Here is a 72089-nt window from a genome sequence, read left to right as displayed (position 1 = left end):
ATTTGATCCATAGTTCAGTTAATTGCAGCCTGTTCCATACTTCACACCATATATATCTCATGCTCTTTTGGTAACATTACAAGTAGACCATATATAACTTTTGCAGTAGGCTTTAGTGGCTTTCATCACTTTAGTAGGTGTCAGGAAAACCAACATAGAACAATTTCTTAGCAGTTACAACAGTGACAGTTTCTTTATAGACAAGGTAATTTTTAAAAGGCACTTCACTAAGTGTAAATCCCAGTTTCTGCAAGATCAAATCCCTATTAGGTTGAGTGACACCACCAAATTAGTCGGTGGACCTCAAGTAGAAGAAAATTGTGCAAAACAATAGGGAGATCTCCTCTAGCAAAAAGGAGGACGAGATCATTTGCAAAGCAAAGGTCCCAATTTGGCACATCTTGAATGGTATTTAAACTCTTTCTTCATTTGTAGTCCATTCAAATATCTACTCAAATACTCTATTATTGTTGCTGCAAATAAGAAAGGTGGCATTGCATTGAGTCACCTTGTCTTAAACCTTTGGCAGCATCAAAGGGTTTTCCATTAATCGAAATTGACTGTCCTAACACACTCAAGAACCCAATTGATAAATTTACGCATATTTATTCATTCTGCTGGCTGGCATTTCTTAATCGCTGCTGAAATAATTTGGATTTTATTCGCTGGCGATCAAATTTTATAAAAACAATTACTTACCTTAACCAGTATGTTCATCTTGACAAGCATTTTCCCAGAATTCCAATCTAGTGAAATTCATGGGATGATTTCTCAATTCTTGCCTCTTACACAACCTACTTGTTGTACTACCTTTCGCCAACTAAAAAAGAAAAAACCAAAAATAAGAATTCCTTCAGATAAGTGATAAGTTATTTTGGGTGTGTTTGGGAACACATTTTCTGGAAAATATTTTTCATGTTTAGTTGATTTAGATATATTAAAAAATATTTTTCTCATCAACTTATTTACCTTCAATCGGAGAAAAATGACTTCTCTATCAAAAGTAGGGAAACTATTTTCCAAACTCTTTATCAATCTTCCCTACCCCACCCCACCCCCAACATTGCTAGCGCCACTTCGGCTCCTATACCCCGACCTACCATCCTCCCCGCCTCATTTTATCTCATAGTGTTTGCTTAAATTATATATTTTTTAAAAATATTTTCTGTTACCTAATCAAACACCGAAAAATAAGTAAAAAAATCACTTAATTTCTAAGAAAAATATTTTCATTCCGTTATTCTTTCTCTACATTACAGATGTATAGGGAGAATTAGATGTTACAGTTACATGATAAGCTAGTTGAAGACAATGGAATTAATTTCAGATAAATATTTCCTGCAAAACCATATTCCTTAGATGAATGGCCCTCTCGAAAGCACCTATTAGATTGCAGTAGCTTATTTTATTTTACATGGTTCTTTAGACTGTACAGGAATCCATATCCGTGACAGGGAATTAAGTTCATTCATTAAATTAAATGCATCTCAACCATGACCCTAATTGCTAAACTTACAACTTCACTTGTAACAATTTTTACTGCTACTTCATAATTTTTCTCGCCCCGCACCGCTCTAAATTTCAAATAACAAAGTCATAAAAAACATTCCTCATTGCAAGAGAGTAAAACGACACTGCCGATTCAATCAACCAGATAAGAGACGAAACAGAAAAAACTTATCCAATGAAAAAAGGTTTTGTTATGCTCATTTGTTGTTTTACTATCAAAGGACATATGCAGGAATTGATATGCTAAAAATAAAAATAAAAATTGTTTACCCGAAAAACGGATGGAGTTGAATTTGTACGTAGTTCTAAGGATATGTGATATAGATTAATACAAATCGTAAGGATAAATAGAAGTATCAAATATAGATTGCAAAGAAAGCAAAATAAACAAGGTTGTAAAGAAGATGATTTTTAGGACCAAGCAAGATAAATCAATTTATGAAGCTTAAAAGAGTAACTCTTGAATATAGGAGAATATGGTGCTTGAATTATAATGTAAGCCAAAAAACTGCTCTCTACAGAAACGTAACCATCCTCTTTATAGTGGAGGATCCTACTTTAGATATAATTAAAAATACATAGTGGAGAACCCATGATAAATAAGTTTTTTCCTAATTTCCGCCGAGATTCTCTCCCTTAGTGTGTTTATAACGGCTCTTGTCTGTGAGCTTGAGCTCGATCGGCCTCGGTGCTAGTCGGTATTGCTTCTAGAACTCGATATGGACTCGGGATCAGGTGATTATTCGGACTCGATCCCGATTGGCCTCTGCCCCTTAAGCTCGAAATCATCTCATCATAGTTCGATTCGGACCCAAGTTCGATAATGACTTCGAACTCGGTGTTTGATCTATACCCGATATTTGAAGCTTGTTTGTACCACCTTCGAAACCCATCTCGATATTACGAAGTCTTTCTTTGATCCATTATGTTTCGACCCCGATCAATCGTCCGAAGGCCAAAATCTATTTTGACCGTATACAGATAGTCCCCTCGTTTCTCGGGAAGGATGTGGTGAGAAACGATATAATTCTTCAGTGGCTCGATTGGATTATAAGCTGATGTTCACAATGGGTTCGATCATGACGCACGTGATAGTTGTCCCGCCGATTTAGTTTTTCAAGGTATTTAATGCATGTGAGATGGTGGTCGGCCACCATTGACACTGAACCACCATTGCTTTAATCTATAAATAGCCCTTCCTTTCACTATTTACCACTTTTACATCTTCAATCTTCCAAATTTCCCAAGTTCTTTTTCGTATCCTCTGAGTTAATTCGCAAATCTGTGATTCCTCTTTGCAAAGCCCTTCTTCAAAATTATCTAATCTTTGTCACTTTCTTCTATTCTCGACTTTTAAATTCGAAAATGGTGAAAACATCGCAAAACATTCCTCAGAAAGAGAAAGCTTCATCTTCACAATGTCGCCAATGAAACACTGGTAGAGCCACGACTTGAGGAGTGCATTCCTGGGGCGTGTGTTCTTACCTATGATTTTAAGGTCGATAAACGCTCATCTATTCCCGGCCGATGTGAGCTAGTATCGAGGTACATATGTTCGACAACCGAGAGGCACCTCAAAGAGCTAAAGAAAGATTGCAATTGGGAGAATAAAGAAATAATAATCCCTTCTTCCGACGAAGATATCACCACTTACATGAAAGGGTTTTTAAGAGTGTATACTTACCCTTTCACGTTAGATCCCCTCGACTCTTTTATTATTGACTTCTGCCATCAATAGAAAATAACTCTAGGCCAGGTCCATCCTTCTTTTTGATGGATCGTTATTTTGATTCGATATTTTGTGAACAAAATCGAGGGGATGTTGTTCACCCTCGACCATCTCATCCGATTGTACCGTCCTCGCCCTTTTCGAGAAGGTTTAATAAAATATCAGCGTCGGGCTACCAAGGCTCTGTTCTCGAGCATTGACGATGACAAGGATCGAGGCTGGATGGGCAGGTTCGTTCAAGTAAGGACTTCGGACCTGATTCCGACTGAAAAGATGCCTTTTCCCGAAGAGTGGAATATGAAACGTAAGTGTAATTTTGCTGTTACTTCCTTCTGTTTTGCCCTTTCATTTCTCTTCTCACAGATATTCCTCTTTTTGTGATGTAGCGGTTTCCTGGATACCCGGAGCAGTTCCCGATCTCAAAAACTGGGTACGAGCTCTGGCTTTAACCTCCATATACGCCGAGCGCTCATGGCGTGATTTATCAAAGGGTTAATAGGAGGCCAAAAATCATGGTAAGCCCCTTTCTCGTACTTTTTGGTAGTTCAAACGAGATGCTTTTCATACACTTTAATGAAATTTCCCGTATGTAGGTGTGTGCAAAGATGCGGTTTTGAGGCTCTCGTCTGTTGAGGAAGAGGCTTTGGCCTCTGTCCCAAAGCCGATGAAAGATAATAAGAGGAAAAGAGCCCCTGTCCTCGAAGATCAAAAACCGAAGAAGAGAACAACTCGTAAGCCGAACAAGAATATCATTCCTTTGACCGTAGAATCAGTTCTGTGTCTGAGGGATGAATAAGAAGAAGAAGAAAACGATAGGTCCGCTCTGGCGGCCCGAACGAAGAAGACCACCGACGTTCCACAGGCAGCTGAATCGATGGTGGTTTATAAGGCTCTGCCTCGAAATGAGGATATATCGGGGAAAGTTTCGGGTAGAGTCCCCGAGTTGTTGGAGATCGAAGATGCTTCCCATCGAAGACAACTAATAGGGGATATGTCTGAAGGGGCTCTCCCCGAATCTCTTCGAATCGAAGAGAATACTCCAAGTGATTCACTTGGGGCAGTAGCAATCGAAGAGTCGCCCACCTTCCCTGCTTTTTCAGCAGGGGCAATTCGGGAAGCCCAAGCTTTGGGGCCCTCGAATTAGACAGGCCTCATGATGGAGAGGATCCTTTTCGTGACATGTTTACTGGCGTCGAGGACGCTACCGGTACAAGTGACGCATCGGATCTCTTTTTCGGAGTGCAGCAGGCTTTGAATCAGGTAACCCTTAAATTATATGGCATTACCTTTATGTTTGCTTCTCTTTTCTAACTTCATTTCTTCTTTCTTTGAAGGCCGCGACAGTTAATCGAGAAGCATGTTCTCGGTCCCGAACCGAGCTGTGTCGATATGAGGACAACCTTCAACAGGTTATGGAGGAGAGGAACTCCCTTAAGCTCATCTTAGGGCAAATGGGAGAGGAAATAAGAGACCTCCGAGCTGAGTTGGCCAAGGCTTACCAAGATCAGACCGATCTGTCCGAGCAGGTAATGATACTTTTAAAAGCCTATGGGCTTGATACCGGAACGATGGCTAACTTTTCGGTCTCACAGCTGCAGCAGAAAATTGAGATGATCGGGAAACTTGGTGAAGAGGTCGATGAGATAAAAGTAGAGTCTTTGAAGTGTAAAGAAGGTATGGATCACTTTTCTACAGAGAAAGAAGCTTCTCGAGCCCAATTATCATCGGCCGAAAACCAACTTCAAAGTATGAAGGAGAAAAGCTCGGTTCAAGCAAGAAGAATAGAAGAGCTTGAGGCTCGGTTGGCCTCTGAACTTGCCAAGGTCGAATCTAACACCGAAAAGGCAAAGGCTGATGCGGATGCATTCGTGGCCGTCAATCGGGCCGATGCTGAAGCTGCCCAGGTCCAAGCAAGAGAGGCAGCCGAGACCGCCGATACTCGAGTACATTGGGTCGCTGAACTTGCTAAGTGTCAATCTCGGAGGGAGACCCTCGAAGAGATCCATGCTCGAGGTTTCGATCTCGCTGAAGAGATAAAAAGGGCTAAAGAACTCAAAGCCGATGCTGAAGCCTTGGTTTTCGATGATGACGATGATGATAATGATGACGAATATGGGAGTAAGAGCGGGTCCGGGAGCGGGGGGGAGGCCGATGGAGAAGAGACCGCTCCCGGAGATAACCAATAACTTAGCCCTTAGTTTCTATGTTGTAATCAATCATGTAAACAATCTTGTATATATAAAAATATCTTTTTCTTTTGCCGACTTGCTTCTGTTTTGTTTCTTGCCTTGTGAAGATTTTATTGGTTTTTTGATCGAATTTGGACTTCATTGACTTTATAACCGATTGAGCGCTTACTTAAACTAGAAATAAGGTAGCTCATAGGCTTAGTAGTCGAGTTGAGTTATTCGAATTCGATGTAATACAGCCCATATGCGTAATAGTCGAGTGACTATTTCGAACTTGAAGTAATATAGCCCGTAGGCGTAATGGTCGAGTGACTGTTTCAAACTCGAAGTAATATGGCCAGTAGGCGTAATGGTCGAGTGAGTGCTTGCTCGAACTTAAGATAAAAGTAGCCCGTAGGCTTATTAGTCGAGTGAATGTTTCGAACTTGAAGTAATACAACACGTAGGCTTAGTGGTCGAGTAAATGATTCGAACTCGAAGTAATGTAGCTCGTAGGCGTAATGGTCAAGTGAATGATTTGATCTCTAAGTAATGTAGTCTTTAGGCTTAATGGTCGAGTAAATGATTCGAACTCGAATTAATGTAGCCCGTAGGCTTAATGGTCGAGTGAATGATTCGAAATCGAAGTAAGCCCTTAGGCTTAATGGTCGAGTGAATAATTCGAAATCGAAGTAATGTAGCCCGTAGGATTAATGGTCGAGTGAATGATTCGAACTCGAAGTAATGTAGCTCGTAGGCTTAATGGTCGAGTGAATAATTCAAAATCGAAGTAATGTAGCCCGTAGGATTAATGGTCGAGTGAATGATTCGAACTCGAAGTAATGTAGCTCGTAGGCTTAATGGTCGAGTGAATGATTCGAACTCAAAGTAATATAGCCTGTAGGCTTAATGGTCGAGTGAATGATTCGAACTCGAAGTAATGTAGCCCGTAGGCTTAATGGTCGAGTGAATGATTCGGACTCGAAGTAATATAGCTCATAGGCGTAATGATCGAGTGAATGATTCGAACTCGAAGTGAATGATTCGAACTCGAAGTAATGTAGCCTGTAGGCTTAATGGTCGAGTGAATGATTCGAACTTGAAGTAATGTAGCACGTAGGCATAATGGTCGAGTGAAATTTTTTGAACTCGAAGAAATGTAGCCCGTAGGCTTAATGGTCGAGTGAATGATTCGAACTTGAAGTAATGTAGCCCGTAGGCTTAATGGTCGAGTGAATGATTCGAACTCGAAGTAATATAGCTCATAGGCATAATGGTCGAGTGAATGATTCGAACTCGAAGTAATGTAGCATGTAGACTTAATGGTCGAGTGAATGATTCGAACTCGAATTAATGTAGCCCGTAGGCTTCATGGTCAAATGAATGATTCGAACTCGAAGTAATGTAGCCCGTAGGCTTAATGGTTGAGTGAATGATTTGAACTCGAAGCAATGTAGCCCGTAGGATTAATGGTCGAGTGAATGATTCGAACTCGAAGTAATGTAGCCCGTAGGCTTAATGGTCGAGTGAATGATTCGAACTCAAAGTAATGTAGCCCGTAGGCTTAATAGTCGAGTGAGTGCCTGCTCAGACTCAGAGATTTATCTCATTCCTGTTTGCATAATAAATCTCGAAATAGAGGAATTTTTCTTGGATATAAGATATCGATAAAGAAGAGAACTTTCTTTGCAAGTCTTTATACACGTGTTCATGTTTTGCGTCAAGGCTCGGCCAACTACATCAGCATGGTTCGTTTTGACCATTTGGCTCTTACAACCTTTCCTATTAGAACCCTGTTGTTATGAAATAACTTTCTTGCATCAGAGCTCGATATATTTGAGGGCTAATGCCCCCCAGTATTCGAGGTCGATTGTAGAGTAGCCTCGGATACAGTCGAATTATTTCTAAGTTTAGCACGATCATTGGTTGCCTCATTAAAAACCTTGCCGAAAAACCCATTTGGGATAAAACCGGTCTAAGGGAAAAAGAGTGCAACGCGTGCTTCCAGACCTAGGGATTCGTATTGAAGGACCTATCCTAGCTCCTGATTGGACTCCTGTAGGGGTTAGTTTTGAAATGTAAATGAATATGGGAGGGTAGTACCTTAGCAGTAGTATCATTTTAGGTGTGACACATTCCAATTGTTTGATAGTTATTTGCTGTTTACAATACCGAGCTTGTATGATCCTTTTCAACGTTTTCGAGAACCTGATACGGTCCTTCCCAGTTTGGTCCTAGTTTTCCTTCGTTTGGATTTCGGGTACTGAGGGTGACTTTCCTTAGCACTAAGTCCCCGAGTTTAAAATGACGAAGCTTAGTTCTTCGATTATAGTATCTTTGGATTCGCTACTTTTGGGCGGCCAATTGGACGAGAGCAGCTTCTCATTTTTCATCTGATAATTCGAGGCTAGTGTTCATAGCCTAGTTATTTGACTCTTCTGTTGTATATCGAAACCTGGCACTGGGTTCCCCGACTTCGACAGGAATCAAGGCTTCAGAGCCATATACTAAGGAGAACAGGGTAGCCCACGTACTAGATTTTGATGTTGTTTGATATGCCCAAAAGACTTCGGGTAGGATTTCTCTCCATTTTCCTTTAGCATCGTTCAGCCTCTTCTTTAGGTTTTGAATGATAGTTTTGGTCGTTGATTCGGCATGTCCGTTCCCATTGGGGTGATACGGTGTTGACAATATCCTTTTTATTTTTTGGTCTTAGAAGAATTTCGTCACTTTGCTACCGACAAACTGTTTCGCATTGTCACACACTATTTCGGTGGGTATCCCGAATCGACATACGATATGATCCCAGATAAAGTCTATAACCTCTTTCTCTCATACTTTCACGAACGCCCGTGCTTCAACCCACTTAGAGAAATAGTCAGTCATAAATAAAATGAACTTAGCTTTACTAGGGGCCGATGGCAAAGGGCCGACGATATCCATTCCCCATTTACTGAATTGCCATGGGGATAAGACTGAATGAAGTTGCTCTCCGGGCTGATGGATCATTGGTACAAACCTTTGACATTTGTCACATTTTCGGACAAACTCCTTTGCATCTTTGCCCATATCGATCCAATAATACCCTGCCCTGATTATTTTTCGGACTAATGAATCGGCACCAGAGTGATTTCCACAAGTGCCCTCGTGCACCTCATGTAGGATGTAGTTGGTGTCTCCTGGACCTAAGCATACTGCCAATGGTCCATCGAATGTCCTTCGGTATAGCATTCCATCTGCAGTTAATGTGAATCGAATAGCTTTGGTTCATAGGGCCCTCGAATTTTTAGGGTCCGATGGGAGCTTTCCATTCTTTAAGTATTCAATATACTTATTCCTCCAATCCCAGGTTAGGCTCGTAAAATTTATCTCGGCATGACCTTCTTCGATCATGGATCTCGAAAGTTGAACGACTGTCCCCGAGCTTATTTCGCCTTTCTCGACCGATGATCCTAAATTTGCAAGTGCATCAGCCTCACTATTCTGCTCTCGTGGAACATGCTGTAAAGTCCATTCTTTGAAATGGTACAAAGTGACTTGCAGTTTGTCCAAATACCTTTGCATTCTATCTTCTCGAACTTCGAAGGTTTTGTTTACTTGGTTTACCACCAGCAAAGAGTCCTACTTGGCTTCAATGACTTCTTCTACCAAGCTTTTAGCTAGCTCGAGACCTATAATCATGGCCTCATACTCGGCCTCGTTGTTAGTCAACCTAGTAGTTTTGATAGATTACCTAATAGGGTTACCCGTAGGTGGCTTTAAAATGATGCCTCGCCCGGACCCCTTTACGTTCGAAGCCCCATCCGTAAAAAGGGTCCATACCCCCGATGACGTACCCGACTTCAATAAGAGTTCTTTTTCGACTTCGGGTACGAGGGTCGGCGTGAAATCGACCACGAAGTCTGCTAAAATTTGAGACTTGATGGGCGTACGGGGTTGATACTCGATATCGTACCCGCTGAGTTCGACGACCCATTTGGCCAATCGTCTTGATAGTTCGGGCTTGTGCAAAATATTACGTAGTGGGTAAATGATTAATATGCATATGAGATGACATTGAAAGTACGGTCTTAACTTTCTAGAGGTGCTTATCAGTGCAAGTGCTAATTTTTCTAGGTGCGGATATCTAGTCTCTGCTTCTCCTAAGGTTCGACTTATATAATAAACGGAAAATTGCGTACCTTGCTCTTCTCTAACTAGGACATCGCTTACCACGATTTTCGATAATGCCAACTACAAGCAAAGTATTTTGTCTATTTTTGGAGTATGAAGTAGTGGAGGGCTTGATAGATATCGTTTTAATTCCTCTAATGCATGTTGGCATTCCAGGGTCCAAGCAAAATCTTTCTTCTTTTTGAGTAGAGATAAAAATTGGTGACTTCGATCTGACAACCTTGAAATGAATTGGCCTAAGGCTGCAATCCGTCCCATTAGCCTCAGTACGGCTTTCACGCTGTCCACGATGGCGATGTCTTTGATGGACTTGATTTTATCGGGGTTAATCTCAATCCCCCGATTTAACACCATGAAGCCGAGGAACTTGCCCGAACTGACCCCGAAAGCACACTTCTCAGGGTCGAGCTTCATGTTGTATTTCCTTAAAATCTCGAATGTTTCCTGCAAATGGGTCAAATGGTCCTCTACGCGCAAGGACTTAACTAGCATGTCATCAATATAAACTTCAATTGATTTACCTATTTGTTCCTCGAATATTTTATTTACTAGGCGTTGGTAAGTAGCTCCTGCATTTTTATCCCGAAGGGCATCACATTATAACAATATGTTCTATACTTGGTGACAAATGAAGTCTTTTCCTGATCTTCCGGGTTCATTTGGATTTGATTATACTCGGAATAGGCATCGAGAAAAGTAAGGATCTCGTGGCCAGCCGTGGTATCGATCATGCGATCGATGTTGGGCAGCGGAAAAGAATCTTTGGGGCATGCTTTGTTCAAATCCTTATAATCTACATACATTCTAAGTTTGTTCCCTTTTTTAGGCACTACAACTACATTGTCTAACCATTCAGGATATTTCACCTCCCGAATGGACCCTATTTTGAGAAGTTTGGTTACCTCGTCCTTTATGAATGCGTGCTTTACCTCAGACTGGGGTCTTATCTTTTGCTTCACCGGTATGAACCTAGAGTCCAAGCTTAGCCGATGTGTCGTTATATCCGGTAGCATTCCTATTATATCTAAATAGGACCAAGCAAAACAATCCATGTTATCGATAAGAAATTGAATAAGTTTGTTCCTGAGTTCAGTGGTTAATCCCGTTCCCAGGTATACCTTTCGTTCGGGAAAAATGCTTGATTAATATGACTTGCTCCAATTCTTCGATCGTTGATTGGGTAGCATTGGAATCATCGGGAAGCACGAAGGATCGAGGAATCCTATGATCATCATCTTCATCGATCTTCTGATTTTTTGGTTGGGTTAAAGCTGGTGTCTGTGATTGCTATTTGGCATCTTGTTCCCCTTTTGAGCTCGATCCCTTTATTGGCGAAAGCGAGGATATCAGATTTGCTTCCTCGACGACAAATATTTCTCTTGCGGCTGGTTGCTCTCCGCACACTGTTATGACCCCCCTCGATGTTGGGAATTTAAGAACATGGTGTAGGGTCGAAGGTACAACTCTCATGTTGTGGATCCATGGCCTTCCAAAAAGGGCATTGTACCTCATGTCGCCTTCGATTACGTGAAACTTCATTTCCTGGATGGCCCCGGCCACGTTTATCAGTAGAATTATCTCGCCTTTGGTGGTTACACATGCCATATTGAATCCGTTTAGGACCAGGGTCGCGGGTACGATCTGGTCCTGTAGATCGAGTTGTTGTACGATCTTCAATCTAATGATGTTGGCCGAGCTCTCTGGATCAATTAACACACGCTTAACTTTAGTTTTTTTCATAAGTACGGATATTACCAGTGCATCGTTATGAGGTTGTATGACTCTTTATGCATCTTCATTATTGAAGGAAAAAGTTCCTATGGGTGTATAATCCTGAGTTCGAGATCGCTTTTCTCTCACAATCGATGTCTTAGTGCATTTAAGCACCGGCCCTTGAGGGGTATCGGCGCCATCGATGATCATGTGAATGACGTGCTATGGTTCTTCTTGTTCGTTTTGCTTGCCTAAATTCCTGTTTTTGAAATGGTTCTTCTCCCTATCGCTTAAAAATTCTCGAAGGTGCCTTTATTGAATAACCGGGCTACCTCCTCTCTTAGTTGCCTGTAATCTTCCGTTCTGTGGCCATGGGTGCCATGATATTCACACATTTGATTGGGATTTCTCTGGGCAGGATCGGTCTGCATGGGTCGAGGCCATTTAGTGTCTTTGATGTGTCCGATAGCCGACACGATGACAGATGCATCAATGCTGAAGTTATACTCCGATAACCGAGGCGCTTCCTTAGATCTGGTAGGCCTGTCGAACCCACTTCTATTCATCAGTCCCCGAGACCCTTGACCTCGATCACTTCTTTTGTTGATTTGTCCGGGGTTACGTCTCAATTCATTGATTCTATGGTTTATGTTATACGGTCGATATCGATCCCTGATCGGACCTTGTTCTCGATTGTTATCCCTTTGAGCAGCGGGTTCAGCCCCCAACTGATCATCTTCGACTCTAATTTTTCATTGGTACCGATTGTGCACATCGGCCCAAGTGATAGCTGGGTACTCGATCAGGTTATGCTTCAGTCGCCATGATGCCGTCGAACTTCATTCGTTCAAACCTTGAGTGAAAGCATGAACAGCCCAATCGTCTGTGACTGGTGGCAGATCCATTCGTTCCATTTGAAAACGAGATACGAACTCCCTTAGCATCTCGTTATCCTTTTGTCTTACCTTGGAAAGGTCTGATTTCCTCGTTGCGACTTTTATGGCCTCGGCGTGTGCCTTTACAAAAGAATCTGCTAACATAGCAAATGAGTCAATCGAATTCGGTGGTAGGTTGTGATACAAAATCATTGCTCCCTTCGAGAGGGTCTCTCCGAACTTTTTCAACAACACAGATTCGATTTCATCGTCCTCCAAATCATTACCCTTGATGGTGCACGTGTAAGAGGTGACGTGTTCGTTGAGATCGGTTGTTCCGTTATATTTGGGAATTTCGGGCATAGGGAATTTTTTGGGGATTGGTTTTGGGGCTGCGCTCGAGCGGAAAGGCTTTTGCATGAATTTTTTGGAATCCAACCCTTTTATCATCGGTGGAGCCCCCGGGATCTGATCGACCCTGGAATTATATGTTTCTACTTTTTTATCGTTGGCTTCGACTCGCTTTGTGAGATCCTCGAGTATTTTAGCGATTTCGGGAGTAGTCCCCGATTCTTGCTCATTTGACCTCACTATGACTGGCTCCGTTTTGTGGGAAATTTCTCGGGGTGGACTGGGCTCCGGCCTGCTTGGTAGCTGGATTTCGCTCTACAGCTGAGCTATCGCTACCTGTTGGGCTTGCAACATTTAAAAAATCGTACGCAAGCTGACATCGTTTTCCTCAATGTTATGGGTGTTTCGAGCTACAGACCGAGTGCCACCATAAATGCTATTTTCAGGTTCAGAATGTATGTTCGCCTCAATGGCCACATGCGAATTAATATCTATCGGCACTCCGATCCGAGCTCTAACAGCGTTGACAAGTGGTCTTTCGGTACTGGGTGTCAAGTTGTTGTTCTCATCTTGAAGACCAGCTTCGTTGTTGATAGATAAGGCCATTCAATTGGTAATTAGTCGTTGCTAATCCAAAATCCGAGATACTTTCAGAAACAAGCGCAAAATGGTGTATTTTTGCAGATTCGTATCAAATAACTACTTTTATCCTTAGCCCCACGGTGGGCGCCAAACTGTTTACCCGAAAAATGAATGGAGTTAAATTTGTACATAGTTCTAAGGATATGTGATATAGATTAATACAAATCATAAAGATAAATAGAAGTATCAAATATGGATTGCAAAGAATGCAAAATAAACAAGGTTGTAAAGAAGATGATTTTTAGGACTAAGCAAGATAAATCAATTTATGAAGCTTAAAAGAGTAACTCTTGAATATAGGAGAATATGGTGCTTGAATTACAATGTAAGCCAAAAAACTGCTCTCTACAGAAACGTAACCATCCTCCTTATAATGGAGGATCCTACTTTAGATATAATTAAAAATACATAGTGGAGAACCCATGATAAATAAGCTTTTCCCTAATTTCCGTCGAGATTCTCTCCTTAGTGTGTTGGCAACGGCTCTTGTCTGTGAGCTCGAGCTCGATCGGCCTCGGTGCTGGTCGGTATTGCTTCTAGAACTCGATATGGACTTGGGATCAGGTGATGATTCAGACTCGATCCCGGTTGGCCTCTACCCCTTAAGCTCGAAATCATCTCATCATAGTTCGATTTGGACCCGAGCTCGATAATGACTTCGAACTCGGTGTTTGATCTATACCTGAAATCTGAAGCTTGTTTATACCACCTTCGAAACCTATATCGATATTACGAAATCTTTCTTTGATCCATTATGTTTCGACCCCGATCAATCGTACGAATGCCAAAATCTATTTCGATCGTATACAAAAATAAATTAAGAACAGATTGTTTACCCGAAAAACAGATAGAGTTGAATTTATACGTAGTTCTAAGGATATGTGATATAGCTTAATACAAATCGTAAGGATATATAGAAATATCAAATATGGATTGCAAAGAATGCAAAATAAACAAGGTTGGAAAGAAGATGATTTTTAGGACAAAGCAAGATGAATCAATTTATGAAGTTTAAAAGAATGACTCTTGAATATAAGAGAATATGGTGCTTGAATTACAATGTAAGTAAAGAGCTGCCTTTACAGAAAATATAGCCATCCTCTTTATAGTAGAGAATCCTACTTTTAAATATAATTAAAAATATATAGTGGGAGACCCATGATAAATCAGCTTTTTCATAATTCCTGCCAGGATTCTCTCCTCTAGTGGGATTGCAACGGCTCTTGTCTATGAGCTCGATATCGACTCGAGTTTTCGGTCTTGACTCGAGCTCTCGATATTGACTCGAGCTCGATTCTGACTCGGATCCCTGTATTGATTTGGGGTAAGTATTGGTCGGTCTCTGAATCATAAGCTCGATAACTTTACTTTGCATCATAGTTTGACTTGGATTCGAGCTTGATAATAACCTCAAGCTTGATAATAACATCGAGCTTGATAATAACATCGAGCTCGACATCGATCGGTCCTTCGGGCTCGAAGCTTGGTGACCTGATTTCGGACCTCACCCTAATACTATGAAGTCCCTTCTCCGATCCAATATATTACTATTTAAACCAGTTCGTACGAAGTACTAACCGATTTTTACCGTATATACTCATAAATGTCTCAAAGTGGACAAAGGCGAGAGTCTAGTCGAATAATCTATCTTTTGCTAAACTGAGGTAACCTCATTTACTACTATTCTAATTTCTAAACATTGTCTTTATCTTCCACTTTCTCATTTACCAGAGGAACAAACTCTAACTTGTTCTTTGGAGTCCGTGGCGTACGAGGAATCTCGAGGCTGCTGTACGTGAGAGAATGTGCCTCACATAACCATAGAATGTACATCCAACAAGTGTCACTCCACAGCCCAAGGCATTCATGAATATCAGCCATGAACAAGTAACGTAACAGCCACAGCTAGCGACCTGTGAAAGTGGATTATCGCCACAAGTATTTCATATCGTCTCGACCAAATTAAAGGCAAAGATGCCAAAAGACTAAGAAGCAAGGATTTTCTATTTAATTTGATTTCAAAATGGAACTTGATTGACACCTGAATATATATTAAAAGGGCATGTCGGGAAGAGAAAAGAGCGGAAATCACCTTAAGGTAGTTTCCAGCAACCATTCAAACTGACAGCAGTTGTGGAGTGGATGACATAAAATTAAAGATAGAGAAGTTAAGGCAGAATTAAAAGCCAGCACTCCAGAGGGGAAAGTATATAACCATTGCAGTCAACAACCCCAGCTCCTTCAAAGAGTAAACCTGGCAGCGCCAATATCATAGTTGCAAAGGGAGCCATGTAGAAAATTGTGTTTATACTGGAGAACAACAACAAACCAACATTAGTTACATAGGACCATTGAAAATCTGTAACTTTATGGCATTTTCTATTTCTTCTCGACAAACAGTAAGTTAAATAAGTCATGTTATTATATGTTTTCTATAATAAAATAAAGTAATAAAACACGAGGAAAGCATGAGAATTTTAGACAAACCAACAACTGAAAGAGTACCAGGGCATATTAACAATCAGATTGAAGCTATAGTACTTTGCAAATGTTAGTTTAATAGTTCAGTATCTCCTTGTATATAACATATTCCCTCCGTTTCAATTTATGTGAACCTATTTGACTGGATACGGAGTTTAAGAAAAAAAGGAAAACTTTTGAACTTGTGGTGTAAAATGAGCCACATATATTTTGTGTGGTTATAAATAATTGCATAAAGGTAAATTGTTTCCAAATAAGGAAAGGGGCCATTCTTTTTGACACAAAATAAAAAAAAATAGATTCACGTAAATTGAAACGGACAGAATATGTTGCAAACTAAGAGTTGTATGAGTTATGCACAACTTTATGTCAGATAGTATTTTCCCTTATGTTAGACCTTGATTGGTATGTGTTACACCTGACGACAAAGGTAAGTTTCCGGGCCAATCAATTTAGCAGGGGATAAATCATTTCCGGACAAGATTGTTTGACAAAAACTATTCCAATTATAACCTGTAACCTTTGACTGGGTACAGGAACAGTGGTAAAAGTTGCGTTACATCTCAAGCAATTCCTTTTAATTGACATGGTAGAGGAATGCATATATTATCTAAAAGGAGGGGAGAAAGAGGTAGGAGCTACATAGTACCTGTCAAATTTGTAGCCATGCAGCAAAGACTCCGCTAGAATAGTTTTTGTACGTAGAAGTAGCAAGACAGCCGCCAAATAACGCAGCACAGAACCCAAACATGTTGAAACTGAGCTCAGTAACAGAAGTTAGCAGAATTCCTCCATCAATGGGAATCAAAGAAGTCCAGATCCTCCAGTCAAAGCTCTTTCTTCAAACTAGCCACTGCAGAATCACTGTTCAAATACAGTTATCCGAAGCAAAAAAGGTTAAGAAGAGTCCTCGGGAAGGGCTTTGAGGTTCAAGCTTTACCTGTTGTTGCAGGAGTAAATGACTTTATGGTCTGCATCAAAGAGACAGGAATTAATGTATCGCAGTATGTTGATACAGAACACAAATGACATGGGAAATATTCTTCTCCACCGATCTATCTGCGGGTTCAACCACACGATGAGTGGCTTAAGTTTGAGCACTTTAATTGCCAGGTATGCACCAATAGCTGAGCATATCAAGTGTACGCAAGATACTGTCAATGGAAATTTAAAATGCAGTTTCTGCATGCAAAGACAAGTAGAGTATACAATTATAAGAAGAAATTAACATTACATGTGTACAACATGCTCATACCCTCTTTCCAGAATATCAACCTTGCAATTATTATTCAAAAAGGACGTTAAGTTTCTTTGCCCCATATAAAGTAGTTCTTCATTTTCCCGGAAAAAAAAAAAAAAAAAAAGAGAAGAGAAAAGTAGAAATCACACATGCTAAAATATATCAACCTAAAATGCTGAAAATTCCGACCAAGAAGGCATGTCCTCATTTGCAGACAATAAACTCAAGTATTACTCATTTTAAGCATAACAACCAGAACTCTGATTGGTGTGTACCAACTAATGCTATCAACGTAACCTTAGAACTGGGTTTGGGGTTTGGGCACAGGTAATAGTGGGAGAGTGACAGTGGTGTGCAAAATAAGGCTGTTATCATTTACGAGGCATTGTGATTTAGATCAGAGAGGAAGCCAGCCGAGAGCAAATGTTCCAGTGTTTGCTGTCAGATATAATGAGAAGGAAGAGAGAGAGAGAGAGAGTGTGTATTGGCTTAAGGCTTTAGACATGGACAGTAATGAAAGCAACCTGGCAGAGGCCTTTGGATGGTTAGTCAATAAAGGAACTGGCTTAGTTATGTAATAACAAGAAACATGTAGCTTTTGATATTTGTGACTTATGAGGCTCAATTAGTGTAACCGACTTGTCGTTTTAATAATTTACGTTTCGTTCGGTGACTTAAGGTCTCGAGCAGCTTTGAAATGTGTATTATGACTTGCGAGGGTGGTCAAGTTTGGTTTTTGGATGATTCACGATTTAATTGAAAGAACAATTCTTGTTTTGGAAGCTTAAGTTGAAATAATTGATCGGATAGTGAATTATGTGTAAACGACTCCGAAATAGAGTTTTTATGATTCCAATAATTCCGTATAGTAATTTTGAACTTAGGAGCATGTCCGGAAAATTGTTTGGAAGTCCGTAGTAAACTTTTGCTTGAAATGGCGAAAGTTGAATTTTTGGGAAGTTTGACCGGGGAGTTGACTTTTTGATATCGGAGTCGGAATCCAGTTCTAAAAATTTTCATTAGATCTGTTATATCATTTATGACTTGTGTGCAAAATTTGATGTCAATCGGAATTGATTTGATACGTTTCGATACAAAATATAGAAGTTGGAAGATTTGAAAACTCATAATTCGATTTGATGCGCGATTCGTAATTTCGGCGTTATTTGGCATGGTTTGAAGCCTCAACTATGTTCGTATTGTATTTTGGGACATGTTTGTATATTTGGTTAAGGTCCCAGAGGAGTTGTTATGAGTGTGGTGATACTAGATATATCAAGAGAAATTGTCCCAGACTTAAGAGGGGTGGATTTCATCAAAGCACTCAAGCTACAAGTTTTATTCCAGTTAATACTCCATGTGTACAACCAGTTAGAGGTAGAGGACAGGCGGGTAAAGGGCGCCCTAGAGGGGGAGGCCCAACCCATTGATATATTTGCTATGGTGTGGCTGAAGCCACTACACCAGATGGTGTCATTACAGGTATGATCCCGATCTGTTATAAAAGAATATTTTTTCTTAATTGGATTCGGTTCTGAATATTTAGGCGAGTCCTCCTATTATGCTCCGCTTATGGGCGAGCTTCGTAACTTTATGACCCACTTATATGTTTATCCTGTTGGGAGATTTGATGATGTTAGCCCGTGTCTATCATTTTTATTTTTGTACACTATTGAGGGCTATAAGTCCAAAAGTAATTTTTATTACTCACTACAGTGGGTTTTGATATAATTTCGGAATAATTGATTTCAATTTTATGAATTTTATACCCTATTGGAATGAGGGGTTCATTATGTGTTGAGAAAATTATTTACGATGTTTATTGAAAAGAAGAAAGAAAGGAAATTGAAAATTTCAGTTGGCACAATGTACAAAATACTTGTGATTTGGAATTGAGGATGAGATCCTCGCATTTTTATATGATATGATATATTTAAACTGTGCTACAAGCCGGGATGGAAGTTATATAAGGACGAGGTCCTTGTGGTGAAAATTATGAGTTTAAATTCTCCCTTTGTGAAATTAAATTTGAACTATAGTATTAATGGGGAGTCATGCATGTTAGGCTTATTTGATAATTCTTTTATATGTTTCTGTGCATATTTATCCATATTCGTGCTATAAACATTGCGTTTTAGCCTATAAGGTGAGTGCCCAGGTGGTGTTAAATGCGACTCGTTGATTCGGATAAATAATTATGAGGTCTTCATGCCTCGCATGTTGCTGTCAGTGTTGCAAAAATTTGAAATTAGATTTTAGTTAATATGAGATTAATTGAGGATGCTATAATTAATTATAAACAACTATTATGACCAGAGATGTGGTTATGGGCATACGTTAATGTGTGCGTAGGCACGAGTTGCTATAGCTTGTTGAAACTAATACCGTGTGTTGATGTGATAATAAGGCCTTATGAAATTAATTGGAGTGTAAGAAGTTGGCTTTATAGTTTATAAATGAGGATAAAAGAAATAATCTCAATTGAGATGGTGTTGTCGGACCCATGCTAAATTGTGGTGACGTAGAATCAACTGTGAGTATGCGTGTGATAATACACTCAGAAATTTAATATCCTCAGAATAATTCTTGGCATGTTCGAGGATGAACATATGTTTTAAGGGAGGGAGGGTGTAATGACCCGACTTGTCATTTTAAGAATTTATGTTTCGTTCGGTAGCTTAAGGTCTCGAACAGCTTTGAAATGTGTATTATGACTTGCGAGGGTAGTTAAGTTTGGTTTTCGGATGATTCAGGATTTAATTGAAAGAACAATTCTTGTTTTGGAAGCTTAAGTTAAAATAATTGACCGAATGGTAAATTATATGTAAACGACCCCAAAATGGAGTTTTTATGATTCCAATAGTTTCGTATGGTGATTTTGGACTTAGGAGCATGTCCGGAAAATTGTTTGGAAGTCCGTAGTGAAATTTTGCTTGAAATGGCGAAAGTTGAATTTTTGGGAAGTTTGACCGGGGAGTTGACTTTTTGATATCAGAGTCGGAATCCAGTTCTGAAAATTTTCATAATCTGTTATATCATTTATGACTTATGTACAAAATTTGAGTTCAATCGGAATTGATTTGATACGTTTCGGTGCAAAATGTAGAAGTTGGAAGATTTGAAAACTCATAATTCGATTCGATGCGCGATTCGTAATTTCGGCATTATTTGGCATTGTTTGAAGACTCAACTAAGTTCGTATTGTATTTTAGGACATGTTGGTATATTTGGTTAAGGTCCCGAGGGCCTCGGGTGGATTTCGGAAGGTTAACGGAATGGATTTCGGACAAAAGGAGCTGCTGGAATTTTTCTGCTGCAGAAGCTGGTTTTGGACAACAACTCGTACAATCACACAGCTAATTTTGAAAGCTTATATCTCGAAATCTATAAGGAATCTGGAAACTATCAAAACATAAAAGTTGTAGCTCTTTGATTCTTATTTCCAGAATGTTAAATCATTTATCATTTGGATATTTATACAAAAAGTTATGATGGATTAAATAAAGGCTGGTATGGCAGTTTTGCCAGAAATATCTGATGCGTGGAGCCGATTTTGGAAGCTTATATCTCGCAATTCATAAGGAATCAGAAACGTATCAAAACATGAAATTATAGTCCTTTGATTCTAGTTTCCAGAAAGTTAAACCATTCATCATTTGGACATTTGTACATAAAGTTATCATCGATTGAATGAAGGCTGGTACAAGCAAATTCTGGTGTGAACTTTTAGTGACGGAAAATGGACTTTTAGTAACGGATGGGCAGAAACTTAATGACCAAAAATGGTCATTTTCTTCATTTCGTTTTGAATTTTTGGAGCACGATTCTTGGGAGATTTTTGGGCGATTTTCACTGAAAAATATTGGGGTAAGTGTTCCTTATCCTATATTGATTTTATTTCATGATTCCATATTCATTTACATCATGAATCCATGAATTTATGAAAGAAAAATTAAGATTTTTGCACAATCTTCCAAAAACAAAAATTTAAGATTTGGAGGTCAAGTTGTTATCGGAATTTGATAAAATTGGTATGGGTGGATACGTAATTGAATGGGTTGTCGAATTTCGTAACGTTCGTCGGATTCCGAGATGTGGACCCCACGGGCGAATTTTTGAGTTAATTTCGGATTTTTATTGAAAAATATAATATTTTCTTATGGAATTGATTCTGTAATTTTTGATGACTGTATCGAATAATTATGACTAGATTTGAGCGGTCCGGAGGTCAGTTCAAGCAAGAAGGCAATTTTGGAATATCGGCATAACTTCAAAAAGGTAAGTGTCTTGCTTAACCTTGAGTGGGGAAATTACCCCTTAGGCATCGAGTCTTATGTGCCATTTGTGAAATGTGAAAAGCCGTGTACGCGAGGTGACGAGTACGTACTCGGGCTTATATGTGCAAATTTTATTGGATTAAAGTCTTAGGCCTTATTGTGTAGTAAATTGGATAATTATTGGCATTTATTAAATCATCTAATTGCCATGACTAAACCCTTGTTATTGAATTTATTTTTATATGACAATTTGATGTGATTGTTACTTGAAAATGTATGTAATTTCGTGAGTATTTCTGGTTTGATATTTCTTGAAATTTAATTTTATTATGAATTTTCACTATGCAAATATTTAATTAAGCAAGTTTAAAAAGAAATGTTAATATAATTATCTAAATTTGGACTAATTAAGGTGTTGCCCTATGCTGATTATTTTCTATCTCTGTTGATTGTTTGTGAGGTTTTATATACATTGTGAGGAGCCTTGGGCTATTTGTTGTGAAATTAATTAATTTGGTTGTATCTTTGGAATTGTTTGTGGCCATTGGGCAAATTGTGATATGAATTGATTTTGTTATGTTGCCGTAATTTTTCGTATAAATTGTTGTGTTGTGTGAGTTATTATTTTGAGGATATAAGGGTGATATTTCACGATATTATGTGGGTATAAGAGTGGCATTTCACTGTTGTTGTATTTGTTGGAATATTGTCTGGGCGGAGCGATAAGAGTGGCTATAGGAGGGATAAGGGTGGCAATAGGAGCGATAAGGGTGGCTATTAATATTGTCAGGGCGAAGGGATAAGGGGGCTATTATAGGAGTGACAAGGGTGGCTATAGGAGAAATAATGATGGCTATTGTCAGGGACAATATGTGACGATGTGGTGTTGATGATTTTCATGTAATTTTCTTGTGTTTATTTTTATACTTGTGCAATTTGTCTTGTTGTTGGTAAATTGATAACAATCTGATTTATATTGAAATTGGGAGCCTGTGCCTATTGCCAGGCAAATTATAAAATGAAATGTGGGCACGAGGTGCCGTGAGTAAATAATGAGTATATTGGCACGTGAATTGTCCGTGCAGTTATGGTATGACATGAGGGCACGAGGTGCTATGATTAAATGATAATGATACTTGGCATGTGAATTGTCCGTGCAGTTGTGATATGAAACGAGGGCACGAGGTGCCGGAAAAAAATATGATGATTTAATTATGGGCACGAAGTGCCGTGGAGATACGAAAAAATGGGCTGAGACCTGTATTTACGAAAAATATGAAAATGGGTTGAGACCCGTATTTTTATGATTATGAAATGAGGTGTCGCATGGTGACTTTTTAATTGAAGAATTACATTCAAAATATTTATTTGGAAGGATTTTTATTTAAAAAGTATCATATGAAAGAATTGTATTTGAAAGATATTTATTTGAGGAAATTATATTTTAAGAGATTTATAGAAAATATTATATTTGAAAAAGAGTTATTTGAAAGAATTATATGTGAAAGATATTTATTTGAAGAATTTGATTTAATTAGGTGTACTTGTATTTATTATATGTTGAGCGATATCAATGGTGTTTTGTTGTCTTGATGTGCATATCAATGGTTATTTTATATTGCCCTTGTTGTTATTTGTTACTATTATTTTGTATATTATATTGCACAAGTTATTAGACTGGTGAGTGTCTTGACTGTACCTCGTCTCTACTCCACTAAGGTTAGTCTTGATACTTACTGGGTACCGACCGTGGTGTACTCATACTACACTTCTCCACATTTTTGTGGAGAGCCAGGTATTGGAGATATCAGACTCGGACAGAATTAGAGTGGGATCGCAAGGATTCAAGGTAGAGCTGTTTGGTCATCGCAGTTCCTTGGAATCTTTCCATTTTATTGTACTGTTATTTATTATTTAAACACTATTGAGTATTCGATCCATTAGATCATTACATGTATTCAGTTAGAGTTCGTGACTCAGTACTACCAATCTTGGGAGGTTGTTATATTTGTAATTATTTTCGCTGTTAGTTTTTTTTCTTTTTTTTTAAAATGACTTGAATTGTAATTAAAATCGGCTTACTTAGTCTTAGAAACTAAGTGCCATCATGACGCATGTGGTGGGATTTTGGATCGTGATAAGTTGGTATCAGAGCTCTAGGTTCATAGGTTCTACGAGTCACGAACGAGTTTAGTAGAGTCTTGCGGATCGGTACGGAGATGTCTGTACTTATCTTCGAGAGGCTACATAGCTAGTAGAAAAAAACTATTTCACTTCTTTCATTCCTTATCGTGCGGTATTTATTCAGCTTGAAGCATATATCTTATGTTCTTTTGCATCCACTCGTGCATGAAATTGCGCACTCGATATCAACTATGCGTCAATGGTTCGTGATACTACAAAGGGGTAATAAGGGAGCCAAGGTTGCTCAACCATTGTTACCACTTGTCGTCTAGATCAAGGATGCGGAAGTATTGTGAGATCATTCAATTGTGCACGTGGAAGTGCAGAAGGTTCTGACATCTGATTGATAAGTATGATCTTAAGAAGGTTTAATTAGCTGTCTGATCGTTACAATCATGATAGGGTCACGATGTGGATGTAGATCTGAAGATAGTTGGTGGTATTAGAGACTATGTGGTTCGTATGAGATTTCTATTTAAGTGAAGGTTACATACTAGCAGTCAAGGCACCGGAGGAAGCGAGTTTAACTGTCACGAGGATGACATGCGCCAAATAAATGACTTGAGGTTTCTTATGAATGGTGTCGTATGAGTGGTGAAGGTTAGTATTGTGGATCATCGGACAGTGTCCTATGGCTTCGCGCCAAGTGAAGGGAGTCCACTATCAACGATCAGATTGCGGGGTCATGTGTTATATAATTTTTAGCCTGAGATGTATTTATGTGGTATTGAAAGTTTCTCCGAAACTTGTATATGATTAAGAGCTGAGATTTGTATGGGATGATGCTGGGACTTGTTGTATTCCCGCGTCCTTAATAATTCTACATTTCCATATCAACGAGGTCATGGAAACAATTTCAGAATACTCGGGGTGTTCCAGTAAGTTCTTTTAATGTACCAACGGCATGGGGTTCCTATAATGTGTATTCCAGTTATCCGGCACAGACTCAGTGTGAGCAGCCGAACCCGCAGAGGAGTTGTTATGAGTGTGTTGATACTAGACACATCAAGAGAAATTGTCCCAGAATTAAGAGGGGTGGATTTCATCAAAGCACTCAAGCTACAAGCTTTATTCCAGTTAATACTCCACGTGCACAACCAGTTAGAGGTGGAGGACAGGCGGGTAAAGGGCGCCCTAGAGGGGGAGGCCCAGCCCATTGATATATTTGCTATGGTATGGCTGAAGCCACAACACCAGATGGTGTCATTACAGGTATGATCTCGATATGTTATAAAAGAATATTTTTTCTTAATTGGATTCGGTTTTGAATATTTAGGCGAGTCCTTCTATTATGCTCCGCTTATGGGCGAGCTTCGTAACTTTATGACCCACTTATATGTTTATCCCTGTTGGGAGATTTGATGATGTTAGCCCGTGTCTATCATTTTTATTTTTGTACACCATTGAGGGCTATAAGTCCAAAAGTAATTTTTATTACTCACTGCATTGGGTTTTGATGTGATTTCGGAATAATTGATTTCAATTTTATCAATTTTATATGAATTTTATGATTATGAAATGATGTATCACATGGTGACTTTTTAATTGAAGAATTACATTCAAAATATTTATTTGGAAGGATTTTTATTTAGAAAGTATTATATAAAAGAATTGTATTTGAAAGATATTTATTTGAGGAAATTATATTTTAGGAGATTTATTGAAAAAATTATATTTGAAAGAGAGTTATTTGGAAGAAATATATGTGAAAGACATTTTTTTGAAGAATTTGATTTAATTGGGTGTACTTGTATTTATTATTTGTTGAGCGATATTAATGGTGTTTTGTTGTCTTGCTGTGCAAATTAATAGTTGTTTTATGTTGCCTTTATTGTTATTTATTTCTATTATTTTATATATTATATTGCACAGGTTATTAGACTAGTGAGTGTCTTGACTGTACCTCGTCTCTACTCCACTGAAGTTAGTCTTGATACTTATTGGGTACCGACCGTGGTGTACTCATACTAAACTTCTGCACAATTTTGTGCAGAGCCAGGTATTGGATTTATCGGACTCGGACAGAGTTAGAGTGGGATCGCAAGAATTTAAGGTAAAGCTGTTTGGTCGTCGTAGTTCCTTGGAATCTTTCTATTTTATTGTATTGTTATTTATTATTCAAATAGTATTGAGTATTATTCAGTTAGAGTTCGTGACTCAATACTACCAGTCTTGGGAAGTTGTTATATTTGTAATTATTTCCGCTGTTAGTTTCTATTTTTTTTTAAAAAAAAATGACTTGAATTGTAATTAAAATCGGCTTACTTAGTCTTAGAGACTAAGTGCCATCACGACGCGTATTGTAGGATTTTGAGTCGTGACAATTAGAGCACTAGGTAATGTTTCTTTTCCTATTTCTTTTCTTTTTTTGCTTCCATATCATAACAACAATAGAGCAATAATCAAAACATAAACTCACAAGATTCTTCAAAGAGAAATGGAAATGAAAAACACTTGCATCACCATACTCCAAAGAATCCATCTATTAACACATTTAAGAAAACCCATCTTATCTAACTGTCATGACCCAAAATCCAACTAGCCATGATGGTACCTAACCTCACCCGCTAGGTAAGCCAAATAATAAAAATCCGATTCAATTAATATTTAACTGACTCTAATACACACCCCAAGGACTGGTAGTATAAATCATGAGCTTCTAAGATTTGAATTTACAAAGCTGGTGTGAAATAAAATACATCATTTATTTGAAATATACATGAACAGATTAATAATTCTAAAGCTACCAAGAACAAGAGGCAGCTGTGACTGGATCACAGGTACATCTTCAATGCTAGCTCCCGCCATGCACATCAACATCAGCATCCAAAATCTGCACGCAAGGTGCAGAAGTGTAGTATGAGTACAACCGACCCAATGTACTCAATAAGTAACAAACTAACCTTAGGTTGAAAGTAGTTACGAGCTTGTACCAAGGTCAGAGTCCACACCCATATCCAGTAATATCTCATAACAATAAAACTGAGGCAATGCAAAGAATAACTCAGTAATAAAATGCTAAGCTCGTTTATAGTTCCGAAAAAATAAACATTTTCTTTTCAAGTATAATAGTAAAACTCAATTCTTTTCACTGAAATTACCAAAATATGAGTAAGTCTGAAAATTGTAATTTTTCCCAAAAAAACTTTCTTCCACAATAGGAAATTTCATTTTCAAATGGCATGAGGAAAGTACATCTCTATACCTACATGTCAATGTGTATACCAATGCTATACAACATAGTGATGAAACCATATGCATACTCTCAGAGTATCAATTCACTCAGTCCTCCCAGTCACTCAATCATCTCAGTCACTCAGTCCTCCCAATCACTCAATCCTCACAGTCACTCAATCCTCCCAAATCACTCGCACTAAGCACCCGGCACTCGCACTCGCACTCAGTAGATACCTGCGCTCACTGGGGGTATGTACAGACTCCGGAGGGGCTCCTTCAGCCCAAGCACTATAATCTGTACGGACAACTCACGTGCTATAGTATCAATATCTGGATCCGCACGGATAACTCAAGCGCTATAATAAGCTAATCTGGCCTGCTGCGGCGTGCAGCCCGATCCCATAATAATAAAGTATATAAAGCCAATATGGCCTGCTGCGGTGTGAAGCCCGATCCCAAAAGTATCCTCACAATCAGGCCCTCGGCCTCACTCAGTCATCAATCTCTCCAGTCTCTCGAGCCTCACAATGTCATGAAACTAGCCCAAAATGATGATATGATGAATCAATAAATAGCAACAGAGACTGAGAGATGATATGAAATGAATGAACATGACTGAGTATGAAATTTTATTTTAAACAAATAATTCAACAACAATGTGACCTTTGTGGGTCTCAATAATACTGGCACATAGCCTCAGCATGATTTTTAATATGATTCTCAGCTCAATTTCTTTAACACATAAAACTACATAGAAAATGCCAAGATTATTTGACTACAAAATTTTACGGAACCAATTACGTCACAATTTCTATAGTGCACGCCCACATGCCCGTCACCTAGCATCTGCGTCACTTCCAAATAATTCACATAATACGTATATTCAGGATTCATACCCTCAGCTCCAAGATTAGAAGAGTTAATTACCTCAACAAGACGAACCCAACGTCGAGCAAGCTAATCAATGCTCCGAAAATTCTATTTCGCGCATATCCACCTTTGAATGCCTTCTAGTCTCCTCAATTCAATGCCAACGATCCGAAACTGAAATTCACCCTTTAATGATACTACAACGATCTACTATACTAAGCAACTTCAATCTATAATATTAACATCCAATGGAACCAACATTAGTAACCAATTCCATAGTTTAGGCCATTTAGACAATTTACCAAACACCTAGTGGGCATACATTTATATATTTCTTAACCATAGAATTTGTTCTGCCAACTACCATAATTTACCAACAATCCATCCCACCATCATTCTTTAACAATTTATAATCTTAACATCACATGTGTGACCAACCATTCTCATCCAACCAACAAAATTCCATCAAATAATCACTTTTCAATTTCTATAATGGGTATTCATTTAAATTGAGAATTTATGGCTTCCAATCACTATACCATGAGTTTCAATACTTGATTCATACTCATATTTCCATAATAAATTCATACATGTATACATAATAGTCTCACATCCAAGAATCCTACTCCTTATGACCTACTTTTAATCCAAATCCCAAAATTGAAAACTAGGGTATGGAACCTTACCTCTTTGATGAAGAACTTGGGGGATCTCTTGTTGGATTTAAAGTCTTGGACAAGAATTTGATGAACAAGACACTTCATCTACTTCCTCTCTCTATAACACTCTCAATTCTCTCTAAAATTATCAGATAATTGCCTCAAAATAAGCCCCAAAGCCTATTTATCAAAATGGTGTCGGGTTAGGAAAAACAAAAATTAACACTCAGAAATCAGGTCTGCAGTCGCATAATGGACAGCATAATGGGTATGCGGGTCGCAAAATACACCGCAAAATCGATGCCCAGAAATAAGCTTCACTGGACATGTCTGGGACCATTTTGCGGTCGCATAACTACTTCTGCGATCGCAGAATTGGTCGCAAAATCACATTTTTCCAGCCTTTGGTAATTTGGTCATAACTTCTTGTAGAAATGTCCAAATGACGAATGGTTTGAAGCATTAGAAACTAGACTCGAAGATCTTGAATTTGATAGGTAGATATATATATATATATATATATATATATATATATATATATATATATATATATATATATATATATATATATATATATATGTAGATATTCTCGTTCAAAGTTGGGTCTTGTGCGTACCCATTTGAAACTTTAGTCTATCATGAAATTTCCAGCTTGACTTGGACTTAGGGCTCTTCTTAGATCATAAACCATTCTTAAAGTACCTCACACATTTATTATCATGATCAATTGATATCATTCATATAATTGTCCTTGTATACACATAAAATAATACAATTAGCGCACATAAACTTTCTTAATAGCGCTTAATTACTTCAAAATTTTCCGGGGTGTTACTTTCTCCCCCGCTTAAGAACATTCATCCTCGAATGTTTCACAAGTCACTTCTAATAATAGAGTTACCATCCTTTTACCTCCAGCCATTATACATAGGCGCTTATGACTACATGGGTCTTATACTTCCTTTCCAAAATCTCAACTTATGGCCCTTAAAATTTGGCTATCTTTACAAACTCTTAAAAATTTCGGCAGAGTTTCCCCTGTAACTGGGCCTATCCATCTGCCAGATAATCACCAAAATCAACCTATCAAGACATACACAACTTAACAAAGCATCACCATGTATATCAACATCATAAATCTCATCATTACATGTATTGTATTATCAAGAGTGATATCTGGACATGAGCTACACATATTTAAATCATAACACATAGAAAGTACCTTTCAAATCATAATCATTTGACTATACACTCAAGTGATAATATTTTATTTCCTTAACACTTTTGGCCCTCAAGGCGGCCTCCTCGACTTATCGACTTCGCCATAACACATTAACAGAGGCAATCTCAACTCCCGGACTTTTCTAACAAGGATAGCAAATAGTTGCTCCTCATAATCCAATTACCCATTAACTTCACTTTCTTAGACATAGACACATGAAACACCGGGTACACGGAGAACAATAAAAGAGAAACATCATACTCATAGTTTAGCCTATTTCCTTCGAGATTTCATAAGGCCTAATATGACTACACATACTTTACCTTTTTTAACAATTCACATAGCATCCTCATGGAGAAAATATTGAGAATAACCCGTTCACCTTCTTCAACTCTAAATATCTACGCCGAACACCCGAACTAAACCTTTGGCGACCTCCAACAATTACTCTAAGATGTTCTAGTATGAAAATGACCATAAAATTTTCTATCCAATATATATTTGATCACGGGTGATGCTTCTTCTTTGACATGTTTGAACCTTCAAATCACTATTTCACCTTATCACGCATGCATACCCGAGGTGATCCCATGTCACCCTATCCCATATAGGCGCGATGACACCACATAATTAAAAATTACTAATTTAGCCTTTGCTCATAAACCTTGGAATCCAATTTCCAACATCCAAAAACTTCTTTTCAAGACCCGAATTTCACATCTACACACTGCATAAATTTGAGCAAGCTATATTAAGCTGTAACCATAACCTCAGATATAATCACACAACATACTATACAACTCGCATATTCGCAACACCATTCCCGATCATAGTAACTACTCAAAACCAACCAAGTACTAGTATTAAACCCCACTTTCCATAAAACCTCATTCCAAAACCTTTGTACACTGCCGATGTTATTCTCCTAAATATACCGTAATCAAATTCGATAGCACTCATTCTAGGTCCAATGATCTCATCTCATTAAACCTAACCACTTTATTAACATTCAACCCCAACATTTCAAACCAACTCCTCAAATTTCATGAAAAGAATAACCGTAGGTGCATGTGCTCAATTCCTCAAATACCCTGGTCAATAATATTATAGCACTCAAATAGCTCACACAGTGTTACATATATGAGAAACATCACAACTTAAAGCTCAACAGTCGATTCCAGGCTTATTATAGCCCAAACGCAATCTGAGCATGGATAAATAGCCCTCTAAAAAGTCCTCAATGACTTAACCATAACCCGTACCATTATCTAGTTAACTTGGCCACACCTTCATAGTCCGCGGCCCCAAACAATTTGCTTCCGAGAACTCCCAGTCCCCAAATCCACATAACACATGAACCGATATAGCCGATCCCAACTCCAACACTTGAATGACTAACACACCCTTCATGCCCGATCATCTGTTAAGAATACTTTCATAATTCTTTCTTGCCACATAACAATAATTTGAATATCAGTAATCTATCAACCAGATGGTTATCGCAATACCAGTGAACATCCGTAAGTCAAAACACAGTGTTCCTTCTGAAATGCGCACTATTCTCAGGATTTATCGAGCAGTTATAACATTCATCTAACTATCTAAAACTGGCCATGTTGTAAAAAATTTGTGACCTTCCATTCAAGACTGAACTGCCACCTTGCAAATGTAAGTCTTAATCCTACATAACACACCACATCTATCATGCCATCATGTGAAAGGCACGAGAATCTCATTATCAACTCTGAGTGACCAGCAAATTACATACCCGATTAGTTATAAACCTTCCATTTGTTCCTTTCCAGGAGGAAATCACAATACACGACATGTTCCTCACACAGGTAGAAAATATCCGGTTCAAACCATCAAGAACACTTTGAAATCCATTAGCACATAACCAAGCTATCTGAATTGAATCTTTCTAACTCAACCAAGCCACGCTTGTCGCCAAATCCTAGATTATTGCCACGAAACACTCGTAAGGCCTCATTATAAGACATCATAACTTAGAACCACACCACCCTAAGGCCCATAAGCCGTTGTATTCTTTCTTAAGCACCCTATAAGTACCACCACCGAGACACCCACTCTGAAGATACCTTATGTGAATTAAAATTGTTCTTTTACCTTTCTTATACTGGAATGTAGAATCCATAGTCATACAGAATTACCGCGAGTCCCGATACCATCAAACGCAAATATCAGATTCTATCCATACACAAGTCCGGAAAAATTTTCAATTGCTATATATAAATCTCGGACCCATTAGAACCTTCTCAGGAGTCACCCATTCGGCTCAAAATTGAATTGCACCGCCCAAACAGGCCAAAAGACACATGCCCCATTAGCACAACAACACTCATAGAAATAACCCTCCCTTAACACCACTGGCCAAATTCATATTCCATGCGTACTACATTCTTTGCAATTTACAACTTAATCATTCCATGATTTTTCATATTTTCGTAAGTGCATTATATCCTGTGTTCAAGAAATTTCCTTACTCGAGTCATCCTCGATCTCAGCCTCTGCAGTCATAACTGCTCCACAAGTATGTCTCGGACCAAATCTTAATTTAACCTATAACCATGAAATCGAATTGTCAATAGTAGGCTCCCCCACTTGGCTCAAATTCATAGATCAAAACATTCAATAATTCACAATACCTATATTCAATTACTGCCCTAACACCGTAGTGAGATTTAACTAAATTCTTGACAAGCTCATGCATCACAACCTATATGGTACCTCAAATCATCTACTAAGCTCACCTTCATTCTCGTGACAGTCATGTCAACTTTCTTGACCAATTCAAATTCAAATCCTAATACATCTGGCCTACTGGTAGAAAAGAAGATTCTCCACACAACATTATAAAGATCACACCTCTGTAGTTTATTCCGTAGGAGATAACCCGCATGTTTAGCCTCAAACTGGCATCTTTCTATACCCTTTTTACTGCCACAACTCCTACGTAATCACTTAACCTTCATGAGTTTGAACTGATCAACAAGATACGAAAATTTAATTTGTTCCACAATTACACCACGTGAAAGATCCTTCAACATATTCATAACTCGAGACTCAACGTCAAATCGAGACAGAAGTCAAATACCCAATAGTCCTTTTTACATATCAAGCAAATCGAGGCAATTTTTTCCCGTCACTTTCAAACAATCTGAATACATCCCTCGGTCATAATATAATCATCATATGGTCATCCAACCATTCATCGAGCCATAAATTCCACTCATAGGGACACTACCGGACATATGAGTCCAATTGTACAAGTTCACATAACTGAAACTACCGAGCCTAAGCTGTGGTCTAATCCTGGCCTCAAGTCCTCCATACTGGCCCATTACCAAAACACAGAATACACATTTCGGACCTCGTTCATGGAATCACAACCGGCGATGCACAACTGATACTGAGCGCTCATATGCGCACACGAATACGTGGAAGGAATTCAAAGAGTTATGTCTCAAGCCGAATCAATTTCGCACGATAAGGAAATAAATATGGGAAATTATCCTAAATTCCTTGTAGCCTCTCGAAGATAAGTATGGACGTCATCATACCGATCCGCAAGACTCTACTAGGCACTTGCTCATGACTTGTAGAACTTATGAACCTAGAGCTCTGATACCAACTTTGTCATGACCCAAAATCCAACTAGCCGTGATGGCACCTAACCTCACCCGCTAGGTAAGACAAATAACAATAATCCGATTCAATTAATATTTAACTGGCTCTAATACACTTCCCAAAGACTGGTAGTACAAATTATGAGCTACTAAGATTTGAATTTACAAAGCTGGTGTGGAATAAAATACATCATCTGTTTGAAATATACATGAACAGATTAATAATTCTAAAGATACCAAGAATAAGGGGAAGCTGTGACTGGATCACAGGTACATATTCAATGCCAGCTCCCGCCATACGCAACAACATCAACATCCAAAATCTGCACGCAACGTGCAAAAGTGTAGTATGAGTACAACCGACCCCATGTACTCAATAAGTAACAAACCTAACCTTAGGTTGAAAGTAGTTATGAGCTTGTACCAAGGTTAGAGTCCACACCCATATCCAGTGACATCTCATAACAATAAAATTGAGGCAACACAAAGAATAACTCAATAATAAAATGCTCAGCTCGTTTACAGTTCCGGAAAAATAAACATTTTCTTTTCAAGTATAATAGTAAAACTCAATTCTTTTCACTGAAATCACCAAAATATGAGTAAGTCTGAAAACTGTGATTTTTCCCAAAAAAACTTTCTTCCACAATAGGAAATTTCATTTTCAAATGGCATGAGGAAAGTACATCTCTATGCCTACATGCCAAAGTGTATACCAATGCTATACAACATAGTGATGAAACCATATGCATACTCTCAGAGTATCAATTCACTCAGTCCTCCCAGTCACTCAATCCTCTCAGTCACTCAGTCCTCCCAATCACTCAATCCTCACAGTCACTCAATCTTCCCAAATCACTCAGAACTCGCACTCGGCACTCACACTCAGTAGGTACCTGCGCTCACTGGGGTGTGTACAGACTCCGGAGGGGCTCCTTCAGCCCAAGCGCTATAATCTGCAAGGACAACTCACGTGCGATAGTATCAATATCTGGATTCGCACGGACAACTCACGTGCTATAATAAGCCAATCTGGCCTGCTGCGGCGTGTAGGCCGGTCCCATAATAATAAAGTATATAAAGCCAATATGGCCTGCTGCGGTGTGCAGCCCGATCCCATAAGTATCCTCACAATCAGGCCCACGGCCTCACTTAGTCATCAATCTCTCCAGTCTCTCGGGCTCACAATGTCATGAAACTAGCCCCAAATGATGATATGATGAATCAATAAATAGCAACAGAGACTGAGAGATGATATGAAATGAATGAACATGACTGAGTATGAAATTTCATTTTAAACAAATAAATCACAGCCATATGACCTCCGTGGGTCTCAATAATACTGGCACATAGCCTCAGCATGATTTTTAATATGATTCTCAACTCAATTTCTTTAACACATAAAACTACATAGAAAATGCCAAGATTATTTGACTACAAAATTTCACGAAACCAATTACGTCACAATTTCTATAGTGCACACCACACGCCCGTCACCTAGCATGTGCGTCACCTCCAAACAATTCACATAATATGTATATTCAGGATTCATACCCTCAGCTCCAAGATTAGAAGAGTTACTTACCTCAACAAGACGAACCAAACATCGAGCAAGCTAATCAATGCTTCGAAAATTCCATTCCACGCGTATTCACCTCTGAATGCCTTCTAGTCTTCTCAATTCAATGCCAACGAACTGAAACTGGAATTCACCCCTTAATGATACTACAACGATCTACTATACTATGCAACTTCAATCTATAATATCAACATCCAATGGGACCAACATTAGTAACCAATTCCATAGTTTATGCCATTTAGACAATTTACCAAACACCTAGTGAGCATACATTTATACATTTCTTAACCATAGAATTAGTTCTTTCAACTACCATCATTTACCAACAATCCATCCCACCATAATTCTTTAACGACTTATAATCTTAACATCACATGTGTGACAAACCATTCTCACCCAATTAACAAAATTCCATCAAATAATCACTTTTCAATTTCTACAATGGGTATTTATTTAAATTGAGAATTTATGGCTTCCAATCACTATACCATGAGTTCCAATACTTGATTCATACTCATATTTCCATAATAAATTCATACATATATATAATACTCTCACATCCAAGAATCATACTTCTTATGACCTACTTTTAATCCAAATCCCAAAATTAAAAACTAGGGTATGGAACCTTACCTCTTTGATGAAGAACATGAGGGATTTCTTGTTGGATTTAAAGGCTTGGACAAGAATTTGATGAACAAGACACTTCATCTACTTCGTCTCTCTAGAACACTCTCACTTCTCTCTAAAATCATCAGATAATTGCCCCAAAATAAGCCCCAAATCCTCTTTATCAAAATGGTATCGGGTTATGAAAAACAAAAATTAACCCTCTGAAATCAGGTCTGTGGTCGTATAATAGACCGCAAAATGGGTATGCGGGTCGCCAAATACACCGCAAAATCGATGCCCAAAAATGGGCTTCACTGGACATGTTTGCGACCATTTTGCGGTCGCATAACTACTTCTGCGATCGCATAATGGTTCTGCGATCGCAGAACTGGTCGCATAATCGCATTTTTTTAGCCTTTGGTAATTTTGTCATAACTTCTTGTGGGAATGTCCAAATGACGAACGGTTTGAAGCATTAGAAACTAGATTCGAAGATCTTGTATTTTATAGGTAGAGCATCAGATAAATCCATACATATATATATATATGTAGATATTCTCGTTCAAATTTGGGTCTTGTGCGTACCCATTTGAAACTTTAGTCTATCATGTAATTTCCAGCTTGACTTGGACTTAGGGCTCTTCTTAGACCATAGACCATAAACCATTCTTAATGAACCTCACACATATATTATCATGATCAATTGATATCATTCATATAATAGTCCTTGTCTACACATAAAATAATATAATTAGCACACATCAACTTTCTTAATAGCGCTTAATTACTTCAAAATTTTCGAGGGTGTTACACTAAAACATACACACATAGGAAATGCAGTTTGTAAACTGTTAGGGATATATTAGATATGCCCTATATCCAATCTCATATTTGATGATTTGAACCTATTTTTGTGAATGTTATTTGATATAAAAATATATGGCATTTTGATATTCGTTTATCATAGTTTTTTTTAATTGATTGATTAATTTAATAAGGTCCTTGATTAAATTTTGAGACTTGTCATCATGATGTAGATCATGATAATGAGAGTAATCTAAATTTTGTTCTTGATTGTAGGATTATTAATTTGGACATTAGTAATCCGATTAGATCAATATTTATGTGATCGTATTTATGGGATAAAGATTAGTTGATCACATTAACTAAATCACATAAATAGATGATGCATATAGAGATATGATCATTAAACCAATTCATTGGATAATTCCTAATGGTAAGAATTACCATAAACTGTCAATAGGATATTCTCTTGAAGAATATGATGTGAGAGTTTCCTTTGACCTGATATCATTATAGTAATTGACAAGTTATTTATTGTGCTTTGATACTAGACGCCTATGGCCCTAGGGCGATAGTTGAAAGGATATTGTGTAAGATTAAATACTTGTAGAATTAGTTATTGATCAATATGGAATCTGTCAACTCTTGGTAATGAGTTTAAGATCCATGTTATCATAAATTAAAACCAACCAAATTAAGACCTTGGCCAGGGCGATTGAATGAAAGAAGAAAAGAGTTTCTTATGTCAGTCAATGGTCGATTATATTTGACATAAAAAATTAGTTGGCCGACTATTAGGATTTGACAATTAAACCATATCCTAGGGTGACCTAGAGCTATAAGGACAGAAGGAATTAATGCATTATTCTTCTACTGGTTCTTAAGAGTAAATTGTATACTTCATGCTATCCGGTTATTAAGGAGTGTTGCTAGACGCCACCCTTGATTAGTATATTGATGTGATTTATTTACTGCCGGCTTAGTATTGAACCTATGGGGTCGCACACTAACGAGTGTTTTGATATTTGCTAAAGGATTAATTACTTTATTATTTGATGATTAAATTAAAGAATTTAATTAGTCAAATAAATTAATTTATTAGTCCAAATAAAATATTATTATATTCTTTGCTAGCAGAGAGGATATTATAAATATTATGAACAAATTGAAGTTTTCTATTTAGAATAGGAAATTGAATTATATCTCTTGATTAAAATAAATATGTGATATATATTAATATTGATTTATATAAATGTTGTATATATAATATCAATTTATTCTTGTAATCCAATTTTGAATTGGATCAAGTAATTAACGTGAAAGTCCAAATTAGACTAACGTGAATTGGATGTGTCGGTTGGCTGTCGTATACTGTAACGACCCGGCCGTTCGTTTTGAGAGTTAGATCCCCGAACCCCTATTAACTACTTTCCCCATATCTATTTCTGCTATTATGACCTGCCGGGATGATTGGTTTTGCGTTTCCGAGTGTTTTGGGACACTGACTCCCTAAATGAGAGCTTAAGTCTTAGAATTTGGACCGTAGTTGGAACTGTATGAAGACGGATCCGGAATGGAATTTTGTCAACTCCGTTAGCTCGGTTGAGTAATTTTGAGCTTAGGAGCGCGTCCGTAATATGTTTTGGAGGTCTGTAGTAGATTTAGGCTTGAATTGGCGAAAGTTAAATTTTTCGGCGATTACGACCGATAGTGGAAATTTTGATATCGAGCTCGGAATGGATTTCTGAAAGTGGCTGTAGGTTCGTAGTGTCATTTGTGACCTGTGTGTAAAATTTGAGGTAATTCAGACAAGATTTGACGTGGTTCGGCGTCGTTTGTAGAATTTAGAAAATTCTAAGTTCTTACGCTTGAATCCGTGCTTAATTCATGATTTTTGGTGTTGTTCGATGTGGTTTGAAGGCTCGACTAAGTTCGTATGGTGTTATAGGATTGGTTGGTAGGTTTGGTTGAGGTCCCAGGGGCCTCAGGTGTGTTTCGGATGCTTAACGGAATGAAATTGGACTTAGGAAAATCTGGTGTTTTTGTTGGTTCTGCTGTAATAGCACATGCGCAAGTCTGCCGGCAGGTGCGAGCCCAGGTTCCGAAGGTGTGGAAATACCTGGGCAGTGGTTAAAACCGAAGGGCTTCGTTGTTTTTGTCATTTTTGACTTTGCAAACTCGGTTTAGGGCGATGTTTGAGAGCATTTTCAAGGCATTTCTTGAGGTAAGTTCCTTGTGCTTATTTTTTATCAATAATCTTGCCTTGCCATGTATTTTTCCACCTAGTTAGTATGTATTTAAGGTGGAAATTGGAAGTTGGAGGCTAGGAATTTGGAAGTTTGATTTGTGGATTTGGAGGATCATTTGGTATCGAAATTTAGTAATATTGGTATGGTTAGACTCGTGGTGGAATGGGCGTTCCTATTTTGTAACTTTTACCCGATTCCGAGACGTGAGCCCCACGGGCAATTTTCGAGTTAATTTCGGGATTTTTGTTAAAGTGTTGATTTCATTAATTAGATGAGTCTATTATTGTTGTATTTATGATTTGTAATTGCTTCTGGCTAGATTTGGGCCATTCGGAGCCGGATATTCATGGGAAAGGCATTGTGACCGATTGATTGAGCTTGGTTCGAGGTAAGTGGCTTGCCTAACTTTGTGTGGGGGAAATCCCCTTAAGATTTGGAACCATTGTGTTATGTGAGCACCGTGTACGTGAGGTGACGAGTACGTACACAGGCTAGTTGTGGTAAAAACCCGATTTTCTTACCTAGCAGCAACATGTTTTCCTGTTATTTTGAGTTATACCATTTTAATGAGTACTAATCTATTCTCATTCTTAATTGAGTTATTCCAATATGTGTAGCTATCATGTTTAGTCTAATACAACATATCTACATGTCTTAATTGTTTATGTGAATTATGTGCAGCATGCTTAGTGAATTTCCTGCTTCTTCGCTGACTAGTACTTAGTCTAAATTGTAAGAACTTCGTAATGTAGCTGTATTTCTATCATTCGCGCTGCATATTTACTTTGGGACTACGGAACGGTATTCCGGGAGATCCCCCTGTACTGTATATTTACTTTGAGACTACGGAACGGTATTACGAGAGATCCCCATGTCTTGCATATTTACTTTGGGACTACGGAACGGTATTCCGGGAGATCCCCCTGCCCATTTACTTTGGGACTACGGAACGGTATTCCGGAAGATCCCCCTGCACATTTACTTTGGGACTACGGAATATTATTCCGGGAGATCCCCCTACACATTTACGTTTGGGACTACGAGACGGTATCTCGGGAGATTCCCTGTTGTGTTTCTTTGTACTAAGCTGTTACCTTCTTTGATTTCATTGTTATTAAATTTCAGCCTTTATTTTATTGCGGTATTACACTCTATATTATTTTATTATATATTTACCAGTAGGGCCTTGACCAGACCTCATCACTACTCTACCCAGGTTAGGCTTGGCACTTATTGGGTACCGATTGTAGTGTACTCATGCTACTCTCTGTACATGTTTTTCGTGTACAGATCCAGGTGCACCTTATCAGCCGTACTATCAGTGAGTTGGGATAGCTTTGGAGACTTCAAGGTATATCTATTACATCCGCAGTCCTCAGAGTCCCCTTCTACTCTTTCTCATGTCCATTATCTTTTGTATTTTTCCTTGTTAAATTCTGATATATAGAGACATTAGATTTTTCCTTCTGTAGTTTGTGATTCACGATGTTCCGGGTTTTGGGATTTGTTGTGTATTTTTGAATAATTGGTTAAATTTATATTTTTATTTCAATATTCTGCAAAATGTTAGGCTTACCTAGTTGTAGAGACTAGGTGCTGTCACGACATCACACGGAGGGGGAAATTGGGTCGTGACAAGTTGGTATCAGAGCTCTAGGTTAGTAGGTGTCGTTAGTCACAAACCGGTATATTATAGTCTCGCAGATTGGTACGGAGACGTCTGTACTTATATTCGAGAAAATTTCACTACTTTGATTCCTTGTCGTGCAAAAATTATTGACTTCAGAGATTCTAAATTTCTATATTCTATTCTCTCACTGATGATGAGGACACGTACAAGTGGATCTGATGAACATGCACCCGCGCCCCCTGCTAGAGCCGCGAGAGGCCAGGGCTGGGGTAGTGGCCGAGGATGTCCACGTGGTGCAGCCAGAGCACCCGCACGAGCTGATACAGAGGAGCCCCCAGTAGCTCAAGCTGGAGGGCAGACACCTGAGATACCTATTGCTGCACCAGCCCTCCAGGAGACTCTAGCCTAGTTTCTAAGCATGTTCAGCACCTTAGCTCAGGCTGGATTGATTCCACTTACTCCTGCCACATCTCAGGCCGGGGGAGGAGCACATACTCCCGTCGCCGGTACTCCAGAGCAGCGGGTTCAGATCGACCAGGTTCCAGAGATTGTACCAATGCACCCAGTAGCTCCAGCTCAGCCCGAGGTTAGGGCAGCAACTTCTGAGGCAGAGCAACTCAAACTTGAGAGGTACAAGATGTACCACCCACCTACCTTTAGCAGATTGGCTACAGATGATGCTCAGGGTTTTCTGGAGGAGTGTCATCATATTCTCCGTACTATGGGCATAGCGGAGACGAGTGGGGTTTCTTTAACCACATTCCAGCTTAGAGGAGTAGCCTATTAGTGGTGGCGTGCTTATGAGTTGAGTAGTCCGGCTGAGGCAGCTTCACTTACATGGACTCAGTTCTCGGATATGTTTTTAAGAGAGTATGCCCCTTAGAGCCTAAGGGACTCGTGGCGCGCAGAGTTTGAGCAGCTGCGCCAGGGTGCTATGACTGTGTCAGAGTATGCAGTTCGCTTCAGTGATTTGGCCCGACATGCACCGGCCTTAGTTGCTACAATTCGAGAGAGGGTTCGACGGTTTATTGAGGGTCTCCATCCTAGCATCCGGAGTAGTATGGCCAGGGAATTGGAGATGGATATTTCTTATTAGCAGGTTGTGGGTATTGCCAGGAGATTCGAGGGCATGTTTTCCCGGGATAGAAAGTAGAGGGAGGCCAAGAGGTCACGAGAGGCTGGTTATTATTCTGGAGCTCGTGCTCCAGCAGCTCGCCATGGTAGGGGTTATGTGAGCCGCCCTGTTCATTTAGCTCTTCCAGCCTCCAATGGTGTTCTAGCTCCTTCTAGACCCCAGGAGCCTTATTATGCACCGCCAGTATCTAATGTGCCTCATGCACGGGGTGTTCCTAGCGGCCAGTCCAGCAGACTTAGCCCGAGCCAGTCATAGTAGGCACGCCCTCCCAGAGCTTGTTTTAAGTATGGCGACACTCGCCACATGGTGAGGGATTGCCCCAGGATGTAGGAGGGGTGCACCTCCACAGACTTTTCAGCCACAGCGTGCTCTACCGGGTCCTCAAGCTATGATTACAGCTCCAGCTACCACCCCACCTGCTCAACCAGCTCGAGGTGGAGGTCGGGGAGGTCGAGGTCACCTTAGAGGGGGAGGCCAGACCAAATATTATGCACTTCCTGCTCGTACAGAGGCAGTTGCTTCTGATTCTATCATTACAGGTATTGTTACGGTCTGTCATAGAGATGCGTCGGTATTATTTGACCCAGGCTCTAAATATTTTTATGTGTCCTCTTATTTTGCTCCGTATTTAGGCGTATCTCGGGATTCTTTGAGTTTCCCTATTTATTTATCTACTCTTGTGGGAGATTCTCTTGTTGTGGACCGCGTGTATCGGTCGTGTTTGATTGCTCTTAGTGGTTTTGAGACCAGAGCCGATTTATTGTTGCTCAGCGTGGTGGACTTTGATATTATTTTGGGCATGGACTGGTTGTCGCCCCATTATCTTATTCTTGATTGTCACGCTAAAACTGTGACACTGGCTATGCCAGGTTTACCGCGATTAGAGTGGAGAGGAACCTTAGAGTATACTCCCAGCAGAGTTATTTCTTTTCTTAAAGCTTAACGAATGGTTGAGAAGGGATGTGACGCGTATCTAGATTATGTGAGAGATGTCAGTATTGATAGCCCCACAGTTGAGTCAATTCCAGTAGTGAGGGACTTTCCAGATGTTTTTCCAGCTGATCTTCCGGGCATGCCGCCCGATAGAGATATTGATTTTGGCATTGATTTGTTGCCGGGCACTCAGACCATCTCTATTCCTCCATATCGTATGGCTCCTCCTGAATTGAAGGAGTTGAAAGAGCATTTATAGGAATTGCTTGATAAAGGCTTCATTCGACCAAGTGTATCACCTTGGGGTGCTCCTGTCTTATTTGTGAAGAAGAAGGGTGGTTCTATGCGGATGTGTATTGATTACCTCCAGTTGAACAAAGTCAGAGTGAAGAACAGGTATCCATTGCCTCGTATTGATGACTTATATGATCAGTTACAGGGTAACAGAGTGTTTTCCAAGGTTGACTTACGTTCAGGTTATCATCAGTTGAAGGTTCGGGAGCCGAATATCCCAAAGACTGCTTTCAGGACCAGATATGGTCACTATGAGTTTCTTGTGATGTCTTTTGGGCAGACCAATGCCCAAACAACTTTTATGCACTTGATGCACAGTGTGTTTCGGCCCTATCTTGACTCACTCGTTATTGCGTTTATTGACGACATTCTGATATACTCCCGGAGTCGAGAGGATCATGAGCAGCACCTGAGGACTGCACTTCAGACCTTGAGAGAAAAGAAGTTATATGCAAAATTTTCAAAATGTGAGTTTTGGCTAGACTCAATGGCATTCTTGGGTCATATAGTATCGAGTGAGGGGACCCATGTGGATCCAAAGAAGATTAAAGCAGTGCAGAGTTAGCCCAGACCGTCCTCAGCTACAGAGATCCGGAGTTTTCTTGGTTTGGCGGGGTAATACTGTCGCTTTGTAGAGGGATTCTCATCTATTGCAGCACCTATGACCAGGCTGACCCAGAAGGATGCTCCGTTCAGGTGGACAGAGGAATGTGAGGAGATCTTTCAGAAACTCAAGACAGCTTTGACTACAGCCCCAGTATTGGTATTACCTACAGGTCTAGGGTCTTATACTGTATATTGTGATGCATCGCGGATTGGTCTCGGCACGGTATTGATACAGGACGGTAGGGTAATTACCTACGCATCCATACAGCTAAAGGTGCACGAAAAGAACTATCATGTCCACGACCTTGAGTTAACAGCTATTGTTCATGCCTTGAAGATATGGCGTCATTATTTGTACGGTGTTCCTTGTGAGATTTACACCGATCATTGGAGTTTGCAGCATCTGTTTAAGCAGAAAGATCTTAACTTACGTCAGCAGAGGTGGTTGGAGCTACTTAAGGATTAGGATATCACTATTTTGTAGCACCTTGGGAAGGCCAATGTGGTGGCTGATGCTTTGAGTCGCCAGGCAGAGAGTTTGGGGAGTTTAGCATATCTACTAGCAGCAGAGAGTCCATTGGCATTGGATGTTCAGGCCTTAGCCAGCTAGTTTGTGAGATTGGATATTTTTTAGCCGAATCGAGTATTGGCTTGTGTGGTCTCTCGGTCTTCTCTTTATGATCGTATCAGGGAGCGTCAGTATGATGACCCCCATCTGCTTGTCCTTAAGGAAACGGTCCAGCACGGTGATGCTAAGGTGGTAACTATTGGAGATGATGGTGCATTGAGGATGCAGGGCAGGCTATGTGTGCCCAATGTGGATGGATTGCGTGAGTTGATTCTACAGGAGGCTCACAGTTCGCGGTATTTTATTTATTCGGGTGTCACAAAGATGTATCAGGACTTGAAACAACATTACTGGTGGATGAGAATGAAGAAGAACATAGTAGAGTATGTGGCTCGATGTCTGAATTGCCAGTAGGTAAAATATGAGCATCAACGACCAGGTGGATTGCTTCAGAAGTTAGAGATTCTAGAGTAGAAATGGGAGCGGATCACTATGGATTTTGTTGTTAGACTCCTATGGACTCAGCGGAGGTTTGATGCAGTTTGGGTGATTGTGGATAGGTTGACCAAGTCGGCTCATTTCATTCCTGTGATGACTACCTATTCTTCTAAGCAGCTAGCTCGAATCTACATGCGTGAGATCGTCAGGCTTCATGGCGTACCGGTATCTATTATCTCTGACCGGGATACGCAGTTTACATCACGGTTTTGGAGAGTTGTACATCATGAATTGGGTATTAAGGTTGAGTTAGGCACAACATTTCACCCTCAGAAGGACGGGCAGTCCGAGCGCACTATTCATATATTAGAGGATATGCTTCGTGCGTGTGTGATAGATTTTGGGGGTGATTGGGACCAGTTCTTGCCACTTGCGGAGTTTGCTTACAATAATAGTTATTAGTCCAGCATTCAAATGGCACCGTATAAGGCTTTGTACGGTAGGCGTTGTCGGTCCCCAGTGGGTTGGTTCGAACCTGGTGAGGCCAGATTATTGGGTACGGACTTGGTTCAGGATGCCTTGGAAAAAGTGAAGGTGATTCAGGATAGAATTCGCACAGCCCAGTCCAGACAAAAGAGTTATGTGGACCAGAAGGTTCGCGATGTAGAATTCATGATTGGAGAGCGAGTCTTGCTCCTGGTTTCGCCTATGAAGGGCGTTATGAGGTTTGGAAAGAAGGGCAAGTTGAGCCCAAGGTTCATTGGTCCATTTGAGGTGTTGCGTCGAGTTGAGGAGGTTGCTTATGAGCTTGCCTTGCGTCCCAGTCTAGCAGGATTTCATCCGGTATTCCATGTTTCTATGCTCCGAAAGTATCACGGTGATCCGTCCCATGTGTTGGATTTCAGCTCAGTTCAATTGGACAAGGATCTATCCTATGTTGATGAGTCAGTGGCTATTTTAGACAGGCAGGTCAGAAGGCTAAGATCAAAGAACATTGCTTCCGTGAAGGTTCATTGGAGGGGATAGCCGGTCGAGGAGGCGACTTGGGAGACCGAGTAGGATATGCGCAGCCGTTATCCTCATCTTTTCACCACTTTAGGTATGTCTCTATGCTCGTTCGAAGACGAATGATTGTTTTAAGAGGAAGGGGATGTAACGACCCGGCCGGTCGTTTTGAGAGTTAGAGCCCTGAACCCCTATTAACTGCTTTCCCCATATCTATTTCTGCTATTGTGACTTGCCGGGATGATTGGTTTTGAGTTTCAGAGTATTTTGGGACACTTAGTCCCTAAATGAGAGCTTAAGTCTTAAAATTTGGACCGTAGTCGGAACTGTGTGAAGACGGATCCAGAATGGAATTCCGTCAACTCCGTTAGCTCCGTTGAGTTATTTTGAGCTTAGTAGCACATCCGGAATGTGTTTTGGAGGTATGTAGTAGATTTAGGCTTGAATTGGCGAAAGTTAGATTTTTCGGCGATTTCGGCCGATAGTGGAAATTTTGATATCGAATTCGGAATGGATTTCCGAAAGTGGTTGTAGGTTCGTAGTGTCATTTGTGACCTGTGTGTAGAATTTGAGGTAATTCGGACTAGATTTGATGTGGTTCGACGTCGTTTGTAGAATTTGGAAAATTCTAAGTTCTTAGGCTTGAATCCGTGCTTAATTCATGATTTTTAGTGTTGTTCGATGTAGTTTGAAGGCTCGACTATGTTTGTATGGTGTTATAGGATTTGTTGGTAGGTTTGGTTGAGGTCCCGGGGGCCTCAGGTGTGTTTCAGATGCTTAACAGAATGAAATTGGACTTAGGAAAATCTGGTATTTTTGCTAGTTCTGCTATAATCGAACCTGCGCACGTCTGCCGGTAGGTGCGAGCCTAGGTTCCGGAGGTGCGAAAATACCTGGGCAGTGGTTAAAATCAAAGGGCTTCGTGATTTTTGTCATTTTTGACTTTGCAAACTCGGTTTAGGGCGATTTTTGAGAGTATTTTTGAGGCATTTCTTGAGATAAGTTCCTTGTGCTTATTTTTGATCAATAATCTTGCCTTGCCATGTATTTTTCCACCTAGTTAGTGTGTATTTAAGGTGGAAATTGGAAGTTGGAGGCTAGGGATTTGGAAGTTTGATTTGTGGATTTGGAGGACCATTTGGTATCGGAATTTAGTAATTTTGGTATGGTTAGACTCATGGTAGAATGGGCGTTCCTATTTTGTAACTTTTACCCGATTCCGAGACGTGGGCCCACGGGCAATTTTCGAGTTAATTTCGGGATTTTTGTTAAAGCGTTGATTTCATTAAATAGATGAGTCTATTATTGTTGTATTTATGATATGTAATTGCTTTTGGCTAGATTTGGGCCATTCAGAGCCGGATATTCATGGGAAAGGTATTGTAACCGATTGATTGAGCTTGGTTCGAGGTAAGTGGCTTGCCTAACTTTGTGTGGGGGAAATCCCCTTATGATTTGGAACCATTGTATTATGTGAGCACCGTGTACGTGAGGTGAAGAGTACGTACACGGGCTAGTTGTGGTAAAACCCGATTTTCTTACCTAGCAGCAACATGTTTTCCTGTTATTTTGAGTTATACCATTTTAATGAGTACTAATCTATTCTCATTCTTAATTGAGTTATTCCAATATGTGTAGCTATCATGTTTAGTCTAATACAACATGTCTATATGTCTTAATTGTTTATGTGAATTATGTGCAGCATGCTTAGTGAATTTCCTGCTTCTTCCCTGACTGATACTTAGTCTAAATTGTAAGAACTTCGTAATGTAGTTGTATTTCTATCATTCGCGCTGCATATTTACTTTGGGACTACGGAACGGTATTCAGGGAGATCTCTCTGTACTGCATATTTACTTTGAGACTACAGAACGGTATTCCGGGAGATCCCCATGTCTTGTATATTTACTTTGGGACTACGGAACGGTATTACGGGAGATCCCCCTGCACATTTACTTTGGGACTACAGAACGGTATTCCGGGAGGTATTCCGGGAGATCCCCCTGTACATTTACTTTGGTACTACTGAACGGTATTCCGGGAGATCCCCCTGCACATTTACGTTTGGGACTACGAGACGGTATCTCGGGAGATCCCTTGTTGTGTTTCTGTGTACTAAGCTGTTACCTTCTATGATTTCATTGTTGTTAAATTCCAGCCTTTATTTTATTGCGGTATTATACTCTATATTATTTTATTATATATTTACCAGTAGGGCCTTGACCTGACCTCATCACTACTCTACCGAGGTCGGGCTTGGCACTTACTGGGTACCGATTGTGGTGTACTCATGCTTCTCTCTGCATATGTTTTTCGTGTGCAGATCCAGGTGCACCTTATCAGCCGTACTATCAGTGAGCCGGGACAGCTTTGGAGACTTCAAGGTATATCTGCTGCGTCCGCAGTCCTCGAAGTCCCCTTCTACTCTTTCTCATGTCCATTATCTTCTGTATTTTTCCGTGTTAGATTCTGATGTATAGAGACACTAGATTTTTCCTTCTGTAGTTTGTGATTCACGATGTTCCGGATTTTGGGATTTGTTGTGTATTTTTGAATAATTGGTTAAATTTATATTTTTATTTCAATATTCCGCAAAATATTAGGTTTACCTAGTTGTAGAGACTAGGTGCCGTCACGACTTCCCACGGAGGGGAAAATTGGGTCGTGACATATACCCATTTGGAATGGGATTCAAATGTTTTCAAATAAAAAGGTTCCATAATTCTAATGTTGGAATGGACTTTAAGAAGGAAAAAACCAACGCTTTTGACTTTTCCTTAACCTAGTGGAAAAGTATTATTCACGTGATACATATATGTGTATATATATAAATCACAATGAAAAACGAAGATGAGTACAAAAAGGTTTGGCAGAGCTACACAAATAAAAGAGAGCATACTTTGAGAAGGAAAATTAGTTACCTTGTACTGTTACGTTAAAGCTGAAATTTTGATAAAATTCACCCAGTTATTTTTTATTCAATTCTTTCACAGTTTTCATTCATCAAAGAGTTGATAGAAAAGATTGGTCTCGGTGTGGATACGCATAGAATCTTCACACTATCGAAGAATTTTCAAGCGAGACTCTCTTCACCAGGTATGTCTTAGATCCGATCTTTGACATGCAAAATAAATTTTAAACACGAAAAGATCTATCTAGGATTGTTATTGTCTTCCGATGCGTGTTATGAACACCTCCCTCAATCCTACAGTGGTATCAGAGCCATGATTTCTCGTGTCTAAAATTTATTTATGAAATACTTTAAGATTTTATTTGAAGAGTTCAAACCATTATCCTTGTGTCTTGTGCAATAGTCAAATTGTTTGAATGCATAAGGATTGATACTATTTTATTGTGAATAAAATATGTATTCATATAAGTTAAACTACTGAGATTGTTCGTAACTTGAATTTAAAATTTTGTATAAGATATGCCGGTAATCTATAATAGGTTATTCAATTATACAATTATTTTAATTGTTATTAGTTTATGAGATATTAATTAATAATAATATTCTGGCATGAATTATTTTATGTGATATATAAGATAAATATGGTAGAAGTATGTTGAATTTCGTTTTTATGTCACGTGCTTGTTCGTTATATGATTTTGAATTATTATTACATATGATGTAAATTAATTTAGGACAAAGCATGTAGACAACTTGAACAAAATTCATGTTCTATAAAAGATTAGATCATCATGTTATTAAAAGTTGTTTTAGTAACAATTCCCTCTTGCTAAAATTTGAGTTCTTACTAGTAAAATATAAGATATTTTATTATAAAGCTATCCATCAAAATAAATAATTTTATTTATTTCTTGTTTATAAGGAATGGCCTCACAACCAGGAGACTTATAGTTCGAGAATATGTTTAAATTATCTATTGCATTAGATTCATGGATTGGAAGAATTATTTAATTTTACACTAGACGCCTGGACTATCCGGGGAGTATAAAATTTAATAAGTTCTTTGCTATCATGATGGTTGAACTCAACTACGCCAATAGGATCGACCTGACTATCAGGGGACTATTTGACATAGAGCTATTTAAGAAAATTGTATAGGGATACAATTAGTAAAAGTACCTACCTTTAAAATATATGTGAGAAACGACTTGACTTCCAAGGGGCTTATACATATTGTTGAAGGATTCCTTTACTCCACTAACTGAAATAAAAGAATTCCTAAACTATAATGAGGGTAACTAGTTTAAAATAATTTGTGAAAATATCATTTAGATAAAAGTTCATGTCTTTATGATATGTTTAAATATGTTATTATAATATTGTCTTTTCTTTTCTAATTTCAGATTTCTCAATATGTTTGTTATATCACTGCGTGGAATACGTGAGATCAACAAGTTGGTAGGACCAAACTTTGATGATTGGTATAGAAATTTGAGAATTGATCTCATGCATGAAAAGTTTATTGATGTGATAGATAAACCTGTCAAGGAAGTCCCAGATGAGGATGATGATGATGCCACCAAGATTTATTAGAAATACTTGGAAGAATATCTTACTACCAAATGCATCATTCACGCTTCTATGAGTTCTGAGCTCCAGAGGAAACATCAGGATATGGATCCAACTGCAATCATTGAACATCTTAAGAAGATGTTTGGTACACAAAGCAGGACAGCTAGATATCAGTTATTTAAGGCTTTATTTGGATCCAGATTGACTGGAAAATCTCCAGTTAGATCCTATGTCAATCATATGATTGATCTTATTGAAGAACTTGAGAAGTTGGGGTGCAAACTGGGTAAAGAGCTTTTTCAAGATTTTATCTTGCAGTCACTCTCTGAATCCTTTTCATAATTTGTTATTAATTTCAATATGCATAAAATGGATTGTGATCTTCATGAGATGCTTAACATGCTGATTGATTATGATAATCAACTTGCATCTGAGAAGAAGAAAGGAATTATCATGTTGGTTGGAAACTCTTCTAAGAAGAAGGGTAAGGGTAGAAATAAACCCAAGAAGAAGCCTACTGCGCCTAAGGGTGGTGTGACCAAACCCAAAGGCAAAGGAGGCAAAGCTGACCAATCTGACGCTGAATGTTTCCATTATAAGAAGATAGGGCATTGGAAGAGAAACTGCAAAGAGTACCTTGCAACTCTAAATGACAAGAAACAAGGTAAGACTCAAATGAAAAATATTTTTAAAGTTTCTTTAACTACTACTGATACTTCATTGTGGGTATTATATACTGACAATGGTTATAACATTTGCAATATATTGCAGGGGTTCCAAATAAGTAGAAGTTTGAAGAAAGGAGAAATTAATCTATAAGTTGGAAATGGTGCAAAAGTTGCGGCCGTAGCTATAGGATCAATTTCTTTAATAATGCCTACGGGAAAAGTACTTATGTTGGATGATTGTTATTATGTTCCTAAATTTGTTTCGAATATAATTTCAGCTTCTATGTTAGACAAACGTGGTTTTCGCATTATTATAAGCAATGGTATTTGCTCTATTTATTATGGTGATAGATTATTGGTGAATGACTATCTCCAACATGATATTTATGTCTTACCTAATGTTAATTCTAATTCAATTATGCATGTTTCAAGTCTTAAAAGGAAAAGAGATGATCAACTAAATCATTCATACCTTTGGCATTGTAGGCTTAGTCATATTGGAGAGAAAAGAATTAACAAGTTGTACAAGGAAGGGTACCTTGACAGGTATGATTTTGAATCATATCTAACTTATGAATCTTCTCTCAAAGTAAAAATGACAAAATCTCTATTTATTGGAAGTGGAGAAAGAGCTACTAAATTATTGGGACTAATTCATACAGATGTTTGTGGGCCCATGAAAATTCAAGCTAGAGGTGGATATTCTTACTTCATCACTTTCACTGATGATATGTCAAGATATGGATTTGTGTATCTTATGAAACACAAATCTGAATCTGTTGAAATATTCAAAAGGTTCCGTAGTGAAGTTGAGAAACAGACAGGTAAAAGTATCAAGGTACTAAGGTCTGATAGAGGTGAAGAATATCTTAGTGAAGATTTTACGAGGTATCTCAAATAGAATGAAATTCTCTCACAGTGGATACCTCCAGGAATACCACAACATAATGGTGTGTCTGAAAGGAGAAATCAAACCTTATTAGATATGGTGAGATCTATGATGTGGTTCACTGATCTTCCAATATATTTATGGGGATATTCTTTGAAAGAAGCAACATACTTACTTAATAAAGTTCCCACTAAGTCAGTCTCTACAACACTATATGAGATATGGAAAGGACGTAAGCCTAACCTTAAGCATATTAAAGTTTGGAGTTGTCCAGCTTATGTTAAGAGACTGCAATCTGATAAACTTGACTGATAAGTGTAGGTTCATTGGGTATCCCAAAGAAATAATGGGATATTATTTCTATCACCCTTCTATGGCTAGAGGAGCAACCTTTTTGGAAAGGGAATTTCTTTTAGAAGGAAATTATAGTAGAGAAATAGAACTTGATGAAATTCAAGAAACCAATGAATCAACACAAGATCAAGATCATAAGACACAAGTTGAATAACCTTTATTGGATGTTTTGAAGTTGACAAGGAAGTTGCCATCTTCAATGGTTGAAGTTCAAGAACTAAATGTAGTTCAAGAATAGGTTAATGAACCAGTTCCAAACCAAATTGAAGAACAACCAAATCAAACACAAGGTGCAAGTTGCATAAGAACCTCTTAGAAGGTTGATCATAATGATAATGACCCTAAGACCTATGAAGAGGCTATACAAAGTTCTGACTATGAGAGATGGCAAAAGGCCATAGAATCCAAAATGAAATCCATGAAGGAAAATAAAGTATGGACTTTAGTTGAATCTTCAAAGGATATAAAACCTATAGGTTGTAAATGGGTTTTTAAGAAAAAGATTGGAGTAGACGGAAAAGTGGATACCTACAAAGCCTGTCTTGTTGCCAAGGGATATCGTCAGAAAGAAAGAGTCGACTATGATGAGACTTTCTCTCCCATGTCAATGCTCAAATCAATTCGGATTTTGCTTGATATAGCATCATACTACGATTATTAAATATGGCAAATGGATGTGAAAATAGTTTTTTAGTGGTGAGCTAGAAGAGGATGTGCACATGACACAACCTGAAGGTTTCACATCTCCGCCTGATCATAATAAAATTTGCAAGCTACATAGATCCATTTATGGACTAAAGCAAGCTTCTTGAAGTTGGAATATTCATTTTAATAATACAATTGAAAATTTTAATTTTGTTAGATGCGAAGAAGAGCCTTGTGCGTAAAAAAAGGTTAATGGGAGCACAATTATATTCTTAATACTTTATGTTGATGATATATTGCTCATCGGAAATGATGTACCAGTATTGTAAAGTACCAAGATTTGTCTATCTGAACTGTTCTCCATGAAAAACTTGGGAGAAACAGCTTATATATTTGGAATAAAGATCTATAGAGATAGATCTAGGGAGCTGCTTGGGCTTTCCCAGTCCTTGTACATTGATAGCATCTTAAAGAGGTATAACATGAATAATTCCAAAAGAGGCTATCTACTGATAGGCACTGGAATTACTCTTAGTAGGGAGGATTGTCCTAAAACACTTGAAGAGAGAGAACACATAAGTAGGATCCCATACGCTAGTGCAGTGGGAGCTATCATGTATACCACGACATGTACACGTCCTGATGTGGCTTATGCACTAGGAATAACTAGCCGATATCAGGCAAATCCTGGTGAGGAACATTGGAAGGTGGTAAAGACCATTCTTAAGTACTTAAGAAGGACTAAAGACCAATTCCTCATTTATGGAGATTCTGAGTTGAAACTTGAAGGTTATACTGATGCAAGCTTCTCTTCAGATAGAGATGATAGCAAATCTATTTCTGGTTATGTATTCACCTTAAATGGTGGTGCAATGAGTTGGAAAAGTTCCAAACAAGCTACAGTAGTTGATTCAGTGACTGAAGCAGAATATATAACAACTAGTGAAGCTGCTAAGGAAGTTGTATGGATGAAAAAGTTCTTAACTGAACTTGGTGTGGTTCCTTCAATAGAAGGTGCAGTTCCATTATTGTGTGACAATACTGGAGTCATTGCTCAAGCAAAAGAACCAAGATCACACCAAAAATCCAAACACATCCTGCGAAGGTATCACTTGATAAGAGAGATCATTGAATGTGGAGACGTCGAGATTCAAAAGGTTGATGGAAAGGAAAATACTGCAGACCCATTCACTAAAGCTCTTGGAGCAAAAGAGTTTGACAAGCACAAGTGAAAATTAGGAATGAAGTACAAGAGCGATTGGCTCTAGTGCAAGTGGGAGATTGTTAGGGATATATTAGATATGCCATAGATCCAATCTCATATATGATTTGAACATATTTTTGTGAATGTTATTTGATATAAAAATATATGGCATTTGATATTGGTTTATCATAGTTATTATTAATTTTTTGATTAATTTAATAAGGTCCTTCATTAAATTTTGAGACTTGTCATCATGATGGAGATCATGATAATGAGAGTAAAGTCTCTTACAATTTAATCTAAATTTTGTTCTTGATCATAGGATTATTAATTTTGATATTATTAATCTGGTTAGATTAATATTTATGTGATTGTATTTATAGGATAAAGATTATTTGATCTTATTAACTAAATCACATAAATAGATGATGCATATAGTGATATGATCATTGAACCGGTTCATTGGATAATTTCTAATGGTAAGAATTATCATAAACTGTCAATAGGATATTCTCTTGAAGAATGTGATGTAAGAGTTTCCTTTGACCTGATATCATCATAGTAATTGACAAGTTATTTATTGTGCTTTGATACTAGACACCTATGTCCCTAGGGCGATAGTTGAAAGGATATTGGGTACGATTAAATACCTATAGAATTAGTGATTGATCAAGATGGAATCTGTCAATTCTTGGTAATGAGTTTAAGCTCCATGTTGTCATAAATTATAACCGACCAAATTAAGACCTTGGCCAGGGCGATTGAATGAAAGAAGAAAAGAGTTTCTTAGGTCAGTCAATGGTCGATTATATTTGACATAAACACATAGTTGGTCGCCTATTAGGATTTGACAGTTGAACAATATCTTAGGGTGACCCAGAGGTATAAGGACAGAAGGAATTAATGCATTATTCTTCTACGGGTTCTTGAGAGTAAATTGTATACTTCATGCTATCCGGCCATTAAGGAGTGTTGCTAGACGGCACCTTTGATTAGTATATTGATGTGATTTATTTACTACCGGCTTAGTATTGAACCTATGGGGTCGCACACTAACGAGTGTTTTGATATTTGCTAAAGGATTAATTACTTTATTATTTGATGATTAAATTAAAGAATTTAATTAGTCAAATAAATTAATTTATTAGTCCAAATAAAATATTATTATATTCTTTGTTAGCAAAGAGGATATAATTAATATTGTAAACAAATTGAAACTTTCTCTTTAGAATAGAAAATTGAATTGTATCTCTTGATTAAAATATATATGTGATATATATTAATATTGATTTATATAAAGGTTGTATATATAATATCAATTTATTCTTGTAATCCAATTTTGAATTGGATCAAGTAATTAACGTGAAAGTCCAAATTGGACTAACGTGAATTGGACGTGTCAGCTGGCTGCCGTATACCCATTTGGAATGGCATTCAAATTTTTTCAAATAAAAAAGTTCCATAATTCCAATGTTGGAATGGACTTTAAGTAGGAAAAAACCAATGCTTCTGACTTTTCCTTAACCTATTGGAAAATTATTATTCACGTGATACATATATGTATTGTCACGACCCAAAATTCGCATGTCGTGATGGCGCCTATCTCAATACTAGACAAGCCGACAACCTCAATAAATCACAATAATCTCTTAAGTTTGAAAACATAATATTTAATTCGGAAAAGGGCCAAAAATAGCCTTGAACTATTTGAAATAGCTAAAAAATGTCCTTTATTTATTTTTGTTACCAAAAATATCTCTGTCTTCTATATTTTGGACCACAAATGCCCTTAAAACATTAGTCTTGCTATTGAAGGTGACATGACAGTCCAACTGGGTTAGATTTGCTTACATGGTCATCCACCTAAGCAATCCAACACGGCAAAATTATTTTTTCGGAAACATTATTTTTTCGAATTTTTTTTAAAATACAAAATCAACACTTATTCCGAAAAAAGTAAATAATTTTCGGAAAAATTATTTATTTCGGAAATTTTTATTAAAATACAAAATCAACACTTATTCCGAAAAAAGTAAAAAAATTTCGGAAAAATTATTTTTTTCGGAAATTTTTATTAAAATACAAAAATCAACACTTATTCTGAAAAAAGTAAAAAATTTCCGTAAAATTTATTTATTTTGGAAAATTTTATTAAAATATAAAATCAACACTTATTCCGAAAAAAGTAAAAAATTTTCGGAAAAATATTTTTTCTGAAAAATTATTCTTTCGGAAAAATAATTTTTCCGGAATTTTTTCTAATATTTTCGGAATAAGTGTTGATTTTGTATTTTAAAAAATAAATTTTTCGAAAAAATAATTTTGCCATGTTGGATTGCTTAGGTGGATGGCCATGCAAGCAAATCTAACCTAGTTGGACTGCCATGTCACCTTCAATGGCAAGACTAACGGTTTAAGGGCATTTGTGGTCCAAAATATAGATGGTAGAGATATTTTTGGTACCAAAAACCAATAGAGGGTATTTTTGAGCTATTTCAAATAGTTCAAGGGCATTTTTGGCCGTTTTCCGTATTTAAATTTAATATAAAATCTCATAAATACTGATATAAGTATACTCCCAAAATCCGATGTCACTGAGTACATGAGCATCTAAATAATAACAAAGTCTGACTGATAAGAACACTGTCTGAAAATATAGAACATTACAATAACTGAAAGGAAAGTTAGTCAAGGTCTGCGGACGCCAAGCAGCTACCTTAATAGTCTCCAACAGATAAATCCTCAAATCTGGTAACTGCCGTATCCGGAAGTACCTGGATCTGCACACGAAGTGCAGAGTGTAGTATGAGTACAACTAACTCAATAAGTAACAAGACTAACCTCTGGGATGAAAGTAGTGACAAGCTCAACATGTACAGTCTAGTACAGAAATAACAGTACAGAAATATAGGCATGCTTTCCAGTTCAACAGTTAAACTCAGTACAGGAAAAATAGATAAAATCTGCATGATATGATCTCTATATCTACATGCCAAAAATATATGTTGTATGTGATGTACCACAATGAAAACCTCGTGTATTCACACTCTCAGAATACTCAATCACTCAGTATTGTATATGGTCAATCCAGCCCAGGGAAGATCCATCCTATATATATATATATATCAACTGACAATTAGTCACTCAGTACTATATAAGGCCAATCTAGTCCAGGGGAAGATCCATAAAGCAAATCCGTCCCAGGGGAAAATCCATCCCCAAATATAAATGATTCGGACATGTCCAAGGAAGATCCATCCCTCAATATAAATGCTTCGGGCAAGATCCATGCCCAGGGAAGATCCATCCCTCAATATAAATCAACCGCACTCACTGTGGGGGTGCAGACTCCGGAGGGGATCCTTCAGCCCAAGCGCTATAATATCAGGATCCAAGCATAAATAAATAAAACATCTTGCGGCGTGTAGCCTGATCCCATAATCATCACTCAAAATCTCCAGTTTCTCGGGCTCTCAATGATATAAAGATCAACCCGACATGATGATATGATGTATCAATGAATGACAACAAAGACTAAGATATGATATGCAAATGATAGATGTGACTGAATACATAATTGTAAATTTAAACAATTAATTCAACAGCAAAACTATCCTGCGGATCCCAAAATATCGGCACATAGCCTAAACATGATCTTTAACATGAGTCTCAACTCAATTTCCTCTAACGCGTGGAGGATATGTGGATAATGATATGATTCTCTAATTATACAACTCCACAGAATTTATTTAAGTCTCAATTTCTATGGTGTACACCCACACGCCCGTCACCTAGAATGTGCGTCACCTCCATACAGTTCACATAATACATAATTCGGGGATTTATACCCTCAGAACCAAGTTTAGAAGTGTTACTTACTTCAACTGTGTAATTCTCTATTCCAATATGCCTTTGCCTCGTGAATCGACCTCCGAACGCCTCGAATCTAGTCATAATTAATTCGATTCAGTCATTACAAATTATAGGAATTAATTCCATATGAAAATACTAATTTTCTAACAAAATTTAAAATTCCACTCAAAAATCGCCAGTGGGTCCCATGTATCGGAACCCGATAAAATTTACAAAATATGAACGCCCATTCAACCACGAGTCCAACCATACCAAATTTACCAAATTCCAACATCAACTCGACCTTCAAATCTTAATTTATTGTTTTAAAATCTCTAGGCCCAAATCCTCGAATTACACCTCAAAAATACATAATCTAGTCGGAATAATCGATGATAATTCAATATTATTGACTAACAATTATCGCAAGTGACTTACCTCAAGTTTTTTCCTGTGAAATCTCACTCAAAAATTGCCTCAACCCGTGTTGGAAATGTCCAAAATGACAAAAATGTCGGAACACTTCTGCTTTGTAATCTGTCAAAAGGTTACGCACCTGCGGACACTTAACCGCATATGCGGTTCCGTTTTTGCGGAGAATCCACCTCATTTGCGATTTTTTCTAAGGCTGGCCTCCCTTCGCTTCTGCAGTCGTCTTCCCGCTTCTGCGAGGAGCAAGCCGCTTCTGCGGCCTCTGCGCTTCTGCGGTCGTACAGTTGCAGATGCAACTCTGCTTCTGCGGACCATCTGCTCGCTTCTGCGACCTCTGCCTCAACCCACGCCTGGTCACTTCTGTGATGGAATGCTCGCACCTGCGAGCCAATTTCCGAAGGTGCAATTGCATCATTAGGCAACAACAAATTTCAATTGTTCTAAGTCCAAATTTGATCCGTTAACCATCTGAAACTCACCCGAAGCCCCCGAGAACTCAAACAAATATACCAATAAGTCCCAAAACATCATACGACCTTATTCGAAGCCTCAAATCATATCAAACAATGCTAAAAACACGAATCATTTCCCAATTCAAGCTTAATGAAACTAAGAAATTCCAACTTCTATATTCGATGCCGAAACTTATCAAATCAAGTCCGATCGAACTCAAATTGTGCACACAAGTCATAAATGACATAATAGACCTATGAAAATTTTCAGAACTGAATTTTGACCCTGATATCAAAAAGTCAACTCCCCGGTCAAACTTTCAAACTTAAACTTCCTTCCAAATAATTTTTCGGACACGCTCCTAAGTCCAAAATCACCATACGGAGCTATTGGAATCATCAAATTTCTAGGGTTGTCTACACATAAGTCAATATCCAGTCAACTATTTTCACTTAAGCTTTAAACTTTGGAACTAAGTTCTCTAATTCATTCCAAAACCTCACCGGACCCGAACCAATTACCTCGGCAAATCACATAACAACTGTAAAATATGAATTGAGCAATAAATGGGAGAACGGGGCTGTAATATTCAAAATGACTGGCCGGGTCATTATATTCTCCCCCTTCTAAACAAACGTTTGTCCTCGAACGGATTTAGAATCATACCTGGAGCCTTAAATAGGGTTGCTCCGCATTTCCCGCTCAGTCTCCCAAGTAGCTTCTCCGACTGGCTGGCTTCTCCACTACACTTTCATTGAAGTTATGTTCTTTAATCTCAACTTTCGAACTTGCCGGTCCAAAATGGCCACCGGCTCTACATCATAAGTCAAATTACCATCTAACTGCACTGTACTGAAATCCAAAACATGAGACTTTGATGTTCGTACTTCACTTATTGACAATTTAAACACTGAGCTACATACCCAACTATATCTTTCTTCATTTTTCTCCACCAATAGTGTTGCCTCAAATCGTGGTACATCTAAGTGGCACCCGGATGAATGGAATACCGCGAACTATGGGCTTCTTCAAGAATCAATTCACGCAGCCCATCTATATTTGGCACACAAATCCGACCTTGCTTCCTCAACATCCCATCATCTCCAATAGTAACATCTTTGGCATCACCGTGCTGAAGTGTGTCCTTCAGGACAAGCAAATGGGGATCATCATACTGACGCTCTCTAATACGGTCATAGAAGGAAGACCGAGAAACCACACAAGCTAGAACCCTACTGGGCTCCGAAATATCTAATCTCACGAACTGGTTGGCCAAGGCCTGAACATCAACTGCAAGAGGCCTCTCACCAACAGGAATGAATGCAAGGCTTCCCATACTCACCGCCTTTCTACTAAAGGCATCGGCCACCATATTGGCCTTTTCGGGATGATACAGAATATTAATATCATAATCCTTTAGCAGCTCCAACCATCTCCGCTGCCACAAAGTTAGATCCTTCTGTTTGAATAAGTGTTGAAGGCTCCGATGATCTTTAAATACCTCACAAGACACACCATAGAGATAGTGCCTCCAAATTTTCAATGCATAAACAATGGCTGCTAATTCTAAATCATGAACAGGGTAGTTCTTTTCATGTGACTTCAACTGGCGCGAAGCATAAGCAATCACTCTACCATCCTGCATTAAGACACACCCAATACCCATCCAAGAAGCATCATAATGTATAAGAGCTTGAAGCTGAAGGCAAAACTAGAACTGGAGTTGTGGTCAAGGCAATCTTGAGCTTCTGAAAGCTCTCTTCACACTCATCCGACCACCTGAATTGAGCACCTTTCTGGGTCAATTTAGTCATAGGCGCCACAATAGATGAGAAGCCTTCTACAAAGCGCTGATAATAACCAGCCAAGCCTAGAAAACTCCGAATCTCAGTAGCTGAAGATGGCTTGGACCAACTCTGAACTGCCTCTATCTTCTTCGGATCCACCTTAATTCCTTCAATGGACACTATGTGTCCCAAGAATGCCATCGAACTAAGCGAAAACTCACACTTGGAGAACTTGGCATAAAGTCTCTCCTCCCTCAGCCTCTGTAATACAATACTCAAAAGGTGTGCATGTTTCTCCTGGCTACGCGAGTACACCAGAATATCATGAATAAATACTATGACAAAAAAATCAAGATACGGCTGGAATACACTATTCATCAAGTGCATAAACGCTGCTGGGGCGTTGGTCATCCTAAATGACATCACGAGAAATTCATAGTGACCATAACGGGTCCGGAATGTCGTCTTTAAAATATCCGAATCCCGAATTTTCAACTGGTGATACCCAAATCTCAAATCAATTTTGGAGAACACCTTCTCTCCCTGAAGCTGGTCAAATAAATCATCAATACGAGGCAAAGGATACTTGTTCTTGATTGTAACTTTGTTCAACTGGCTGTAGTCGATGCACATCCGCATAGTACACTTTCTTTTTTACAAATAGAACCGGTGCACCCCAAGGCGACACACTAGGCCTAGTAACCCCCTTATCAAGATGTTCCTGAAGTTGCTCTTTCAATTCTTTCAATTCAGCTGGTGCCATACGATACGGAGGAATAGAAATGGGCTAAGTGCCCGGCAACAAGTCAATACCAAAATCAATATCCCTGTCGGGTGGCATACCCCGCAGGTCTATAGGAAATATATTTGGAAAGTCTCGCACTACCGGTACAGAATCAATAGTAGGAGTGTTTGTATCAACATCTCTCACAAAGGCCAAATATGACAAACACCCCTTCCCAACCATCCCTTGAGCCTTTAAGTAAGAAATTATCATGCTGGGAACATAATCTAGAGAACCTCTCCACTCGACCCTTGGCAATCCTGGTATCGCCAACGTTACGGTTTTTGCATGACAGTCTTGAATAGCATGACATGGAGACAACTAATCCATACCCAAGATTACATTAAAATCAACCATAATAATTAATAAGAGATCAACTCTAGTCTCCAGTCTACCCAATAGTTACCACACACGATCGATACACATGGTCCACAATAATAGTATCGCCCACCGGCGTAGATACATGAACATGTGAAACTAAGGACTCACGGGGCATATCCAGATAACGTACAAAATATGATGAAGCATACGAATATGTGGAGCCAGGGTCAAATAATATAGAAGCTTCCCTGTGGCACACTGAGACCATACTTGTGATCACTATATCGGAAGCAACGACATCTGGCCTAGAAGAAATAGCATAGAATCAGGCCTGACCGCCACCTGATCGGCTTCCCCCCTTGAGCGACCTCTAACTGTCTGTGCCCCACCCCGTGCTGGCTGGGCGGGTGGTAAAATAAGTGGTGCGGAAGTCGCAGCCTGACTCCTCTGCTGAACTGGACCTCCCCGATAGGCGGGGACAATTTCTCTTTATGTGGCCCAAATCTCCACACTCACAAGAACCCTCTCTGAAAATGTCGGCAAGTACTGAGGTGGATCCCGAGGACCAAAATAACTACCAGAAGCACATGGTACAGATGAACCTTGAACTGATGGTGCACGAGATGAACTCTGAGCTGGAAGTGCACTAAAAGAAGATTGACTCGGCCGGGCACCGTATGAATGGCTAGCTGATGTGCCACGATGAGCTGGACGAGCCATCTGAGCGGGCCTATAAGGTCAACCCTTGCTATGATAGGACTGTCCCCCAGAAGGAACACCACTAGAATTACCTGGACCACGAGACCTCTTGGCCTCCCTCTCCTCATGCTCCTGAGTACGGACCATCTCTAGCCGTCGAGCACTGTCAACCACCCCATCGAATTTAGCACCTGCTACATTCCCTAGAGTCATAACAAAACAGAACTGATAGTTGAGGCCATTAATAAACCTCATGATCTTCTCCCTCTTAGTGGGGACCAACCAAACTACATGACGAGCCAATTTTGAAAACTGCATCTCATACTGAGTCACGTACAAGTCCTCCTGACGTAAATACTCGAACTGCCTACGCAGTTCCTCTCTGCGAGTCTGTGGCACAAACTTCTCCAGAAATAATACGGAGAACTCATGCCATGATAGTGGTGCTGCACCAACTGCTCTGCTCCTCTCATAAGTCTCCCACCATCTGAAGGCTGCCACGGTCAGCTGAAAAGTAGCAAATGAGGCCCCACTGGTCTACAGAATACCCGTTGTATGAAGCATCTACTGGCATTTGTCCAAGAAATCCTAAGCATCATCTGACTCAGTTCCACTGAAAGTTGGAGGATGAAGTGTCCCAAACCTCTCTAATCTCTTTTGCTCCTTGTCATTCATAATATGACCCACCTGGCCTGAGCAGCTGCAACCGGCTGGACTGGTAGTGCCCCCGGTATCTGAAGTCCCTACACTACTTGCTCTGGAGTATGGGCAATAGGGGTATGAGTACCTCCCCTGGCCTGAGAAGTGGCTGGTGCGGCCTGAGCCGAAACCACCTGAGCAAGGCCAGTGCAAATAGACAATATTTGTGCTACAGCCTCCTGAAGGCCTAGAATCACAATAGGCACAGCTGGTGCCTAAGCTGGCCCCGCCGGCTCAACTATATCTAGAATCTGCTCTTGAGCTGGAGCAACTGGTAGTTTTACCAGTTCTACTAGAGTAACTGGCTGGTCTCGATAGTACGTGTCCTCACTATCTGTGAGAGAATAGAATAACAGAAATTTAGTTTCCGGAATCAACAATCTCGCACGGCAGAATACAAGAAAGTGAAATTTTCCTAAGGGTTTGGCAGCCTCTCGAAGATAAGTACCGACATCTCCGTATCGATCCGCAAGACTCTACTAAACTTGCTCATGACTCGTGAGACCTATGTAACCTAGGCTCTGAAACCAACTTCTACATTCGATGCCGAAACCTATCAAATCAAGTCTGATTGACCTCAAATTTTCCACACAAGTCATAAATGAGATAACACACCTATGAAAATTTTTAGAACTGGATTTCGACCCCAATATCAAAGAGTCAACTCCCCGGTCAAACTTCCAAACTTAAACTTTCTATTTCGCCATTTCAAACCTAATTTAATTACGGGCTTTCAAATAATTTTTCGGACACGCTCCTAAGTCCAAAATCATCATACAGAGCTATTGAAATCATCAAAACTCTATTCCGGGGTCGTTTATACATAAGTCAATATCCGGTCAACTATTTTCACCTAAGCTTTAAACTTTGGAACTAAGTGTTCCAATTCATTCCAAAACCTCACCGGACCCGAACCAATTACCCCGGTAAATCATATAACAACTGTAAAATATGAATTGAACAGTAAATGGGGAAATGAGGATGTAATATTCAAAACGACCGGCCGGGTCATTACATGTATATATATAAATCACGAGATGAAAAACGAAGATGAGTAAAAAAGGTTTGGCAGAGCTACACAAATAAAAGAGAGCATACTTTGAGAAGGAAAATTAGTTTCCTTGTACTGTTACGTTAAAGCTGAAATTTTGATAAAATTCAGCCCGGTATTTTTTATTCAATTTGTTCGCGATTTTCATTTATCAAAGAGTTGATAGCAAAGATCGGTCGCGGTGTGGATACACATAGAGCCTTCGCACTATCGAAAAATTTTGAAACGAGATTCTTCACCAGGTACGTTTTAGATCCGATCTTTGACATGCAAAATCAATTTTAAACATGAAAAGATCTATATAGGATTGTTATTACCTTCCGCTGCGTGTTATGAACACCTCCCTCAATCCTATGTACACATGTACCGAGAATAGGCAAAAAGCTTGTGGATCTAACCATCGTCTAAGCAATGTAATCGTCATCTAAATAAAAGAAGAAAGAGAATAACAGAAGCCATATAGTTTTGAACCGTGCGTCACTGCTGGCCCTTGGAATTTCTCGGCTATCAAAAAATTAAGGCATCCATATAAGAGGCAATCACTAATGTTCCAGATTATTCTACATCATGAGAAAGGTGCTTGCAGAAATATTAGTGGTTGTATGACGAAGGCATGGAAATTTGGATTAGATGTGTAAACTTGGGAAGGGAATCATAATACTAATTTTTCTCGTATGTGGAGAACTAGATTGTGCTAAAATCAGAAGCTACTCAACCTCAATTCTTGAATCAGCAAGTCAATTTTACAGTCTTTGACGTAGAGGACCCCGAGTTACTCAAGATGACTCCTGACTGAATCATGTTATATCCATAATGTAGTGTGATATCTGGGGAACAGACCATTCCAAGCACATGAGAAGTTGCAAGCTCTTGATATTATGAACATTTGTAAACTAACTGATGAAAAATTTCACCAACAAAAGAAAAAGGTGCCTAACTGAGAGAGAAGCAATCTTCCCTGACCAAGATCAAGAGAACACATGGCAAAATGCGTAAATATATATAACTACGTAGGGCAAAATGCGTAAATATATATAACTACGTAGCCGTACTTGTCTAAAGTTTTCTCAGTTTGCCACCTCCATACAAGAGGGACAGGTTTGTGAAGCCATACGTTACCCAGAAAATAAAAAGACGCACAGGATCGATGTCAAGAGACCTGTTCAGGTCAAACTACAATATACTACACTAAAATGGCTGATCCAAGAAAGATTCTAAACCTGTCTTTTGGGCAAATATGAGTAAAGGATATGAGAAATTGGATATGACTCAGCAAGCTTGTTGCTAGATGTGTAGACAACATTACACTGTTTATCATCTGTTATTGTTTCTCATTACAATTCACCACTGCTCCTATAAACTGTTAACATCAGTTGAGGTTTACTCGGCAGCCTCAGGAATAACAAGGGCAATTCTACGAGTAAAAAGTTTAAATTTCTGAAGTTTACAAGGGTAAGTGTTTCTCCTGAACTTCATAAAAGATATGAGCACATATTGGAGACTAGTATAACTGCATAGCTTCCTTAATTTTCCATATCACAGGGAAATGCCAAGTAGATCAAGATTAATTATGTACTAGACATTTTCCTTTGATCAGTTGTAGTACACAGAAGCAAGCAAGACATAGTTTTTCCTAGTAGCTAGTGTAAATTCAGAACTGTTCAACTCTCACAGTAAGGACTTTTCTTTTTAGTAAGGTAGACTTATTCCGAGACAGATAAAAGGAAAGGTGGAACACCTGGGAAAGTCGGAACATATTACTTTCACACTGACCTTCTCAACCCAAGGAAAAGGCCATTTGCAACATTCTCGGGTTCCTTGTGTACAAACTCTTGGTTATTACCTGAATGCGTTAGAATTATCCAAATATTGGGTTATTAATTATCTGCAAATCCTACTTTGTAACCAGAAAAACTCATTGAAGTTTTTCTTTTTGCATTTGTTTTTTAATTCTCTTCCAGAAGTATTAAGTTGGAGCATTTTAATACTCCCAATTAAAACTGCTTTTTAATTATGTTAATCTACATTCTCTTAGTTTGAAGCTCAGTTGTCTCTCACTTTCCGGGCATTTTAATACTCCCAATTAAAACTGCTTTTTAATTATGTTAATCTACATTCTCTTAGTTTGAAGCTCAGTTGTCTCTCACTTTCCGGGTTTATATGTGAGCATCTGAATTATCATTGTTCAGAGGTTATACTCACATATTAGGGGAGATTGGCACATTCATTGTCCATGCCTCACATAGAATCCATTAACCAGCATGTTACTGGAAGGATTCGAACTTCAATTCGGGGAAGGGAATGACTAAACTCAAATCACTCAACAATTACTACGCCTACTCAGTCCCAAACAAAGTTGGGGTCGGCAAATGACTTCAAAATCTAACTGATTATCAATGACTTAATTTGCAACTTTTACTAACTAAAGGAAGAATAACGTACGGAGACTTGATGAAGAAAAACTATGCCCGACAGAATAATTAACAAAGTATTCAAACCCTACACTTCATTGATATGCAAGAAATCAGCCATATATATATTATATATACAGACGCACACACACATTCAACACGTCTCAACTATTTTAAAACTATGTAATGTAGCATAATTTAAGTCTGATGAGATCGCAAATTCTAAAATAAATTAAAGTTTCAAGAATATTTCAGATACACTACCACAATGGCATAAGAAAGAATTAAAGAAACAAACAACAGACCTGAAGGATCCATTTGTTCATGATATATAATAACAGCTACATTATATTAAAGCCCCACCGTTGAACAATAGCAAAAATGGATCGAATCACAGTCCACTGGCACAACACACTTTCCTCCATTTCTTCTAGCCCCCTATCTTAAAAATGAGCTAAATTGGAAACGGGTCAGAAGCCAATGAGTCATCTAATAGAGAAATATAGAGACGCCGACGAGAAAAAATGAGAAGACAAAAGGAGGATTAATGCAACAGTAAAGAGTATAATTAATACAGAAGGAGAAAGAAGAATGTCTTGTCTTTTGCTTTTTAAGGAAATGGAACATCTCTCCAATGGTATTTATTTTAGTACGCTTGACACGTTTCCTAGGTTTCGTAAGCGTAGAATATTCATGGGACAATTGCACTTGAGACCATTAGGGTGGTTTGGCTGGCAAGCTATCAAGTAAGTTATGCTCACATTATAATATGTAATGTAATTATAATAGAAGAATTTAATAACAATAAGATTATTTAATTAATATATTGAGGTATACAAAATCTAATGTAAAAAATATATATTTAATTTAATATTGGATAAACTTGAATAAATATTATTTTTAATTTTAATCTTAACTTTCTTAACATAATTCAGAGGAAGAGTTTTAGAGAAGGATAAACATGTCATTTTATTATTTTTATTTCGGGATTACTAACTCCCGGGATAGTTATCCTCCATTAAATGTAGTTTAAAAATAATATCACAAATCTCAAAAATTACTTATATCAGAATTTAAAGTTCACCAAACGCAGGATAAATAATTTCATATTTTGTTGAAAATTGTTATGCTTATCTTTGTAACTAAAACACTGCTTAAGATATCACAGTGATTTTGTTGCACAATAAGTTTAGGAGACGAATATTTTACATCTTATGTTTTTGTTTTTGTGTGGATATTTATAGAGATTTATTATGAAATAAAATTAATATTTACAATAAACTAACAATACTGTTCAATATCAAAACATAACAAAAAATGAGAACTAATTTAATCTGAATCTGGCTATTACTTGTGGAGTCCGGAACCCAAGTAACAATTATTTGGACTCAAGGGACCACTACTAGAAATTCGGCAAAAATCGACCAACTTTGGTCGGTCAAAAAACTGACCAAAAAACAGACCAAAGTTGGTTGATTTTTCAAAAAAAAAAAATTTAATTTTTTTTTTACGAAACCAACCAATTTTGGTCGGTTTTCTTTGGCGCAAAAATGCGGAAAACTATTTTTGAGTCCCGCGAAATTTATGTTTCAAGAAACCGACCAACTTTGGTCGGTTTTTCAATTAAAATAAATAAAAATTAATATTAAAAAAACCGACCAACTTTGGTCAGTAATTTTACTTTTTAATAAAACTGACCAACTTTGGTCGCTTATTTTCGTGCGAAAATACAATTAAAGAGTATAAATCAAATAAAAGACAGTCTTAAAATAAAATGTACCAATGGTCTAGTGGTAGAATAGTATCCTGCCACAGTACAGACCCCGGTTCGATTCCCAGATGGTGAATCTTTTTATTACATAATTAAAATACCGACCAACTTTGGTCGGAATTTTTTCAATATTTGTTTTTGAATTTAATTGACCGACCAAAGTTGGTCGGTAATTTTCGACCAACTTTGGTCGGTATGCCTTTTCGACCACAAAAATACCGTCCACACGTAAATGGTTGCGTTTTGGTTATTTTTTGGCCATTACCGACCAACGTTGGTCAGTTTTAACCGGATTTCTAGTAGTGGACCAAAATAGGCGTATAAAAAAATTGGGTACCATTTTATATATAGCGCATATTTTACATGTGCTATACGTTAACGACTAGTTACTCCGTTAACGTATAGCGCATGTAATATATGCGCTATACCTTAATTCAAAATAGGTGATGTATAGTGCATGTAATTCGTACGCTATACCTTAATAAAATAAACCATCCCCTTCTTCCCCAGGCAGACGATCGGTCCCCCTCCTCTATTTAATTTTTCTTTCTCCATTTGTCACGACCCAAAATCCTAATCAGTCGGGGTCGTGATGGCATCTAACACCGCTTGCTGGGCAAGCCAACACACAATAGATAACACGAAAGAATAGCAATTCACGACTAACAACAAGATAAAAATATAAAGTAAAAATAACTCAATATGGGTACATAATAAGTCTAGTACCAACATCTAACGCAAACCATCCCAAGATGTGTACATGAGCTTCTAGAGTTTACTACATACACTATTTTAAAAAAATACAACACAGTCCAAAAAATAAAAACAGTACAATAGAAATAAGAATATGACTCAAGGTCTGCGAACAGAATGCATCACTACCTTGAATCACATGTCCGGTATCTGCTAAGCACCTCTCGGACTTTGCTGGTACCGATATCTAAATATGCACAAAAAGTGCAGAACTATAGTATGAGCATAACCAACCCATTGTACTCAGTAAGTGTCGAGTTTAACCCCGACAAGGTAGTGACGAGGCTAAAATAATACACCTACAATAAACCCGTGTAATTATATATCAAGAGGTAACAAAATAACAGATATGGTATCAAATATAACAACAAAATAATGACAAGTGAAAGGGATAACAAGTACACAAGTAAAGGAGCATAAAATGAAAACATAGAGTTAAGTGTCAATAAGTAAGCCTCTTTCAAAAGTAATAACGAAACCACAAAGCTAAGTCCACATTTCAAATATCAAAGTAAAGAGCAATGAAATCAATAAAATTGCATGGCATCACCCTTCGTACTTTTACTCTCATCCTCATGTTATAATGTAAACACAAGCACAGAAACACCCTTCGTGCATATCCTTACGATCACTCAAGCAATAATATAAATAAGACATGGAAATACCCTTTGTGCACAATCACTCTTCCTCACAAGAAGGACAACACCATTCGTGCATTTCACTCTTCCTCACCAAGCAATCACATACAACACATTACCAAGCAAGGTGGGAAGCAAATTCAATATCAACAATAGTATCTGAACACCACTCGTCATATAAGAATCTTTCAACAATTAGTACCAACAACCAGTCAATTGATTCAACGATCTCAACACCCAACATCTCAATAATCTCAACATAGGAAATATCATGAATACGAGAAATCAAAGAATTATACAATCTATCTAATCATAGAAGACATAATACACAAATAATATGGCACAAATAAGGCTAATTCTACCAGCATATTATTATCACGACCCAAAATTCGACCAGTCGTGATGGCACCTAACCTAACCCGTTAGGTAAGCCAATTAACTACAATCCAATTTAATTAGGTTTATCGAGGAAAATAAATGATAAAATAACTAAACCTTTCTACTTTTTCCAAGGATTGATAGTACAAATCATGAGATTCTAAGATTTAGAATTTGCAAAGTTAATATGAAATAAAATACATCATCTGTCTAAAATATACATGAACAGATTAATGATTCTAAACCTACTAAGAACAAGAGGCAGCTATGACCGGATTACGAAAACGTTTTCAATGCCAGCTCCCGCCATACACCGCAACATCAGCATCCAAAATCTGCACACAAGGTGCAGAAGTATAGCATGAATACAACCGACCCCATGTGCTCAGTAAGTATTTTGTCTAACCTCGTCAAAGTAGTGACGAGGATTTTTAGTAAAATGATACTCACCGTTATAACATATGAAGTATACTAACAATAGAAACAATTATAAAACATAACAGTTAAGGGAACAATAAAATAACTGTGCGAGGCAGTAAATGATAACTAGGAGAAATTGAAGTAGTAAATTCATAATTTTCCTGGTGTGAGAAATATATTTTAGATATCGAATCGAATGGCACGGTAACACTTTCGTGCATTTATCTCATTCTCACCCAATGTATGTTTATAAATCAAATCAATTGGCACGACAACACCCTTCGTGCACTTATCTCATACTATTTACAAGTTAAACAGATAGAAGGCATGGGTAGCACAACAATAATTGGGGTAGAGGACACAGACAGAACGACTACAAATCACATAGAAAACATAGGTGCACAATAACAACTCAAGATAAAGGCATTAATGTATACACAACGAAAAGATATCATAATATAATGTATGTATCTTATCCTCGCCGACACGGAAACACCCTTTGTTCCATGACCATATATAATATAAAACATGATAATGTAACTGAAATGACACTGCATCACCCTTCGTGCTTTTACTCTTATCCTCACATGATAATGTGCATGATGGCATAATAATATAATTAAAATGGCACGGGATCACCCTTCGTGCTTTACACTCTTCCTCACATAATAGTAAATATGAAATAACACGGCATCACCCTTCGTACTTTTACTCTCATCCTATATTATAATATAAATGAAATGGTACGGTATTATCCTTCGTGCATAATAATATATATGAATGGCATGGCATCACCCTTCATGCTTTATACTTTTCCTCACATGATAATATATACGAAATGCCACGGCATCACCCTTCGTGCTTTACACTCTCCCTCACATGATAATGTATATGAAATAGAACGACATGACCCTTCATGCTTTATACTCTTCCGTACCAAGTACATGTATATCATTAACAAGAAAGGTAGGAAGCATAAATAACATCAAAGAGAGTGTTTAAACGAATGTTCCAAATTGAACATAAACGCGGCTTTCAAGCCAATAACAATTCCATAAACCTCAAGTACTTTATTATTCAAGTATTTCAACAAGTCTCAAAAATGATCTTCAACTCAAATATAGAATTCACAATCTCAATAATAACGGTCGTAGCGATGTATTCATGATTAAGTATAATAACGACCGTATTTAGCACATCAATAATTTCATAAAAAGTCTGTAAATATTTTAATCAAATTATAATAATCCAAATCATGGTTTATAGCATTTAATTTTATATCCATAGTGTCACACCTCCTTTTTCCCGGGGAATAGGAAAGAAAGGAGTTTTTCCAATTTAAGTGACATTAATCGAAATGAGATTATTTATTAGATTCAGAGTCGCCACTTGGGATAATTTCTGGTGTCCCAAGTCACCGGTTTATTTTAAATCCCAAATCGAGGAAATTTGACTCTGTTTTACGGTCCGCGAATACAGAAGATCGGGTAAGGAATTCTATTAACCCGAGAGAAGGTGTGAGGCACTCTCGGATTCCGTGGTTTTAGCACGGTCGCTTTAATCATACCTGGCTTAATTTAATTACTCATTTTAGAACCTATGTACATTTACCTTTTTACCGCTTTTAATTGCTTGATTATTCATAATTATGAAATTATCTTGAAACGAATCACGCGTACGTGTATTCGTTTTGTTTGTTGTTTCAAGAATCAGGTCACGCGTACGTATACACAATTAATAACACATTATTATTTAAGAAAGCTTGGCCAAAGTCACGCGAACGCGTACCTTGATTTATTTTAAAAATCTTAATTATGTCACGCGAACGTGTACACAATCATGATGATAGATTAAGTCGCGCCTGAAGCATTTTCTATGAATATTCATTTTTTATTTTAAAAAAAAAAACAGAATAAGGCATCCAGCACATAACACCCAAACCATTTAAAGAAGATAAAAAGTAAAGTAAAATACTAGTAGAATAGGGAAATGTGAAAATTTAGAACAAACGCATCTTGACAAAGAACTCCTAAAGCCCGAATTTTTAAATTTTAAAAAATCAGAAAAATTCCATGATCCTATCTTCCTTTGAACAAAAGTATTTGTGTCTTAAGTCACTTTAACATGGATTTTTCCTCCTCTAAATTATCTTAGATCAACAACGAACAGTGAAAGATTCATGACTAAATTATTTATCGAACTAGCTTCTCTATAAAACTAAACCACCAAATTAATGAAGAAACTTACCAAAGTAGAAGCACTATTATTCCTTTGGGTAAAAATAAAAACATGTTCTTGCTTAAAAAAAACTTTTAACAAATAAAGGTGACAAACTTATTTATGTCAATTCTATAATTGTAGTAACTACATGATTAAACTCAAAAGATCAAAAGATTAACGTGCATCATATCCAAAATATTTAAAATAGATATGCATCAAAACAAAAATGGGTCTTTAATGTGATCTATTTGATAAAGTTAACACTTCCGATAGAATTTCTCAATACCAAAAAAAATGGCAGAAAGCTTAAAACAAATATACTTGCCTTTTTAACAACTCCACCAAAGTTCTGTTCCCTCCAAAGATTTTACATATATACAACAAAATCTTATGCTTTCTTTAATAAA

At 38.2% G+C, this 72089-nt stretch overlaps 1 pseudogene; it reads right to left on the bottom strand.

Moving 5' to 3' along the window:
* Positions 1 to 14852: 14852 nt before the first annotated feature.
* On the bottom strand, positions 14853 to 66025 carry LOC107820059 (GDP-mannose transporter GONST5-like; annotated as a pseudogene).
* Between the last annotated feature and the right edge of the window lie 6064 nt (positions 66026 to 72089).

This window comes from Nicotiana tabacum, chromosome 12 (genome assembly GCF_000715075.1).
Source record: "Nicotiana tabacum cultivar K326 chromosome 12, ASM71507v2, whole genome shotgun sequence".
NCBI classification, from domain to species: Eukaryota; Viridiplantae; Streptophyta; class Magnoliopsida; order Solanales; family Solanaceae; genus Nicotiana; species Nicotiana tabacum.
The sequence above is the reverse complement of the archived record's forward strand: the minus strand, read 5'-3'. Positions and strand labels throughout refer to the sequence as shown.